Below are 72,089 nucleotides of genomic sequence, written 5' to 3' on the forward strand. Positions count from 1 at the left end.
AAGCATTTCGCTAAAGAGCTGTCTCGTAAGAGAGATGAGAATTGGCAGCGTCGTAGCAATTATTTGTCAACACTGAGAGAGTGCATTTACTTCCGGGTGTAGGCCGGCATTACGTAGCTAAATTCACTTGGAATTCGTTTTTCACATCGAAGACTCATACGATATAATCCACTGTAAGATGAGACACAAAGTATATTTAATTTCTGGACTCCAAGAACGGCATTCTTCACATAAGTAACACCTGTTTGTGTGTTTAATGTTGCGTTTTGAGGCTCAGGCAATATCGCAATGACTATAGTCCACCTGTTGCCGCCAGTGTCTCGTTGGCTCAGCAATTCCCTTATGCGTTGCGATGCTGGTGCTATATGAAATGACAGTTCCAATCTCGGTGACGGACGGGGCACAAAACGTTTTATTTTCCATTTTAACTAATAAAGTTGCAAACTGATAAATCTGAAGAAAGCTTAACAGATAAATCTTCTTGCAATTTCGACTTAGTACATTATGTTAATATCATGAATGTCTGTTTTGCAAATGCCAAGGTGCTTCACTGTAAAATAGTTTCCGAAAAGATTCAAACCTACTATCAACGATTCGAATTTGAGCTTTGTTCGTCATATAGGTCTAACATGTCAGGAGGTTGTCTATGAAGTGAACATGTAGATAAATATACTTCCTCCCTCCTAAATTTTGTAATAGCATTTAACTGTAGACGTTTGCTGACACCGGCGTTAGTAATTCCTTTCCATTCTATGAAGCCTCAAAATCGATAACTCTTTCTGGTTTAAATTTGATGACCTTAACTATCACTTCCGATCAACGTTAAATACTTAATGAATCCATACATGGAACTCCACATGTTCAGTGTTCCTGCACTGCTACAGAGCATGCATTGCAAGGTATTTACACAGTTTATCGCATAGACTTACCATAAGAAATGAAACAAAAACTGTAAGACACTTTACACCACAAACGCTCACTCTGGCTAGACGAAAACATCCGAATATTGGCCAAAAGTTGCACAAATAATGGACTTTGAAAGGAAAAGAAAGAGGTATGAATCATTTATAAATTCATCGAATGTTGTGAGATGGTTTAATTTCGTCTAAGTCTGTCAAATTAATTTCGAACCATACGCAGCTCTTGGCGATTAATGTAATACAGTCATGGACTGTGCGGCTGGTCCCGGTGGAGGTTTGAGTCCCCCTCAGGCATGGGTGTGTGTGTTTGTCCTTAGGATAATTTAGATTACGTAGTGTGTAAGCTTAGGGACTGATGACCTCAGCAGCTAAGTTCCATAAGATTTCGCACATATTTGAACATTTTTGAATGTAATACAGTACCCATCTACTAATCAGGGCGTCAGTTTATGTTGCTTTCGGGCGTGAATGGAAATCGTAGAAATCTTCTATGGAGCATCATTTAATAATAATAAAGTGTTTTAAATTATCAAAAGTGATGAGCAGTAGCAGGCGCTTTTGATAAAGAACGGGGGAGTGCTGTGCCGCTGCTGTCGCCACGACCGCTGCCAGTAGCCAGCAAATGGATGCCGGAGCTTTGCTGCATGCGATGTCCAGAGGAGGACACTCTGCAAGAAATCTGCCGCAAAATGGTTACTGGATAAAAGTTTGTTATCGGTGTGATAGAAAGTGAAATAGATTGAATTTGCATTACCATTACATTCATGTCGTCAACATTCAGTTGGAAGAGGCTATAACATTTTTTTTTGTGGCAGCTAGTTCCGATCCACAGACATTGTAAACAGAAACAACGCACGGTACCGCTATACCACGGGCGAAATCTGTGTATGGTTTCTCTTATATGTGCCAAGACTTCCTCCAGGAAGTGCCGCAGCCTACAGTGTTGCCAGATTGTGCAGATTGCCGGACTTAGAGAATTAGCGAGTTGGCCAGTTTATTTGTCCCATGTCGCGATCGGCGCGGACTTGGCGTCTGCAGCGGCCGGCCCCCGGTCGAGTTTTATGTCAAAGAGTGTACATGTCACCTGTCAGAGTCGTATCTAGACGTATCAGGCGCCCCATATCACTCCAACTGTACACGCCCCACACCTCTACAGAGCCTCCACAAGCTTTAAAAGTCCCCTGCTGACATGCATGGATCATGCATTTATGAGACTGTCTCCATACCCGTAGACGTCCATCCGCTCGATACAATTTGAAATGAGACTCGTCCGACTGGGCAGCATGCTTTAGTCATCAGCACTCGAAAGTCGGTGTTGACGGGCCCAGGCGAGGCGTAAATCTCTGTGATGTGCAGTCATCAAGGGTACACGAGTGGGCCTTCGGCTCCGAAAGCCCATATCGATTGTGTTTCGTTGAATGGTTTGCACGCTGATACTTGTTGAAGGCCCAGCATTGAATTCTGCAGCAATCTGGGGAGCGATGTCGGAGATTTGATGTTTTAACAGATTCATGATATTCACAATACACTCGTGAAATGGTCGTACGGGACAAACTCCACTTCATTGCCACCTCCGAGATGCTGTGTCCCATCGATCTCGCGCTGACTATGACACCACGTTGAAACTCACTTAAATCTTGATAATTTGCCATTGTAGCAGCAGTAACCGATCTAACAACTGTACAAGACACTCGTTGCCTTATATAGACATTGCCGACTGCAGCGCCGTATTTTACCTGTTTACATTTCTCTGTATTTGAATAGGCAAGCCCATACCAGTTTCTTGGGCGCTTCAAATTGTGTTTTAGGTAAAGACCTAATGAATAAAATAAACGTTTTCCAAAGGTTCTCTGACCCTGATACTTTTTAGTCTTCTGATTCGTCTCAAGCAGTCCGCCGCGAATTCCTCTCCTGTGCCATCCTCTTTATCGCACAATAATACTTGGAACCTACGCCTTGAGTATAATCCAATTCTGCCTTTCACTACAGTTTTTACCCTCTACAACTCTCTCAGGTACCACGTAAGCTATTCCGGGATGTCTTAGCGTATGTTCTATCATCCTGTCCCTTCTCTTTATCAATTTTTTTCCATAAATTCGATTCTTCGCCGATTCTGCTAAAACCCTCTTCATTCCTTACCTTACCACTTCACCTAATTTTCAATATTATTCTGTGGCACCATATCTCAAATGCCTAGATTCTCCTCTTTTCCGGTTTTCCCACAATCCATGATTTACTTCCATACAATTCTGTGTTACAGCCGTACATTCTTAGCAATTCCTCCCTCAAATTAACGACGATGTTTGGCCTTGAATGTCCTCTCTGTTTGTCCCAATTTGCTGTTTATGTACTCCCACCTCCATCCCTCTTGTGTTATTTTACTTCTAAAGTCCCAGAATTCTTGCAATTCGTCTGCTTCATGATCCTAACTTTGATATTAACCGTATCGCTAATCTCATTTCCGCTACTCCTCACTTCTTTATTCTGTTTGCTCTCAGACTAAAGTGGGTGTTCATTAAAATGATCATTCAATTCAACAGATCCTGCAGTTATTCCTCATTAACATTGAGGATAGCAATATTATCTGAAAATCTTATGACTGATATCCTTTCACCCCGAATTTTGATCCAGCTGCTAAACCTTTCTTTTATTTCTGTCATTATTTCTTCGATGGATCAGTCGAACAGGAGGAGCGAAATACTACATCCGTGTCTTATACCCTTTCTAATCCGAGCACTTGTTTTTCTCTCTTGGTCCTTTGTATGTACAGGGTTAGAAAGATGCCGTTTGGACAGTAAACGCCGGCTGGAGTGGCCGAGCGGTTCTAGGCGCTACAGTCTGTAACCGCGCGACCGCTACGGTAGCAGATTCGAATCCTACCTCGGGCATGGATGTGTGTGATGCCCTTAGGTTAGTTAGGTTTAAGTAGCTCTAGGTTCTAGGGGACTGATGACCTCAGAAGGCAAGTCTCATAGTGCTCAGAGCCACTTGAACTTTTTTTTTATTATTTTTTTTTTTTACAGTGAATTTCTCGGACATTGGCTCCTTTAATACATCACATTTCATGTTTGTGCTATTTTTTATTACAGATATATGAGGCCATCTGTGTGTGTTTTTTTTTAAATGGAATCCTATGTTAAATTTTAGCGTAACATGAAGACGGTTTTAAATATGTTTGTATCATAACATTTAGGCGAACAGTTTATGAGACACAGATATGTTCCCATATCGTATTCGTCCTTCGAAGCGGCGTTGTCCAGTGCGACCTTTCCTGTTGTCCACTGAGGAATAACAGGGAAGGCGTTGTTTTCCTGCTTCTCGAAAACGCGGCGAAGTTACGCACGAGATAGCTGGAGAGAAGGGTATAAATGTGCTGCTGGGGTAATGAGACATTGCATTTCCATCACAGTTTCTTGGAGCAGACGTGTACACCAACGAAGAAAAGTTAGATACGCTTCTAGTGTATGGTGAAAGCAGAAGAAATGCTGTTAGAGCAATAAAGCGATATGGAGAGCTGTATCCTGATCGTGAGCGTCCTGCACCCCAGCTTCTTGCACGTATTTGCAAGAAACTACTTGAATCGGGATCATGGAACGCCATACAGAGGACAACGCAGAAAACTGCAAGTGGCGCTGTACATGAATAGGGCGTTCTAGCGTTGGCGCATAACGACCCTACTGTTTCGTAGCGACGTATCGCCTCGGAATGTAGTATAAGTCATAGAAGTGGTCTACGCATATTGCACCGGCATAGATTTCACTCGTTTCACCTCTCATTACATCAAGCACTCTTCGGTGTGGATTTCGAACGGCGCCAGGAATTTTGCCGGTTTGCTCCGCAGCGCCTACAAGATGATCCAACGTTTTTTCAACGGGTGCTTTTTACTGATTAAGCGACTTTCACCAACCACGGTAATGTGAATTTGCATAATGTGCATTACTGGTCGATAGAGAACCCTCATTGGCTTCGACAGGTACAGCATCAGCAACCGTGGAGTGTAAACGTGTGGTGCAGCATCGTCGGAAATGTCATTGTGGGGCCGTACGTCATTCCGGGTAAACTAAATGGCGATATCTAGGCACAGTTCCTGCGAAACGATCTGCTCATTTTGCTGGAAGAGGTACCACTAACAACGCGTCAGTGCATGTGGTTCGAGGGGACTGATGACCATAGATGTTAAGTCCCATAGTGCTCAGAGCCATTTGAACCATGTGGTTCGAACATTGACGGCTGTCCTGCTCACTCTTCTTGTGTGGCTACAGAGCTGTTAAACGAAAAGTTCCCGGATTGTTGGATTGGACGACGTGCTAAAGTGAAGTTGCCGGGGCCGGCCGGGGTGGCCGAGCGGTTCTAGGCGCTACAGTCTGGAACCGCGCGACCGCCACGGTCGCAGGTTCGAATCCTGACTCGGGCATGGATGTGTGTGATGTCCTTAGGTTAGTTAGGTTTAAGTAGTTCTAAGTTCTAGGGGACTGATGACCTCAGAAGTTAAGTCCCATAGTGCTCAGAGCCATTTGAACCATTTGAAGCGGCTAGCCCGGTCTCCTGATTTGACCCCTCTTGATTTTTTTTTTTTTTCTGCGGGGAGAAATCAAACATAAAGTGTATGCTCAAATACCAACTACGCCAGACGATATGAAGCAACGTATCATCGAAGCGTGCGCTAATATCTCACGTGACACCCTCGCAGCCGTTCACAAATCATTCAAACGGCGACTTTAAATGTGCATTGCAGCAGAGGGGAAGCATTTTGAGCACATGCTTCAGTAAAGTTTTGTATCATGTACAGTATGTATTTTGCATCTTTGTGTGTATTTGCTTCGTATTCTGATCAATAGTAAATATTTTCAATTATAAAAGAAATACGTACGAAATAATTGTGACCAATAAGGGCCTTTTCATTTACATTTGTATTTATATTACTTAAAATCTATTAACATCTTGTAGTATTTTAATACCGTATGTTGGCTACTATTTTGGTATCACTGTTGTCAAATAACTGAATAATATTTGAGCGACATCATCAGTTAATTTTTGGGGAAAATATCGCAGTATGTATTACTATTGTCGGGTAAATGGGCGTTTTTGTGTAAGGACGGACTCGCGACGTTTACCATGTACTCTACACAACAGGACAGGTCGCATTGGACAACGCCGCTTCGTAGGACGAACACGATACGAGACATATCAGTGTCTCAAAAACTATTCGCCGAAATATTATGATATACGCATATTTGAAACCGTCTTTTTAAGCCCATCAAGTTACACTAAAATTTAACATAGGGTTTCATTTTAAAAAACCAAAGATGGCCTCATATCTCTGTAATAAAAAATAGCACAAACATGAAATGTGATGTATTCAAGTAGCCCCTGTCACTGAAATTCACTGTCCAAACGGCATCTTTGTATCTATTACGGTTGGGGAGATACAAAGGGTGTTATGAGTTAGCTGCCTCACCCTGTGTTGTAAATTACTCGTGTTTCCCTATAGCTTACACATATATTCCTGAAAATTTCCAACATGTTACACGATCGTACATTCTCGAGCGCCAGGTCGACAAATCCTTTGAACAAATTTGATACCAAACTACCCTGAGTTGCCAAACGCCTTATAATGTCATTACGCAAAAAAAGCTTGGAATGGTCAGTACTAGCAAAGAGGCAGGAGTATGATACAGCATCAACGAACGAAAACAAAAGCCTTTATGTGGCGTATGAAATTAAAAAATTCCATAATAAAATTAAAGTTAGTGAGGAATACAATAGAAACAAAAAAATCGGCTGAGTAACGTAACGACTGAGTTGTCAAATAAGTCAGCCATATAAGCAGTAGTGGGGATATAGGCCTAACATCCTTAGCAATCATTTCTTATAAGTTCAAAATACTGATGTGGAGAGTTCAGGGGATAAGGAAACAGACTATATTTTGGAAGCAATCCCACGGTCATATAGCCAAATCAAAGTCAGTCCCGCCGGCCGAAGTGGCCGTGCGGTTAAAGGCGCTGCAGTCTGGAACCGCAAGACCGCTACGGTCGCAGGTTCGAATCCTGCCTCGGGCATGGATGTTTGTGATGTCCTTAGGTTAGTTAGGTTTACCTAGTTCTAAGTTCTAGGGGACTAATGACCTCAGCAGTTGAGTCTCATAGTGCTTAGAGCCATTTGAACCATTTTTTAAAGTCAGTCCCTGATCTGACTACGAAATTATCAATGCACGTAATCCTCTCAAAACCAAAAGCCCCTACAGTGTTGATAGCACCTAAATCATCATCATCAACTATCTTCCAAGTATTAGGCCTCCTGACCCAATTATGGTCTCGTCGAGACGTTCTCCTGCCGTATTTTCATTGGTCGACCTAGCGATGTTACACAGTTGGGTGGCAGTGTAGCATCGATTTTGGAATCCTCATTGAGTTTTTTCGCTGTAGACGTTTCCTCGAGTTATTTTGGTAACTCTGTATATAATATGTGATGGATTTCATTTTAAGTTCCTTCGGCACATGTGCATTCACTTTCTGATTCCCTTTGATGTAAGCAGCTGCTCATGTCAAGAATTTCATTTCACAAGCTGTTAGTATTTTAGACTTCTGCCTTTATTATCCAGATTTGCTGCCATAGCTCAGCACAGGCCTTGCAAAGTTCTTGTAGAGGCATTTCCTGGTGTGCTTCTAGACTAGGGAAGGTCTCATTACATTACTAAAGACTCCCATTGCTTTTATATATCTGGTGGCTTTTTCAGCTGGGTTTGTTTCCCGCAGAAAGGATGTCTATAAACACATCAAATTGAAAGGATTTTAGTAAATATCTAGGAAAGCTTTGAGGTGGAACGAGCATGTGAGAGTTGTGGTAAAGAAGGAGAATGGTCGACTTCGGTTTATTGGGAGAACTGTAGGAAAGAGTGGTTCACCTGTAAAGGAGACCGCATATAGGACGCTGGTGCGACCTATTCTTCAGTACTGCTCGAGTATTTGGGATTTGTAGCTGGTCGGATTGATTTCAATATAGAGGAATATCACTTCTACCAGTAGCATACAAGATCCTTGCCATTGCTCTCAAACATAGAACAGAACAGCACATAGATCAACAACTAGGTGATTATCAAGCCGGCCTTAGGACAGGAAGACCGTCTGCAGAGCAGATCTTTACCACCAAAACCATAATCAAAACAAAGACACTAGCAGCTGACATGAAAGTGATCACGACATTCGTGGACTTTAAAAAGGCGTACGACTCGATAGATTGAGACACATTAATAGAAGTGGTGAAAGAATTTGGAATATATTATAAGACAACGAGGCTTATTCAGCAAACACTAACAAACAACCGATCACAAATGAAATTTTTAGGAGAACTGTCAGAGCCGTTTGAAATCAAAACAGGTTTGAGACAAGAAGACAATCTCTCTCCGATCTTGTTCAACTGTGTTTTAGAAAAAGTTATCAGGGAATGGCGAAAAGAAAAGTCAGTTCAGCTTTCCAAATGGCACTAGGCTAAGCCGCAAACAGTCTGGGCTTACATTTCAATGCGTCGCGTTGGCAGAGAATCTTCAAATTGCAACTAAACAGATTGCAGTCTTCAAGGAAACAGCAGTGAAAGCAAGATTGCAAAAATCTTTTGAGAAGACAAAATATATTAACATAAATACCACTGATCCTTTCTGGACAGTGAGGACCAAGTATGGCGACATCAAAAGAGTAAGATTTTGACTCCAAACAACAACAAAAATGCAGCAACTGAAGAACGGGCAAGAAAAATGGAAACAACAATCAGATTGTGTCAGAACACAAACAAATCTAAATCACTCCATACCAGGCCAAATTCCAACACTACGGCACAGTCGTCAAACCTGAATGTTTATGTGCATCAGAGACAATAGCCAGGAAGGGACTTTCAGACTAGGAAAAGAAAGAAAGGAAATTCCTTAGAAAGATTCTTGGGCCCAGAAAAATATATAATGAATTTACGGTTCACCTAAGATCAAATCAAGAACTTTATCAACGATTTGAAAATATCATCACCACAATGAAGAAAAGAAGACTGTATTTCTGTGGATATATTAAAAGAATGGAATCAGAGAGGCTTACCAACAAGATTCTTCTCTTCTAGGAGATCAGGAAGACACAAGTTCCATGGGTTAAAGATGTGCACTGGCATATAGAAGAATGTGGGATCACGGCAGAAGAAATTGTGAATAGGCAGATCTTTAGGAAAAAGGTTGCGGAGGTGAAGGATTTCTTCAAGGAGAAAACGAGGAAGAACAGAGTATTCTCGGCAGAAGAACCTGCACCAGTGAACCAACGGATGAAGGAGTATTGGCGAAAGAGGAAGGAACAAAAAATGGTTCAAATGGCTCTGAGCACTATGGGACTTAACTTCTAAGGTCATCAGTCCCCTAGAACATAGAACTACTTAAACCGAACTAACCTAAGGACATCACACACATCCATGCCCGAGGCAGGATTCGAACCTGCGACCGTAGCGGCCGCGCGGTTCCAGACTGTAGCGCCTTTAACCGCTTGGCCACCACAGCCGGCGAGGAAGGAACAGAACTTTAGAAAGTGAGGGAAGTTGTGTAAACGTATCCCATAGATGGCTGTAACGAAAATTAAAAAAAAAATATTTCCTGCATTCAAGACATACAGGCAGAAAGTGTCAGTCTACCACAAAGTCATCTTGATAGAATAATTACTTTTTGAAAGTCACAGTTAAAATTACATCAAAAATTAAAGCAGCTTGGAAGTAGGTACCAGCCCCTCATAGCTGACACAAAAATTGTGCTGTGTGAGCTGTTCATAGGACGATACCGAATGTAAAAGTACTTCATCCTGGCACGCGAAGCGGTGGGCGCTCAAAATTTCTTAGGCACTCGCGAAATGGCGGACAGGTTTGACTATAGTACTGTATATCACTGATGAGATGTTGTGTACCAACAACGTTGCTCCATTGGCGTTGGTTTTGCCTATTCAGGATCAGTTCGTTTTAGTGCTAATAATGCTTCTGCAAAGTTAATCAAGATGTATTGTAACCAGGTGTGACAACTTAAGAGAGAAAACAGCCTTATCCTAACTTAGTTTCACTAACTGTGGGTTGGAAACCCGCTGGCGACCTTGGCGTTACTTCCTTCTGATGTCGTTTCATATTCTATATGCAGAGCGTTGGTTGTATGCTTTGAGCGGCAGGTCACAGAAGTAAAGGTATAGGTGAGTGTCCATTTTAAGTAGTACGAAGTCGACCTCAGGCTGGAGGTTTGTGACGTTACGTAATTCGTACGCACAAGCATAATACAACAGCATTTAAGCCCCTAATGCACGCGCCTTATTCCATCGCAAGTTTCCCCACAATTTTCTAATTTATTACAGTCTTTGCGTCGCCTATTCCAACGTTTGCTTTCTTCACTGTTCCCTTTATGAACCCCTCCGCCCCCGCCCCCCTCTCTTCTACTCACATTTTTATAAAATAGGTGGTCATCAACAGATTGCTCGAAAGCATTTTAAACATTCCAAAGTCACCAGGATACCCCAGCCCTTTCCGCTCTCTCCCTCTCTCTATTTAGAATGGCCCCGGCGTGTGGGGCGTCGCCACACCCGGAAAGTTTTCTCCTGTTAGTCGACGATGTCCCAATTATGACGCCAATACTTTGCAACGCTTTGCCAGTTTCCTGGTCTTATAAATGGATATTCTGATCCGATGTCTCGCGATGACAGCTGGAAATTAGAGCACTGACTGCGATGTTAAGGGGTGACAGTTGTTATCTGGAGTTGTGGGAAAACATTTCAGCGATATCATGCAACACGCTTAGTTATCAGATCGATAATATCACTTGTTGCAGACTGGTGCCGCGTAGTGTAAACGACACCTCCGCACATGCGACGAGCACCTGAGTAAACTCGTTAGAAAATAAAGTTGCGAAAGCAAGAGTTCATGACTGAAGGGAAACTTTTAATACACATTTCATGTTGAGTAATATACCGTACATAAAGCTACAAGCGTTGAGACATTCCAGAGCGGGCATTTCATGCCTGTCAAAACAGTGGAACTGGAGTTTTGCACCTAGTCCTTTGCCATCTGTCGTTTATTTTGTAGTTTTCTTAAATAATTAGAGGAAAATACGGATTTACTTTTTGACACGCAGAGACTGACGTATCAGTTCATCAGTTTCAAGAAAGACTGAATAACGAATGGACGCTGACTATCGGCAGTTGCAACCAAAGCTCTTTCTCGTGAAATCGGAAACCATTTCGCCGTTCGGCGCCTTTCTTATTGCTATTGAAAACCTAAGTTCTGTATATGACGGTAGTATCTGTTCCCGAAAGAACAGTTACCGTAGACGACCATGACTCGAACCCGATCGGGGCACACATTTTGAACATGTCCCCAATGTAGTATATCAACGCCTGTTTGCAGCTAGGGTGTCCATTTAATTATCATTTCCTTTCTAGCAAAGCTGCATGGCCATCTACGGTAACTGTTCTTTCGGGAACAGGTACTACCGTCATATATAGTTAAAATATGGTTTCCCGGCCATTTCCTTCTTGTGCGAACGCACATGCTATATCCGAACTCGTACGGGACTTCATAGATCAATCTGCCACGAGCAACGAGTATGATGGGCAAACATCTATTAGGCGCACTACGAATGTAGTGGTGTGGACATGTTGGGAATGTGGGTCTCACGGGGAGCGTGCAAGGGATAAGTCCCTGCAGGCGCACCATCCTTTGTGCATTCGGTGGCTCAGAAGAATAGAGCGTCTGCCCTGTAAGCAGGAGATCCCGGGCTCGAGTCCCGGTGGCGGCACACATTTTCAACATGTCCCCAATGAAGTACATCAACGCCTGTTTGCAGCTAAGGTGTCCATTTAATTTTTCTGAGTTTAAAAACTACCAATATGGTTATAGCTTCAATTAGAGATGTTTCTTCATTGTGTTACCATTAAAGGTCAAAAAGCAAGAAAAATGCGTACATACAAAGTCTCCACATGTACGTGAGCGTTACCTGCTTGACATCAATGAATAAGTACAAATCCAAGCCAAGCTATACCTTGCAGTTAAGTAAATTATAGATAGTAACTATCCAATATAAAGGGGTAGTGTTAATATGTTTAGTGATTGATAAACAGATTTTCAATAGTTTTGAGTCTTATTTTGTAAGAAATTGTGCTTTACTTCCCCAGTCCCTCCCCTTACCACAAAACTAATATCAGTGGCTTCTTTTTCGAGCTCATATCTACTCTTGCCTCACGAAGGAAACGACGTCTCCAAGCAACAATGTCTCCGATTTCCATTAATACATTTGTTCCTTAAACGTTTCCTAATTGAAAATAGTGGAGAAGCTAATCGTACTACCTGCATACAAATTGGTATTCATAAGCCAATACCATGTACGTGCTGATTAGCTGCATTTTCATCAGTGCTGTCAATACCTGTCATATCGTGATCTCTTCCTTGTTTTTCTGGGCGTCGGAACAACTGAACTTTCAACTGAGTTAGCGCTCTTTATCCCATTTGACACTCTTTTCACTGGCGGTGTAGAAATGTTCAACGTATGGACAATTCTGTCAATTACTTTACTGACGGTTTCGAAGGACGGGCATTGTTTATTTCTCTTTCAAAGGAAACACATAATCTATGTATAAAGTGGAATGCTTGACGTTTCAGCGTAGCTGCTATAGAGGAACATACTTATTTCCCGAGCTCCGAGGTGTGAAGAAATTCATCTACAAAATCCGTGGTGTATGTAGATACAGGGCTATTACAAATGATTGAAGCGATTTCACAGCTCTACAATAAACTTTATTATTTGAGATATTTTCACAATGCTTTGCACACACATACAAAAACTCAAAAAGTTTTTTTAGGCATTCACAAATGTTCGATATGTGCCCCTTTAGTGATTCGGCAGACATCAAGCCGATAATCAAGTTCCTCCCACACTCGGCGCAGCATGTCCCCATCAATGAGTTCGAAAGCATTGTTGATGCGAGCTCGCAGTTCTGGCACGTTTCTTGGTAGAGGAGGTTTAAACACTGAATCTTTCACATCACTATGCGTGAAACTTGCCCGCACGCGTTCAACCGTTTCTTCGCTCACTGCAGGCCGACCCGTTGATTTCCCCTTACAGAGGCATCCAGAAGCTTTAAACTGCGCATACCATCGCCGAATGGAGTTAGCAGTTGGTGGATCTTTGTTGAACTTCGTCCTGAAGTGTCGTTGCACTGTTATGACTGACTGATGTGAGTGCATTTCAAGCACAACATACGCTTTCTCGGCTCCTGTCGCCATTTTGTCTCACTGCGCTCTCGAGCGCTCTGGCGGCAGAAACCTGAAGTGCGGCTTCAGCCGAACAAAACTTTATGAGTTTTTCTACGTATCTGTAGTGTGTCGTGACCATATGTCAATGAATGGAGCTACAGTGAATTTATGAAATCGCTTCAATCATTTGTAATAGCCCTGTACAAATCTTTCCAGACAAGAAAAAAAAAAAACGCGCCTCAACACAGACTGAAAGCCGTAGTCGCCAAAAAATGGGGCAACACTGAGTCGTTGCGATACGTGGTTTGTCATGGTGGATGCACCAAGCAGCCACGCCGAGGGCCATCTCACGCCAAACGCGCTACAGGGGACACTGTGAGTGCAACTCTGCCAGCAGTTTATGCTATAGTCGTCGTAGTTTATCAACGGCTGCTCATTTGATACTGCGGTCAAGGCGGAAATCCGTAAGCCTAGGTTATGAAGATGGCGAGAATGTACGCCCTATTGCACACAGTAAGACTAACGTATTGAACATACGAGTATGTCCATAAGAATCAACCAGCTTTCGCAGGTCACCAATACGACCTCGTTAAAACTGAGGTAATAGCACTAACAATGTTCGTAGCCTTCTTCCCGAGATGTCTACAATTTATTTTACGAGTTCGATCCCAGAAGCAGCAGAACACTCTTTTAGCAAGGGAAATACACTTGTTATGGGCACAGTGTTCCTATATTAAGAAAGTTGATCTTACACCGCACACGGCACCTACCACGCCACCCGCTGGCGATTCCCCTTGCAAATATGTTTCCCCGACTCGCCTTTAGTAGCGTTCATTTTCATTCTCTCACATATGATGCAGGTATCTGCGGTTAGTCTGCTATCAAAGAAAAGTTACAGGAATACGCAGTCAGTCTTACAGGAATACGCAGTCAGTCCTTGACAAAGTTGTTGTTGATGCCAACATTGGAAACCAACTCTTGGTGTTGTACAAGTGCAGTTTTAGTTTAGTAATCTTTTCAAATACTCACAATAATTTTTAGCATACTATCAAAACAAAACTGAAATCAGACATGCCGTACGTACGCCTGTGAGTAAGATCAGTAAAATATTGTAAAATGACGAGGATAGCCAGAGTTCAGTTTATTCATCGGTATTGGGGAACAACAGAAAACTTCGTCCGTTAGTACAGATGAAACTCCCTTCGACTTGTCATTTTGTTCGATATATTCAGGTGTCTTACAACTATTTCTGTTGTGTGCTGTTTATTTTCTTGAATTGGTTGCAACAGCTGACAGACCATTACAGTATGTGCGCAGCTAGGCTTCATAATCGTGTTCATTCTCTACCGACACAAGCGACCTTCGCGTTCCGCCGTTAACCGAAGTGAAACTGGTTTTTGGAGTAGAGCTGCACGCATTTAGTAACGCCTTTCTGCACGTAATTTGATAATTAATCTAGTGTCAAGAACCTCACAAGTAGCATCGTACTGCATTTTAATTGGTAATTAATCTGATGTCACGAACATTGCCACTTGGCAGATAAAGTTATAGCTCTAGCTGTGCTTATGAAAAGGATACTTCCCGCATATAAGAATGTAATTAAACCACAGCACTAAAGAAAGGGAATCGATTATATATAAAAAAGAAAGCAGTGAGCTTTGTTTGGTAACTCCACAATATTTATCGGGCTTTCGTCTGTTACAAACTACTGTTTCCTTCTACCTCCAGGAATGAATCCTAGTGAGGATTTAATTTACGTTTCTCTACAAAGAATGAAAAGAGACCAATTGATATTTTCTTAATAGATGAAATTCGAAGACTATGTTTTATTTCCATTTTCTTTCGTGGGACGGAACCGCGCTGCTGCTACGGTCGCAGGTTCGAATCCTGCCTCGGGCATGGATGTGTGTGATGTCCTTAGGTTACTTAGGTTTAAGTAGTTCTAAGTTCTAGGGGACTGATGACTTCAGATGTTAAGTCCCATAGTGCTCAGAGCCATTTGAACCATTTGAACTCTCGTGGGGCCTACAAAACCACTGAAGTGTTATGTGTACTAAGGTCGTGTGGATAGTTGCGATAAGATTTGTTATGGATGAATAGCAAAGACGTTATCAATGCGAAGACTGATTTGAACATCACAGTCCTTTATTGGCCTCAGAACTAACGTATGCAGTCAGCTATAGGGAGAACTACAGTTTCAAACGTCAGTGAGTTCTACCACCAAAGCAGGTGCAATCAATAGAGGCAAATGGAAATGAGCGTATGGCATCGTTGGCCGAGAGGGCCCATTCCGGGAAGTTCGGCCGCCAAGTGCCAAGTCTTATTTCATTCGACGCCACGTCGGACGACTTGCGCGCCGGTGATTGGGATGAAATGATGAAGAGGACAACACAACATCCAGTCCACGAGAGGAGAAAATCTCCAACCCAGCCGGGAATCGAACCCGGCCCGCTTGCTTGGGAGGCAAGCATGGTAGCTTCCAGCTAAGCAGGCAGACAGCAGGGGCAGTCTCATGCGTTCCGGATTTCTGTACGTTACTACTGTCGAACAAGAAAAGGAAGGAAGGAAAATTAGAGTTTAGCTTTTCGTTGGCAGCTCGTCATTAGAGACGGGGCACAAGCTCGATTACGAAGAAATGGGGAAGAAACTCGGCCAAGTCCGTTCCAAAGGAACCATCCTACCATCTGCTTTATGTCGAATCAGAGAGACAGACAAGATCTGAGGGCGTACCAAATATGTAACGGAATTTAAATCTGGTGGCTGTGATTGTGGACGGAAATGGAGCGCGACCTTGACAGAGTGTTGGCGGGGATGTCTGGAATAGCATCGTGGTGAGAGCAAGAGGTACACAAGAGTGTTGCGCAGCGCATGATCATCAAGTTTCTCGCGAAAGAAGCACCAAACCAGCGGACATTTTCAGGAGGCTCCGTGCACACTCTGGGGAAGAAATCCTTTCGCTGACCCAAGTGTATGAATGACAAAACGATAGTGGCAGCTGTGGAAACGTACTGGACCAAATCCGACCATCGGCAGACATCACACAAGACAACATTCGTGCCGTATATGACGTTGTTGCAGAAGATTGGACCATAAATCTTTCCAAAATCGCTTCGGCGGTAGAAATAAACTATGGTAATACTCAAGCCATCGTCACTGCTGATGATTCTTCTCTTCGATGATGCAGGACCGCACTCTGGTGCTTGAACGAGGGGAAAAACCTGAGGAAAGCCAATGGGCAGCTCTGGAATATCCTCTTTACAGTCCAGATTCGTCACCCTGCGACTACAACTTGGAGGACACTAGTCTGATGACAATTCTGAAGTAGACGGGTTCGTGCATAAGTGGCTGCGCATACGTCTCTCATATTTCTTCGAGGATGGCATCAAAAAGTCGCCATTTCGATAGCAAAAGTGTGTGGCAAACTAAGGAGCGTGTGTAGAAAAATGAGGTGAGTCTATTTTTGTATTGGTTGATTGAGAAAAGTTCACAACAAAAAATTCAGATTCATACTGATCTCCCCTCGTGTAACTTCGTCTAATATACTGACGGAAAAAAGTCTCAGCACAAAGAAAGAGTTGTTCGACATAAACGAAAGTTGGTAGGCTCTGAAACATGATGTAAACTCCTGAAAATTGAAATAAGAACACCGTGAATTCATTGTCCCAGGAAGGGGAAACTTTATTGACACATTCCTGGGGTCAGATACATCACATGATCACACTGACGGAACCACAGGCACATAGACACAGGCAACAGAGCATGCACAATGTCGGCACTAGTACAGTGTATATCCACCTTTCGCAGCAATGCAGGCTGCTATTCTCCCATGGAGACGATCGTAGAGATGCTGGATGTAGTCCTGTGGAACGGCTTGCCATGCCATTTCCACCTGGCGCCTCAGTTGGACCAGCGTTCGTGCTGGACGTGCAGACCGCGTGAGACGACGCTTCATCCAGTCCCAAACGTGCTCAATGGGGGACAGATCCGGAGATCTTGCTGGCCAGGGTAGTTGACTTACACCTTCTAGAGCACGTTGGGTGGCACGGGATACATGCGGACGTGCATTGTCCTGTCGGAACAGCACGTTCCCTTGCCGGTCTAGGAATGGTAGAACGATGGGTTCGATGACGGTTTGGATGTACCGTGCACTATTCAGTGTCCCCTCGACGATCACCAGTGGTGTACGGCCAGTGTAGGAGATCGCTCCCCACACCATGATGCCGGGTGTTGGCCCTGTGTGCCTCGGTCGTATGCAGTCCTGATTGTGGCGCTCACCTGCACGGCGCCAAACACGCATACGATCATCATTGGCACCAAGGCAGAAGCGACTCTCACCGCTGAAGACGACACGTCTCCATTCGTCCCTCCATTCACGCCTGTCGCGACACCACTGGAGGCGGGCTGCACGATGTTGGGGCGTGAGCGGAAGACGGCCTAACGGTGTGCGGGACCGTAGCCCAGCTTCATGGAGACGGTTGCGAATGGTCCTCGCCGATACCCCAGGAGCAACAGTGTCCCTAATTTGCTGGGAAGTGGCGGTGCGGTCCCCTACGGCACTGCGTAGGATCCTACGGTCTTGGCGTGCATCCGTGCGTCGCTGCGGTCCGGTCCCAGGTCGACGGGCACGTGCACCTTCCGCCGACCACTGGCGACAACATCGATGTACTGTGGAGACCTCACGCCCCACGTGTTGAGCAATTCGGCGGTACGTCCACCCGGCCTCCCGCATGCCCACTATACGCCCTCGCTCAAAGTCCGTCAACTGCACATACGGTTCACGTCCACGCTGTCGCGGCATGCTACCAGTGTTAAAGACTGCGATGGAGCTCCGTATGCCACGGCAAACTGGCTGACACTGACGGCGGCGGTGCACAAATGCTGCGCAGCTAGCGCCATTCGACGGCCAACACCGCGGTTCCTGGTGTGTCCGCTGTGCCGTGCGCGTGATCATTGCTTGTACAGCCCTCTCGCAGTGTCCGGAGCAAGTATGGTGGGTCTGACACACCGGTGTCAATGTGTTCTTTTTTCCATTTCCAGGAGTGTATTTTCAAATTTCACACCAGCCGCATGAAAGTGGCGCTAATAGCCCCACAACGGCGGTCGTGAATATTAGTTACTTTTGAGACTGGACGTGGTGAGTTGATGTCATTCAAGAATGCGTTTAAGGCGACAAAGACGTCATCATCAGCAACTCGCTGAGTTTGAACGAGGTGCAATACGGTTACGAGAAGGTGGTTGTTCCTTCTTCAATACTGCAGAAACACGTGGTAAGAATGTAGCCACTATACATGATTGCTGGCAGTGGCGGTCACGACAATATACGGTCGCAAGAAGACCGGGCTTCAGACGACCACGTGGCGCTACCGAGACGGAGGACCATTGTGCTCAGCGTGTAGCTGTGGCTCATCGTACCGCGTCTTCAGCAGCAGTTTGAGTCTCATTTGATACCAGAGTGACACACTGAACTGCTACAAACCGATTACTTCAAGGACAGCTCCAAGTAAGACACCCAGTGGCGTGCAATCCACTGACCCCAAAACCACCGCCATTTGTGACTTCAGAGGTGACACGCGAGAGCTCACTGAAGGGCAGAGTGGAGGTCTGTCGTGTTTTCTGATGAAATATGGTTCTTCCTCGGTGTCAATGATGGCTTTGTGTTGGCTAGAAGAAGGCCAGTTTAGGGTCCGCAACCAACATGTCAGCGTCCTAGACGCCAATGGCCCCAGAGTCATGGTCTGGGGCGCGATTTCGTAAAACAGCTGGAGCACTGTTGTGGTTGCCCCACCCACCCTGATTGCAAATTTGTACCTCAGTCTGGTGATTCGACCTGTCGTGCAGCTATTTATGAGCACCATTCCAGGGGGTATTTCTCAACAGAATAACGCTAGCACACATACAGCTGTTGTAACCCAACATGCGCTACAGAGGGTCGACATTTTGCCTTCACCTGCTCCACCTACAGATCTGTCTCCAATCGAGCACATGTGGGACATCATCGGATGACAACTCCAGCGTCATCCAAAACAGCAGTAGCTGTCCCTATATGGACCGACCACGTGCAGCAGGCATGGAACACTGTCTCACAAACTAACATTTGGCACCAACACAACACAATGCATACAAATTTGCATGCTTGCATTCAATAGTCTGGCGGCTATACCGGTTATTAATGTACCAGAATTGCACATTTCAAATGGCTTATCTCGCGTTTTCATGAACCTATAATCTTGCAGTCGCTTAAATACACTCATGATCAGAAAGAACAGAACGCCTTTAACTACTAGAGACAGAACTTCATACTCTCGGGACACGTAAATCAGTATGTTCTGCAGAAATGATTAGCATTTCAGTCACCTCGGTTCAGCATGCTACCTGTTGCCTTGTAGGCACACGGTCCACCATGGACCGCGATAACTTGTTCCCTGCGTGATGGCACCGACGCATATAAGGTGCGAATGGCGCTCTGTGGTATAGCCATCCATGCTGCATTCACCTGCTTCCAAAGTTCATCTGTGGTGGTCGGCACTGGGTCACAGCGCTGCACCCGTCATTTCGCCACATCCTACACATTTTCGGCTGACGACAAGTCTTGTGATTTGGCGCGACAGGCCAAAAGGCTGACATACTGTGACACAAAGAAAACACATGTTCATGCAGCAACATGTGGTCTTGCCGAAAACTGTTGTCCGGGATGGTGTGGAGCGCTATTGGTACAACCACAAATCACAGTTGGTACGCCGGCCGGAGTGGCCAAGCGGTTCTAGGCACTACAGTCTGGAGCCGCGTGACCACTATGGTCGCAGGTTCGAATCCTGCCTCGGGCATGGATGTGTGTGATGTCCTTGCGTTAGTTAGGTTTATGTAGTTCTAAGTTCTAGGGGACTGATGACCTCAGAAGTTAAGTCCCGTAGTGCTCAGAGCCCCGCAGTTGGTGCGTGGCCTACGTGAATGATATCCAGTGACCCGTAGACATACCCTTCAGATGGCGCTGTATGGCTTCTGCGAATACAATCACTGTGATGGCGCTGTCCCTGTCTGCTGCGAACCAAAATCCGACCATCACTTTATAACAAACAGAACCTGGATTCTCCCGAAAACACTATCTGATGGCATTCCTGTTCTTAGTGGCGTCTTTCCACACACCACTGCCGTCTAGCATGTTATTGCACTTTCGTTAAAGGTAGGCGGAGAAGTGGACGACACGCACGCAACCCATGCCGTAATTAACGGCGACGGATCTCACTCCTGATAGTGTACTAAGTGTTACACTGTTCCACTTTTGCTCCAGATACGAGCATGTCCTGCAGTGCGATCTGACCCATCTCGTCGTGTTCTATGCCCTTCCGTGAATCATTCTTCACACACCCGTTCCACTCCCGATACACTTCGTCCCACAAGAGCAGCAATTTTCCGCATGGATGCATCACGTTCTCTCCTGACACTAATGCGCCCTCTTTCAAGCTCACCGATTTGATGGTACGGTTCATAAATACGTCTGCAAGGCATCCTGCGCGACTGCTCAAGTCACACTATTCCGTGACCGGTTTACGGCGACAAAGAGAGCCGCGTCGCGATATCGATGTTGCCCTTGAACCAGCTGGCCGATATGCTTCAAATGCTAACCAATTCTGCAGACCATACTAATGTATATGTCCTGTGAACATGAAGATCTTATCTCTAGTCGTTCAAGGTGTTCTGTTCTTTCTGGACATGATTGTATGTTACAAAGACAAATGTGTACCCATAATTTAATTTTTTGGTGTTAAGATTTTTTCCGTCCGTTTATAAAACTTTGGGAATAACTGGAATGTCCCAGAATATTTCAACTGTGTGATGTTTAGTTTGACACTTGGGATCGTAGAAACTTACCTAGATGCTTGACAGAATTTCATGCTCCAGTTCCTTTTACACATGCCACGCACTAATACCCACGCAGTATGGGGTCATTCAAGCAGTTTTTCGTCAACTGGGACTTTATTTTGCAACTGCTACGTCTAAATTAATGGAAAAAAGCTTATACATATGAAACTCCAGACTCGAGGCAGTTCATTTCCTATTAATATTTAGTAAATTTGTATTTTGAAAATTCCATTTATTTCTTATCTTTTTTGACATCGATAGATTTATTTTTATATACTTGTTGTGATTCTTATGTTAAAAGGCGTTCACTTATTCTCTTTTTTGGACTGTTAAGAGTAGGTAAAGCCCTGCTATAACCTGACTGCGCTGAGTGAAATGTCGTGTGAAATTGTTAAAAGAATGTGGCCCATTAAATTACAACAAGTATGCAACGGAAATTTATTCATGAATTCAACACACGGTACAGAGAATGGATTATAACACGGAGTTCATATGGGAGGAACACAAAAATCAAATTATGTTCCATGAAATAACGATTTATAACCTCGTTAGTAGCCCTTTCTTAACTTGTTCATCGTGTACCAAAAAATAGAACGAACTTATTAATACGCTCCCTTAAAGTTGGGTGGTTTTTTCAGTCAGTATCATCAGCAGCAAGGAATGTTTACCCAGAGGGGATAAATCGTGGATGTGCTTTGGAATGAAATATGCGCTAACATACCTAGTATCCAAGCATTTGAACCAACCAACAAGAAGCTACAGCAGGAAGATACATGGGATTCGTTGACTAAAAGGAACATCATTACAGGAAGATACATGGGATTCGTTGACTAAAAGGAACATCATTACAGGTGGATGAAATGGGGAGGGGGGGGGGGGCAGAATCTAAGTTTATCATGCTGCATAAAATTCGGTTAATTATGAAAAATCCAAAACTACTAACATCTCCCCTGGCTTACGAGTATTCGTAATGATAAAAATGGGGCGGGTAACAGTCTGAGTGACTGACTGACACGGGCCTATAGACAGTTATCATATCATGCTATGGTGGCACTGCGGACACCTGAAAGCAAGGGGAAACACCGTTTTATTTCCCTAGGACATACAGATCTGCTGCATACTTTAATGAAAATTGCATCCTGTTGCGTAAATTTTTTCGTGGGTAAGATATTTCGGAGGTAAACTAGTCTCCGCTTTGTTTCTATGAGCGGGAAGTACTTGTTACGAAGTTCCCGTCATGAAACACAATACAGCATTCTAAGGGTCTGAGCGTGGAATGTATGATCTCTTAATTTCGTTCGTAGGTTATAGAAGTAAAAAAAAAAAAAAAAAAAAAAAAAAAAAAAAAAAAAAAAAAAAAAAAAAAAAAAAAGAGAAATGGATAGATTGAAATCAGACATAGTGGAAATTAGTTATGTTCGGTGGCAGGAAGGGAAGAATATGATTAAGAAGTCAATATTGCTGAATACTGATTCGAATTATTTACAAAATAATGGAAGGCTGATAGAAGCAGACCTAGGAGAAGATTAGTTTGAATACCAGAGGCATATAGGAGTACGCGAGCTAGTACTGGCTCTATGACTTATCTTGGAAGACAGTCTGAAGAAAGGCCAATCAATGATTGTAGCATTTGTAGGCTTGGAGGAGGTTAACTGGAGTGCACTTTTTGAAATTCTGAACGTAGCAGAGGTAAAATACAGTAATACAAAGGTTAAGTACAACACATTACCGTTATAAGAATCTAAGAACATTAAAAGAAGGCATTATTTAAGAAAGAGAAAGGACAGGAGTGTATCCAACACCCTTCGCCCCGCCCCCTCCCCCCCACCGCCAAGTTATCGAAGCCATTAACCCATTCGATGAACAAGCAGTACGGGAAACAGGAGTAATTTGCAAAGTGTATTAAAGTTCATGGAGGAGAATTAAGGTCTTTAGGGTTTGCTGGTGACACTGTAATTCTCTCAAAGACGACGCAAAATTTGTAAGCTCAGTTGAACGAAATTGATAGTAAGAAGATTAACAGAAGTAAAACAAGGGGTAAAAGTGTAGTAGAATTAAATCAGGTTATGAGGACGGAATTAGACTACGACATGCGACACTGAAAGTAGTATACGAATATTGCTGTTTTGACAGTGAAGTAACTGGCGAAGGCTGAAATATGGAGGACGTAAAATGCAAACTGGCATCGCAATATCATGTTTTCGGTGTATTTAACGTGTTTGCGCTCTTGCAAAATGATAATTGCCGAGATGGTAAGTCTAGAAGGGACGTCTGACCCTAAAATTGTGAGAAGACTGTTGAACAACTTTTTTTATTGGTTTAGCTACTGAGAAGCGCATGAAATAAGTTATGTTTTTGTTATTTTCCCCTTCCTCTGTTTTTCATTCTTTCCCTATATTGTTCTCTTCTTTCTTCTGTCCATATTGGCCCTGTGTGTTTCTTTGTTTTTTTTCTATTTCTTCCTCCGTTATTTCCATTTACATCATCTCTCCTTTTGTCTCTTTCGATATTTATACCGACGGCTCCAAAGCCATGGATAATGACAGAGTGGGTTGCGCGTTCCTATTTCCAAGCACAGATTACAAAGGAATTGATTTCGCTTCGCAGTGAAACTTTCAGTTTTTCTACAGAAACTGCACTATACTCGCAGCTTTACATCACTTACAGAATCTAACAGTAAGAAATATTTTTATTTCAACGGATTGTATAAGACTGCTCCAAGATATGAAGACACCAGCCTTTCTCGAGGAAACTAATCCACTGGTAATGGACATCATGAAAGCTACCGACGAAAACGAAAATCTCCGAAATAAAGAAAAAAATTGCTTGCCTGAAAGGGCACGCAAACGTTACATGTAATGAAATGGTCGAGAAATTATCGGTAACGGCCGCTCAGAAAGCCACTTTTAAAAATATTGTTATTACCGAGGTCATACTTGAAAACTGTATTATATAACAGAACAAGACGCAACTAGGAATAGGAATAACAATCATCGATTCACAATAAAGCGAAATGTTATGGACAAATACAGCCAGGTATTGCCTCGAATCTCTGCTTCCATGCAGCTAAGGTGAATGAAAATTTATAAGTTCCACAATTCGAAGGAGATTTAGTCATTCCATAGCCATCTTCAGCGAATACGCGTTCAGGATTATCAGTATTCTCAATGCGATGGAATAACAGCAGGAGACAACATTCATTTTTTTCGAATGTAAACGGTATGCAAACCAGCAAATTGATTTCATACAGCAGTTAATCATACCTCATCAACCATTGGCAACTAATATAGCAACTCTCCTTCATCAAAATACATTGTAATATGTAATTTTAAAATTAATTACGAATTTCCAGATAAATGTAACATTACTCTGTAAAATTCCAAAACACTGAAGGATGGCCGTACGACCTTCAAACCAAAAGTCACAAAAAAACTCAAGGAAAGGGCCGCGTATCACCGCCTTCCACTGTCACTACTAAGCCCTAGGTGAACACTGTTAGTCAGACATATGACAATATGATAGATCCATACACACACACAAACAAACACACACACATCTAAGAGGCACATCATGTAGCGTGATATCTCACTAGCCTAAAGATAAATGATGACGTTGTCTTCACCACCCTAACCAATACTTCTAATTCTTTCTCTCAATCAATGGTGTCTGAGCAGCAGTATGCTCTTGAAAACCAAGTTTTGACACCCCTCAGTGGACCGTCCTAGCACCGAGCTTTGCTTCTGATATGTAACGGAAGTCCAGCGACATATCTGACAAGGATATCCGAGAATTTCTTGGTAGAGTACGGCTTAGAATTCGATGCGTCCATCATGGACTTCTCTGACGATTCCATGTCGTAGTAACGGCAAACGCGTGCCTTGATATACAGCAAAACTGAGGTACTTCTCAGAAGAAATCCGCTATGTGGTAAGCCAAGCAATCACTCATTTCTGTCTGCTGACTCTTTTCGACTAGAAGACTAGACCGAGGATATTGGGAGTGGTAGGTATATTGGGTTTAAGGAAGCAGCACAGTGTAGGAGGATGACGTAAAACTAGCCGAAAAGTCAGCAGATACCAAAAATGCTTTACGGCACTAAAATGGCTTCAGTCTTGCGAGGATTCACATACTTTGAAATCGAAACCCTGAATATTATAGCCGTCATTAACGGAATCACTCTTACGTAATTCAGGTGTTATCACTTGCGCTGTTATAACGAGAATTGCTTTAAAACTGAAGAAAAAAAAATCACTGTTTTTTGTTTTGCTCTTCTGCTGCGTATTTTTGCTCAGTGGGCAGTAATGTGTATAAGAACTGAACATATTCCGTACAATCAAAGTTACTTATCATCATGATTTCCCACCCCCACCCTCCCACCAAACAGAAATCGTGCTTGTTTGAACCTTTGTATGGTTAAGACACGTCAGCTGTGGACAATACAATAAAGGAAACAATTACAACCTCTTACCATGAGACATTACACAAGACTACTGCTGATGGGGTAAAGAATGAAGACATCCTGCAGTGAGCCATTGAAAAATTTTTATTCAAGAACGTAATGAAACGAAGAGACAGTATGGTTTGGCATATATTACGACATGAGTTGTGCTGAAAACAATATTTGAAGGAACTGAAGTAGAGGTAAAGAATTACAGAGGCATGACTAAATACGAAGATATAAGGCAAATCGTGGATGATGTGGACTGCAACAGTTACGCTAAAGTCAAGAGCTTAGGTGGCAAGCGACAGGGTTGGAGAGCGCGTCAAACCACCTTTTGGGTTGATGACCAAAACCAACAACAACAGAGGAGTTTCCTGGTGTTTTGTAACTGTTTTTAAAAAAGCATCTCTTGGTTCAGATTGTTTCTAAGTCAGCGTTTTGTACAACACTATTCGCGAAATATCTTGTGATTTACGTCTGCCTTGTTCTGTGGCCCTTCTGACATCTGTTCGCAAAATATGCTCCCATTTGCTGATTCTCCTCAAATTTTGGACATTAGTGTATTAAGCGACAACTTCAGATTGAGATTTATTTATTATTATTTTAATGATGGTCAGTTATTTGTCCCAGAACTTCTTTATCAACACCACAGTCAGCCTGAATAACACAGGGACACCGCTCAGCAGTGAAGTAGATGCATACCGCCGCTGTTTCCTACATTCTGAATTGCAAAAAGGAGGCCATTCATATGAGCTTGCATTTACATTGCTTTTTCACGTTCTTTCATTGAAATAGTATCCACTCGTCTTCCGTTGCAAGCTCCTTTCACTTCAGAAAGTTCACAAATACACGACGTTCTTGATGTAAGACATTTGTCTATGCAGCCATGTGTGCACTTAGACTATAATGTCACTCGTACCCACGGTACATTCGCTTTAACTTCCGTCTGAAACTTGAGTCATAAAATATTCATGACCGCCATTGACGTTACTGTGGATACCCGACAACTACAGATAAGAAAAATTCCGCTACACGCAAAGTCGCTGTGTACCTGGGCGTCGGTTTCCCACAATCATACCAGGACACATTGGTGAATGAACCTCGTACACAAAAAGTGAACGACCAATTGTGGTTCGTAAGTGTGATCTTTCGCTGTGTTCTGGAACGAGTCACTTTTACTATTGCAGTGCACTTTCTTGTTAAATATGGTTACGTGCTGACCGTTTACGTGATTGTCTTTAGGGGGTACGTTCATGAAAAATACATACTATTTAAAAGATGCAGCAAATCCAAATTTGAAGATACCGCAATACAATTTTGTACCATGCTTTACGTGGAATTAACACATTTACTGTTAAGTTCCTTAGATTATAAATATTCGACTTTTTTATGGGATTTAAAAATTTTATTTTCCAAAAATTATATCTGTACCTTCTTCTCAGAAACTGTTCAAGAGGCTTTTACAAACTTATCTCTATTTAATCTCTTCGCATATAGTAAGCATCTGTCATAAGACAGTTTCAGCACATCGAATGGGAGAATTTTAATATCTTTTTAATTCCAGTACGCTAAGTGTAATAAAATTTCCTCTTGATACAGAATTTTTTCAGTTTATAGAAACAAGTGTACAAAATTTCATAGGTTATTAACGTAAGTGTACAAGTTTTCATAATTCTAGCCTTCACAGAGTCTGAGAAAAAGGTACAAAAACTTAAAATAATATGATTTTCAGAAAATGGAATTTAAAGTTCAAGCTATCACATTTTCTTAAGTCACCTCTTCACAAAGCCACAGACTTGTACTCAAAATCCTCTTTCCCTTCAAGGCTCCTCTTCTGATTACTTGTTTTCTGCCTTCCTTTCTTTACCAGGTTTTCAGCTGACCTTTCCTGCTGCAGACAGATATCTCGAGTGAAATTTCCTATCTTAAACCACATTCTCTGTAACAGCTTTATCCACCTTACGTTTCAATCATTAAATAGAAGAATTGCTTCATAAGTTGTAATTCTGTTAACAGTAGAAGATGAAAATGTGGCAAAACAAGAAGTGCATTTTCATAAACAAAGCAGCTGGTCTTTTATTGTTTCTATAATATGGAGCAAAGGCACGCATGACCTATAAAAACAAAGAGTATATATCACAACCTTCGAGATGCATCCCGTGCCAGTTCGTTTGAAAGTAATCCACGGTATCGTTGTTCACTGAGCTAGTATTGAAGCGTTGCTTCGAAGCGTAAGCGTAGCAGAAAGGTCGTGTCACACATTTAATTATTTTTCAGGCACTTCGGATGCGATTTCATCATTGAAACTTTGGGAACTTATTGTCCGTGAGTTCTACAAATAAATAAAAAATAAATTGAAGATTGACTGCTTCGGTCAATTTCACGAAATTCCCACTTAGGCCGCTGTTTTTATTTTGAACGGTGATTTCTACATCACTATATTCAGTCTCTCCTGAATTTCACCCACTCATTATAAAGTGAATGGCCACCAAAACTGACGTGAAGGGCTATCTCATTTGAGAAATGTGTACTGTGGATGCAGTCTAGCGGTTCTAGGCGCGCAGTCCGGAACCGCGCGACTGCTACGGTCGCAGGTTCGAATCCTGCCTCGGGCATGGATGTGTGTGATGTCCTTAGGTAAGTTAGGTTTAAGTAGTTCTAAGTTCTAGGGGACTGATGACCACAGATGTTAAGTCCCATAGTGCTCAGAGCCATTTGAACCATTTTGACTGGATGCAGAGAATGGCATGAATGTAGACGATACATGAGCATTCTATTAAGGTACGTTTACATGAGCCATAAAAACTCCATATTGCTCACAATGTAGGATATAATTGGTGGCCACACACGACGACAAGAAAAATTTGAGGACCAGACGTCACATAGCGTCCGCAGTCATACGGGGCGATCGACAGTCTACTGTGAATCAGAGCGCCGCCGATTTAAAGTTTCTAATACCACTAGCTTGCTCACAAAATTTCCAGCTGCCTTCGGTACTAGACCTTACAGATCCAATTTACTAGTAGCATTTGCAACTTTGCTGTCTGGCATAGATTATAAGTTTTATTCTTTCTGCTACCTTCCTCATTGAATTATTAAAGGCGATGCTCTCCTACGTGTTACCAAAGCACTTTCTTGCACCGCAAGCCCATAAGTAATCAATTAATTTGTCGAAATAGTTCATGAGTGAACTGGTGGATGTCGGGGGCCAACGGGCACAATATTTCGGCAAACTACCACGTTGCCGTCATCAGGGGCGCTGATGAATTGACTGATGGAGGGAGGGGGGGGGGGGGACTCTGCGCTTTTATCTCCTCCCCCTCCCCCTCTCCCTCTCATCGGCCTCTCCATCGGTAGTCCATGCGCAGCAATCCCTAGCCCCACGGCTCCCACCGACCCAGTGTTCTGTCCTACGTTCGAGGCTATGCGCGAGAGCTAACGGGGCCTTTGCTGTTTCTCTGCTTACCACCGAAGTCAGTTCGTTGTCTAGTATCTCATTCCTCCTATTGATTATTCTAATGGCGGGGTCCCGTGCCTTCCTAAGTATGTACCAGATATCACGATTTATCAACGGTTCCCTTACTCGAATTTCAATAGATTCCTTCACGACACAGTACCAGAATTTTTATGTCTGTGTCAGAACCTTGGTGTGGTTATCATCCTTTCCAAACAATTCCGTCAGTTAATATATTGCGACTGCCGGATTGTTAGGCTGCTTCAGTCTGATATGGCGTTCGTGTTCTCGGCAACGATCTTCGACAGCATGCACCGTCTGACCTATCTAAGTCTTTCCACATTGGCAGTGTATCTGATAGACCCGGAATTTTCGTAGTCCAAGGTCATCATCCACACCATCAAGTAGTGCTTGTGTTTTGGGTGGTGGTCGGAAGAACGTCAAGAGGGTGTAGAACGCAGGGCTCTCCTAATTTGCCACTCCTTGTAGCCATTCTTCCGCGAAAAAGCCCTTAGATGTTCATGTTCTTCGTTAATACTTTCGTTGTCAAAGATTGCGCGAGCCCTGTGTACCAATGCTTTGAGCTCGCCATTCCTCTGAGCCGGGTGGTGGCAGTTGTCAGCATGTAAGTATAGGTCGGTGTGCGTCTTCTTCCGGTGCACACTGTGGCCCAAAGTGCCGTCTGCTCTTCTTATGACCAGAACATCCAGAAAGGGGAGCACTCCATCTACCTCGACTTCCATGGTGAATTTAATATTCTGGTTTATGGAACTGGGATGTGTAAGGGAATCAATAAGCTTGTCTCTTCGATGTGGCCATGTGACGAATGTATCATGTACATACCGCAAGAACAGATAGGTTTCCTTTCTGCTGACTCCAGAGCTTCCTCTTCGAAATGTTCCATGTACATATTGGCGACAAAAATGGCTCTGAGCACTACGGGACTTAACTTCGGAGGTCATCAGTCCCGTAGAACTTAGAACTACTTAAACCTAACTAACGTAAGGACATGCAACACACACCCATGCCCGAGGCAGGATTCAAACCTGCGACCGTAGCGGTCACGCAGTTCCAGACTGTAGCGCCTAGAACCGCTCGGCTACCCCGGCCGGCTACTGGCGACAACTGATGAAAGTAGACTCCCCGTGGCCATTCCTTGAGTTTGCTCGTAGTAGGTGCCGTTCAAAAGAAAGTACGTCGACGTCAAGACGTGCCTAAAAAGGTTGTTCGTCTCTGCTTAAAAATTCTGGCCAATAACTTCTAATGATTCTTGTAAAGACACTCTGGTAAAAAGAAAAACCAAGGACGTCGATATCTTTAAACTTAAAGTTGTAGAGGCGTCCAATAAAATCCACAGATTTGCGTATGTCTTGCGAGAACTTCCCCACGTAATGGTTAAGCAAATCCTTTAGGTATTTAGCAAGCGAGTATGTCGGAGCACCAATTTTGCTGACAGTGGAACGTAAAGGGGCTCCAGCCTTGTGAATCTTTGGCAGTCCATAAAGTGTTGGTGGAATTGATGCTCTGTGTCTTAGCTTCTTAATAAACTCGTCTGGCAATCCGCATTCTTGGAGAAGCTCCGTCGTCTTTCTCTCCACCCTCTTGGTAGGATCAGTGTCGATCTTGAGGTATGCTCTGTCTTCTAGCAGGCCCTGCATTTTCTCCATGTAATCCTGATGAGGTAAGACCACAGTTGCGCTGCCCTTGTCAGCTGGTAAGACCACAAAGTCAGGATCTTCTCTTAGTTTCCTTATGATTGCCCTCTCCCTGCTACATATGTTCAGTTTCATAGGTTTTGTTTGCGTGAGAACACGACAGGTTTCGCGACGTACTTCTTCAGCTGCTTCAGGGGGAAATCGTGCTGCTACCAGTTCAGCTGAATGATGATATTCGTGATAGGTGTGGATTTAGAGTGGGTGAAAAATTCCATTTCTTGTCCGTGAGATTCATGATAGGCTTTCAGGGAACATCATGAGGCTTCCTCTCAAATACACCCTCGAATTTCGATGTTTTCCATCCGGTGTCCTTTCTTTGTCAGGAGTCTGCTGCGTTCCACGTGACACCATCAATCCAGTCCCACGTTCAAGAGTTGAACTGGTTGGCCAGCTGTAGCTGTAATTTGAAAAGTTTTTTATTGCTCGAGTCCAGGAACCAGAGAGTAAAGCCGACTCTCAAATGTACTATGGCTAGGCTGGCATATTTCTTGATTCATCTGGGTGCCGCAGAGTTGATATGATGCATTACTTTTGCGAAATTCGGTACTACATCCATTCACGGCACATTATAGGAAATCAAATTCACTCAGCAAACGGCTTCTCTGGTGGAGCAGCTTTTCAAGTCTTTTCGTGCTGCGATACATCTCCTCCCATAGAAGTATATGATGTGTTTCTTCAGCTTCTCGCGGCGTACATCATGTCGAAATAGTTCGCGGATGAACTTGGGTGTCGGGGCCCAACGGGCACAATATTTCGACAAACAACCAGGTTCCCATCATCAGGCGCTCTAATGAACTGACTGATTGAGGGCGGGGGGGGGGGGGGGGGGGCGCCGCGCTTTTGTTTCCTCCCCCTGTCCCTCTGATCGGCCCCACCACTACAAGGTTCTGACACAGACGTCCAAATTCTGGTATTGTGTCATTAACGAGTCTATTGAGATTCGAGTAAGGGAACCACTGATAAATCGTGATAGCTGGCGCATATACTATGTGATCAAAAGTATCCGGACACCTGGCTGAAAAATGACTTACATGTTCGTAGCACCCTCCATCGGTAGTGCTGGAATTCAAAATGGTGTTGGCCCACCCTTAGCCTTGATGACAGCTTCCACTCTCGCAGGCTTACGTTCAATCAGGTGCTGAAAGGTTTCTTGCGGAATGGCAGCCCATTCTTCACGGAGTGCTGCACTGAGGAGAGGTATCGATGTCGGTCGGTGAGGTCTGGCTCGAAGTCGGCGTTCCAAAACATCCCAAATGTGTTCAGTAGGATTCAGGTCAGGACTCTGTACAGGGGTGTTATTGTTGTGCAACCACTCCGCCACAGGCCGTGCATTATGAGCAGGTGCTCGATCTTGTTGCAAGATGCAATCGCCATTCCCAAATTGCCCTTCAACAGTGGGGACCAAAAAAGTGCTTAAAAGATCAGCCTGTGCTGTGATAGTGCCATGCAAAACAACAAGGGGTGCAATCCCCAGCCAAGAAAAACACGACTTCACCATTAAACCACCGTCTCCGAATTTTACTGTTGGCACTACACATGCTGGCAGATGACGTTCACCGGGCGTTCGCCATTCACTCACTCTGCCATCGGATCACCACATTGTGTACCGTGATTCGTCACTTCACGCACCGTTTTTCCACTGTTCAATCGTCCAATGTTTACGCTCCTTACACCAAGCGAGGCGTCATTTGTTATTTACCGGCGTGATGTGTGGCTTATGAGCAGCCGCTCGACCATGAAATCCAAGTTTTCTCACCTCCCCTCCAACTGTCATAGTACTTTCAGTGGATCCTGATGTAGTTTGGAATTCCTGTGCGGTTATCTAGATAGATGTCTGCCTATGACACATTACGACCCACTTCAACTGTCGGCGGTATCTGTCAGAAAAGAGACGAGGTCGGCCTGTACGCTTTTGTGCTGTACGTGTCCACGTTTCTACTTCACTATCACATCGGAAACAATGGACCTAGAGATGTTTAGGAGTGTGGAAATCTCGCGTACAGACATATGAAACGAGTGACACCAAATCACCTGACCACGTCCGAAGTCCGTGAGTTCAGCGGAGCGCCCCATTCTGCTCTCTCACGATGTCACGATGTCTAGTGACTATTGAGAGCGCTGATTTGGAGTACCTGGCAGTAGATAGCAGCACAATGCACCTAATATGAAAAACGTGTGTTTTTGGGTTTGTCCGAATACTTTTAATCACATAGTGTACTTAGCAAGGCATGGGACCCCACTATTAGAATGGACAATAAGAGGAATGAGATACTAGACAACGAAATGACTTCGGGGGGCAGGCGGAGTAGCAGCACAGGTGCCGCCAGCGAGCGCAGGACAGACCACTGGGTCGCCAGTGCCGCCAGGATCTGCTTTTCCTGCTTCTTTTTGGGGATGTTGTTTCTTCTTTTCGTCGTATGTTTTCTCGTTGCATTCTTTCTTGACTTTTTTTCTTCCTAGCATGGGCTGTTCGCAGCTCCTCACGTAGTATGTCCGGCCATCTCGTGGACGTTCCCCTGTGCATCTGGTTTCCAAGGGCACTGACAAGACAGTTTTCGGAATTACGCCCAGACGCGTAAAATTTTCTAGCAAATTACTTAAATCGATCTCTTAGCATCGGAATTCCGGCAATCCTACGCAGCGCTGAAGTCGGGCGGCAGGTCTCAGCACTTTATTTTGAATCGTCTGCAGTGTGTTGATCTACACGACTACGACCTTTCCCCACACTACGGTGGCGTGCTCCAGCACTGCTGCCCTGTTAGTACGGTGTGATGGCACAGTGTGAAAGCAGCTTCCTCGTGGGATTCAACAGGGGTAAAGTCCGCGCATTCTTCCTAGCGCTTTATCCTCGTCTCGCTGACGTGTGGCTTCCACTTAAGGCGTCGGTCTAGTCTGACACCGAGATACATGCTGATATCGGACCAAGCTATGGGGCCTCCCATGATCGGCAGCGGCTGCAGCTCTAGCGGAATCTTCTACCTGCTGAAAATCGCCGCCTGACTTTAGCCCTCACTGAATTTGAGCCGCCATTTGGTAGTTCATGCTAAAACTAAAACTCCTCCCGAACAGGCTATGAAAGCCCAACGGTACCGACCGGCCGCCGTTTCATCCTCAGCCCACAGGCGTCACTGGATGCGGATATGGAGGGTCATGTGGTCAGCACACCGCTCTCCCGGCCGTAGGTCAGTTTCTGAGACTGGAGCCTCTACTTCTCAGTCAAGTAGCTCCTCAGTTTGCCTCACAAGGGCTGAGTGCACCCCGCTTGCCAACAGCGCTCGGCAGACCGGATGGTCACCCATCCAAGTGCCAGCCCAGCCCAACAGCGCTTAACTTCAGTGATCTGACGGGAACCGCTGTTACCACTGCGGCAAGGCCGTTGTCTGGTAGTTCATGCTGCCAGCTCACTGTTGCAGGCCAGCTGCCGGCGCGTCTCATCAGTTGCGCGTTCGTGCTTCGCGCGCAAAGGGCTGTGTCACCCGCGTAGAGCGCAAGTTCGACCCTCGGTACCTTAGGGACGTTTGCCGTGGAAATGGAGCACAGAAGGGGCCGAGACTGTCCGCTGTGGCACTTCCGCTCTGATGGGACGTGCTGTGAACTGCCCACGAACGTGGACGGAGCGTACAGTGAAGTACGATCTGAGCAGGTGGGCGTCCGACACTGGTAACCCATGTACCACAAGTTGTACGTGAGTCCGTCGTGCCACACGCTGTCCAAGGCTCTGGAGACGTCAAGGAGTACCGCCCCAAGGTACTTGCGTCGGTCCAGTGCCATCATCGCATGCTCCACCAGGCGAAGGAGTTGGTGCTGTGTTGAGTGGCCTCTGCGGAAGCCGAACTGCTCTTCAGGGAGCAGGCCTTCATCCCTAACGTGGCGCCACAGTCACTCGGCGTACAGCTTCCCGAACACCTTGGAGACTGCAAGCAGCAGGCTGATGGGCCGGTAGTTTTGCGATAACCTTTTGTCTTCAGCAGCCCTAGGAATGGCTACCACATCCGCATGTTTCCGTGCAGAGGGACAGTTGCAGGTCCTCGTGATGGTGTTGAAGATCATGGTTAACTTGGTAACAGCTTGTGGCGGCAGCTGCCGTAGTATGTCGTTACCAACGTTGTCACACACCCCTGCTTTCCTGGGCTCGAGGTGCGTTGACACTGTACTTCTTCTTCAGATATGTCTTCTATGAAGTCTCCTTCTTCTCTGGTACCCATGAAGACCAGTAGTCGGTCGTCTACCAGACGGACGTGTTCGTCGTCGATGACGTCTTCTACCGGCGGAAAGTTGGGTGGGAACACGTCGGCCAACACGCTGATCTTGGCGTCAGGTTCCGTTATGACGTCACGACCAACTTCCTCTGGCGGGATTCGCTGGCGTCGACACAAGAACTGCTGTACCGTCATCGAGTCTGAGCGTGCCAGTTTTCCCATCCCAGTCTTGATTTCGGTGACGCCAGCGAATCCCGCCACTGCAAGTTGGTCGTAACGTCATAACGGAACCTGACGCCAAGGCCAGCGTGGGCACCTCTGGTGTTGCGGTGCTGTCGGTTTAGCAGGTTCTTGGTTGCCTATTGTCTCGTGACCCGCCATTCACGGTACACCCGGTGTTTCTCGCGTATGGCCTATATTATGTCTGTGGGAAACTGGTGGGAGTAATCCGTTAAGTATTACATTCTATGTAAAAGTGTGTGATGTGGTACCAGCTGGTCATCACAATGGATGGTTCAAATGGCTCTAAGCACTATGGGACTGAATATCTGAGGTCATCAGTCCCCTAGACTTAGAACTACTTAAAACTAACTAACCTAAGGACATCACACACATCCACGCCCAAGGCAGGATTCGAACCTGCTACCGTAGCAACAGCGTGGTTCTGGACTAAAGCGCCTAGAACCGCTCGGCCACAGCGACCGGCCATCACAATGGAAGCAGACGGATACTAACAAAAAAGCCGCCCATATTGTAGCAGTAAGTGCAAAAGTAAGTTCTGGATCCAAATCTACAGATAAACAATTCTCAAGCTCCATCTTCTTGTCACTGAGCCATCACCCAGCATTATGCTTGAAATTGATATCTAACATCCGGAAAACCATCTGGAGATGAGCCTGAAAAGGCTCAAAAACCGGTTCATGGAATAATAAATAACTGTTTCAAAAAAGTGACCGGTTGTAATTTTATATATTTACAGGTTCATTCAAATTTGGATGATATAAGACCATTTTCTGACGGACTCTCCTTTAATCTGATGAATGCTACAACAAATTCTTGGATTCACGAAAATGGGCTGCCCTTTTTCACAAGTTAAATTCTTGATGATTTTCACATTAGCAATAGATAGGACACATGCTTAAAAAGACTTTCAATTATTTTCATGTCTTGGGTACAGGATAATTTCTTATGGCTTCCCCTTTTGTTGGATCTTTTCTAACACATTCTTTCGTAAGAATACAGTGCAAGAAATTGATTTCCCTCTTTAGGAAGTCACACACGTTAAGTTTTCAGATCAATCCTTCTCTTATCAGTGCCTTAAAGACCGAAATTATCGGAATTCTTTGAGCACTCATATGTTGAAAATTACATCTTTTATTGTTTAGGGACACTTGCCACTTTTTGAACCATGCACGTATCTTGTCCAAATAATTTTGCAGCTCGTTTTGATCTTATGATGTGAATGACAGCATGGCCAGGGTTGCTCATATTGTCTCCTAAATCCCTTACACAGATTAAGAAAACCAGAGGGTCTATAGCGCTTAGGTGGATAACTCAAGATACAACTTCAGTTTCACCAAATAACTTTCCGTCAACTCCTACGAACTGTGAACATTCTGACAGGACATCACGAATCCAGTCGTACGGCTGAGACGATACTCCATATGTATGCATTAGGATTACAAGTCGCTTGTGAGAAACAGTGTCAAAAGCCTTGGGGAAATCCACAAATATGAAATCAACTGTCGATAGCACTCATGACCTGGCGTGGAGAAAGACACAGTTGTGTTTCACAAGAACGATATTTTTTGAATCCGTGTTGGTCATGTGTAAAAGATCGTTCCCATCGAGTTATTGCATAATGATGGAACATAGCATATGTTTCAAATTGCTTCTACAAATCAATGTCTCGTGTGAGTATACAATTCAGCTGGTCAATTCTGTTTCTTATCTTATGGATTGGTATGACATGCGCAACTTTCCAGTCTCTAGGAACGGATCTTTCATCTGGCGAGATAACTAAAACTGGGGCTATTCCGTTAACATACTAATTAACGATTTACATACAAACTGATAGCTCTATGAAATATCACCGAGTAAAATTTCGAATCGATGGGAAGCGAACTGAATACATAAACAGCTGTATGGGAGTTGAATAAAAGGTAAACTTCACATATTAAATCTACACTAGTACGGTTCGTATAAGGGAGACTACGTACAAGGCGCATGAGGCATATTCTTTTGTATCGCCTAAGTATTTGGACTAAAGGAAGTACCAAAGGAAACTTGACGATGTAAATTGGCTGTCATACTTAGTATTACAGTTGTACAGAGGTACACTAGTCAACTAAAATGGAGACGTTGGAAGAGAGACAACGTTCTCTTGCCGGAAGGTGGTTAAATAAACATACAAAACTTATGCATGACTTACTTTCACGGGAAAGGAAGGGTAGCGCACAGACCGCGAAAGGCAGGGATCCGAGTTCGTGCCTCGATCTAGCAGAAAGTTTTGGATTGTCGCCAGCCATTGTGGCCGAGCGGTTCTAGGCGCCTCAGTCCGGAACCGCGCTGCTGCTACGGTCACAGGTTCGAATCCTGCCTCGGGCATGGATGTGTCTGTTGTCCTTAGGTTAGTTAGGTTTAAGTAGTTCTAAGTCTATGGGACTGACGACCTCAAATGTTAAGTCCCATAGTGCTCAGAGCCATTTTAGCTTGTCACGGAAGATCATTGAGAATTAGGAATGGGCAAGATTTATAAAAACAAATCTAATATTTTTACCATATAATTCATTTAGGGATCCTGAGAGCAAGGCAATGGCATCACAGAGGTGCAGAGGCTATTGATAATTCCTGATGCTACGATGTACTCGAATACAGATTCTGTATAACGGGTTGCTTGTTTGATGATCATACGTGAAGCCATACAATCGGACTTTCTGAACACAACTCCGAATATAAGGAAAGCAAATAAACGTGATAACAATCACACAGTCAGTTTGACAGGTCATGAATCCAAATTTCTGCCTGTAATAATATTCAGAAGAATGGGAAAGGATATTGAGATGATCTGTTACATGGCTATCAGTTTGGCTTTAGGAAGGGTGAAGCTACCATAGAACCAGTCCTGATGTTGCACGAGATAACAGAGGTCTTCAGAACAGTCGTCTGATTTGTCGACCAAAATAAAGCATTCGACAACGTAAAGTGGTACAAGATATTCGAACCTCTCAGGAAAATTGGTATTCCTTATTGTGAAACACGAGCGATATGGTCGTACGATATCTACAGGAACCAAGAGGGAAAACAAGAATAGTAAACAAAGCATGAAGCACTCGGATTAAAAATTACCGAAGACTAGATGCAGCCAATCTCCTGTACAGTTCATTCAGTATATAGAAGAAGAAACGACGGAAATGAAATAAAGATTATGGAACAGAATTAAAAGCGGCACGTGAAAGGATATAAATCATAAGATTAGCTGCTGACATTGCTTTTCCCTGTGAATGTGAAGGAGAACTACAGAAACTGATGAGCAGAATGAACAATCTAATGGGCACAGAGTATACACTGACAGTAAACATAGGAAAGGCGAAAGGAATGAGGAGTAGCAGGAACGAGATTATCGAGAAACTTAACATAAAAGTAGATGAAGTGTAAGAATTCAGTTTGCGTTGGAAGCCCAGTTGAAACGTCCCCTTAGAAAAATTATAAATGACTGTGCTTAAACTGGCACACAATATTTTTAGCGCAACGCAATCTGACTTTCAATGATGCCTACAAAAGAATGGCCCTGACTAAAAATAACCTATACCTTTCATGAATCACTTACCTCACAAAAATCTTCGTTACTCAAGCAACTGCAATACAGCGAGCGCCAATACTGCCACCTAAATAAAAGAAGGCACTAACTACTGATAGGCATAGTCAGCAAATGAAAGATTTTGATAGAGAACAAACAATGTATTTACCTTAATACTGTTCAAAAATCATTATATATATATATATATATATATCAGTTCATGACATCCTGTCTTACAAATTTACTCTCTCTGATGGACACACGTCCAGATCATCCGCTCTCAAAACTCCGCCACCTCACTCCCCATATCCATCACTGCTGGCGGCTCACCTCCAACTGCGCAACGCTACGCGCTGTTAACAGCCAACTGCCCAACACTACAATAGTAAATTCCAACAATGCAAACCAGCCACAGACTGCACACAGCACAGTCAGTGATTTTCATATAGAGCGCTACATGGCATTACCAACATAAAAACCTAAACAGCCTACTTACACAGTGATACATAACTAACGAAGGCAAGGAGGGTATCGGAAGCTAACTAGTACAGGCAAAGAGAGTATTACTCGCTAAAGGAAGTGTACTGATGTCATAGAGAGGCCTTAATTTAAGAAAAAAATGTTCTGATAATGTACGTTTGAACACAAGAATATATGGAAGTTAATCGTTGTGTCTGGGTAAACAGGAAAACAAGAGAATCCGAGTGCTTGATCTACATTGTTAAAGAAGAATGCAGAAAACACGATAAACCACACACATTTAAAGGTTGTCTATTCAGCTCAATGGCTTACGAGCAACTTAAGTGGTGGCCATTATACAGAAAATGTGGGGAAGGAGAACCAAAGATTGCCTTTTACTGGATGCAACAAATCTACTAGGGAGGCTGCGTACACAGAAGAACGGTGCCCTATACTAGATTTTTCCGTCCTCTTCTCCAATATTGTTGCGCGGTATGGACTTCCAGTTGTACCGCGTCTATTATAAACTGTTGGTCCCTCTATAACATGGTGGGTAAGTCATTTCAAAGAACGGAGGAAGACAATGACGCATCACTTTCAGTAGGACCATGTTTAATCAAGCACTGTGTATTTAATCCAACCATCAGGTTGATGACAACCTTGCTTACTAGTGGAGTTCAAATAGTTCAAATGGCTCTAAGCACTATGAGACTTAACTTCTGAGGTCATCAGGCCCCTAGAACTTAGAACTACTTAAACCTAACTAACCTAAGGACATCTCACACATCCATGTCCGAGGCAGGATTCGAACCTGCGGTCCCGCGGTTCCAAACTGAAGCGCCTAGAACCGCTCGGCTACCCCGGCCGGCACTAGTGGTGTCCTTACCAGATAGGAGTGACAGAGGGTATCCCAAAAAATTCAGAGGACAACTCATTTTAACCATCGCAAAATAGACATGAGAATATCACAGATATGATAAGCGACTTAAGAGTAGAAATCATTCAAAAAAAGGTATTCGTTGCCGTGAGAAGTTTTCAAGAAACTGCGATCACCAACTTTCTTCTACGAATGCCAGAATACTTTTTTGATCGCAGATACTTAGGTAGAAATAACCATCGTAATAAAATAACAGAAATCATAGCCCTAACGGGAAGAGTTAGACGTTCATTTTTCCTACATTCTATTCAAGAGTGGAACGGTCGATAAATAATCTGAGAGTGAATGATAATTAATTGAAACCCTCAGCTGCCGACAGGTGTTGTTGATATACCGTGATGGAGACAGCTGAAAATGTGTCCGAACCGGGACTCGAACGCGGGACCTCTTGCTTACATAGCATACGCTCTATCCATCTGAGCCACCGAGGTCACTGATAAATAGTGCGACTGCAGGGATTTATCCCTTGCACGCCTCCCGTTAGACCCACATTCCCAACTGTCCTCAATCTACATACGTAATATCCACCTGTGTCCTCGGTGGTTGTCCTTATCAAGGTATGTCAACAACACCTGTCGGCAGCGGAGGGTTTCAATCAATTATCATTTGTTCTAGTGAAGCTGCACGGTCATCAATGGTATCTGTTCTTTCGAGAACAGTTACTATCTTCATATATAATCTGAGAGTGGTTCTATGAACCCTCTGCAAGAAACTATATTGTGAGTTGCAAAATAATCAAGTAGGTGTAAGTCTGACGTGCTGTAACTGAACACCCTTGCTCAATATTCTTGTCTAAGTGGATAACCTTACAGAAATTCATTACTCCAAGATTCTTTATGTAGCTCTGAATTTGATTATCATTATCATCGACGATATGCAGCGAGCAGAAACGACAGTTTATTGGAGGAAATATACAGAATGTTTCAAAGTAATCTTTGCAACTTTGATCACATATGTTTCGGAAACGGTGATAGGTAGAAATGCGTGGTTTGATGCAAAATGTTCAAACACACGTGAAGTTTTAATGGCCTTTTAACACAGTTCATCGTCAGCACCATCGTGTGCAACTGCTGCTCTGATGGGAACTCGCAGGTCCTGCAGGTCGCACACCGGCGTCTGGTGGACAGCATCCTTCACAAAGACAGAAGGGGAAAAAAATGTAATGGGGTTATCTTCGGACACCTTGGGGACCACGAAATGGGTTCTCCTATGCCAATCCAGATTCCTGGAAACATTTCGTCCAAAGACTTCCCAACGATCCGGGTCCAGTGGGGAGGGGCTCCGTTCTGCTGCAGCATGATGTCGCCTTCCAGTTCTTTAACGTGCGGAAATATTCCATCACGTCCAGATAAACAGTCGAGGCTGTTGACACTCTGCAAAGAAAAAGTGTTCCACCACACGTCCATGAACCAGAATGCAACACACGTGTACCTTTGGACTGTCGTGCACAATTTCCATTCTGACGTGTGGATTCTCAGAGCTCCAGATCCTCACATTGCGTCGGCTCATCTTCCTGGACACATGAAAGTAAATTTAGTCCATGAACATACCCTTTTTGTCCCGATACTTTTGATCCAAGCCGGCCGTTGTGGCCGAGCGGTTCTAGGCTCTTCAGTATGGAACCGCGCGACCGCTACGGTCGCAGGTTCGAATCCTGCCTCGGGTATGGATGTGTATGATGTCCTTAAGTTAGTTAGGTTTAAGTAGTTCTAAGTTCTAGGGGACTGATGACCTCAGATGTTAAGTCCCATAGTGCTCAGAGCCATTTGAACCATCACCTTTTTCAGATAATCTGTGTCATTGTTGATAAGACTCAGAATCTCAGGTGCATATGCTCTGCACTCTGCCCTGTCATCAGGTTGAAGTGTATGCAGCAGCTCCACCTTATAGGAATGAAGCTTCAGTGTCTCGTGTAGCACACTGTGCACCGTGATTGATGGTAGCTGCAATTGTCGAGACGCTGGATTGATTCGGTTGGGCTCCAGAGAAATGCCTGTCGCAGCGTTCCACAGCAGCATCATTTGCCTTCGGACGCCCAGAACCCGTTCTCTTCGTGACACTTGCAGATTCCACGTAATGGCGGTGTGCCTTCGTAACGTGTCTGGAAGCTCTGCTGAACGTGAATGTATCTATAAACCATTCCTCACAAAGTATCGTCTGCTGGGAGGTGGCCATTTCGTCAATAACTAATCTGCAAAAACAAAACGAAAAACTTTAGGTTCGTAAGTGTGTCTTTGTGTGTGTATGTGTGTGTGTGTGTGTGTGTGTGTGTGTGTGTGTGTGAATATTGCGAAGGAAGCCTCACCTTTCTATCCTCATTTCTAAAATATGTGTGATCAAAGTTGTAAATATCATTTTGGGACAACCCGTGCATGTATAGGTCAACGTTATTCGCGGTGTACCATTGTGGTTAACTGTCGTATTGAGACGCAGAGCTAGTGGCCTCTCAGGAATCGGTTTGTAAGTTAGCAGCAGTTACCTGACACACACGCATGTCCACAACGGCAAACACGCCGTGCGTTGAAATCCTACACTATACACGTGTATTATGAAAGCTAACACTTGCGCAATGCAGGAGCAAGTATACCGAACGAGCTGGCACAGTGCTTACAGCAACTCCGCTTGAACGGGTGAAGAGCGGACTTCAAATTCCCGTCCTGACTAAAATCCGAACCTCCAGGTGTCAGACACTCAGATCTGTACCAAACGTTATATGTTGTTACGGTACCAACCAAAACTCCGATTTAGTTCGTACTATTTGCTGTTGTCTAGCAGAACGGGCGTAAACGTCAATTAAAAGAAACACAAGAACCACCAGAGCGCAGGAAAAGTGTCTCTATGAGCACTTAAAAAGTGGGGCAGTCGTGGGTGAGTTGGATGAGCGTGAGAAAGTTGTAGCGAGGGTCCCGGGTTCGAATCCCATTGATCAGAGGGATTCTCTTTTCTTTGTTTGTGTGTGAGGAATGTTTCCTTAAAGTTTGGTCGTACCTTTTTGTAACACCCTGTATATGGTTCCTCTGAAAATGACACGACTGATTTTCTTCCCCATCCTACATCTCTGATGCTACATCTCTGATGACCCTGTCATCGACTGTACGTTACACCCTTATTGTTCTTTCTCTCTTTCCATTTAATAGTTCTATGTATTCGTATTGTCATTCTTATCATCACTGCGATTTGTTAGTTGCAACGTTGGTATCTGTTTCTCAGATGCTTACCTTCAGTTCTCTTTTAGTTTTCTTTCGATACAGTTTAAACAGAAAATAGCCTCCAGAGGGAAACATTTCCTTTGTAAAGGTTTTTAGCTCGATGGTACCAGAAATGGATACAGAAGATTAAGAACTACTCATACGATACATGCATCACTAAATATGTAGCGACTTTTATTTGTTGAAGACCAGGCGATAATCGCCACGAGTGTCAGTGAAGATACTTACGAACAGTTGCTCATAAATGCCACATTGCAGCTATGGTGCAAAATCCTGAAATCTGAACTAACATCACCAGAATACTGGTATTTAGAAGACCAGAATCTACTAAATGGCACATAGTACAAGTAGGAAAAAACAAATACAAAGAAGATTTGTAGAACACCCCTTTTCATTACAGGAAAAAAATCGCCGGAAAAATGTACGAAGTTTTAGTTTCTGTAACTGCTCACTTCGGAGAAATTAAACAATGCGTAAGAACAGAGAGACAATGATTAAACTATACTAAACATGGCTACTCGTGCTCTGAAGTACCAAAGTTAAGTCTGAGTTTTAAAGAAAAGGGAAGTTCTAGACAACAGAAACGAGGTTTGTGAGAAGAATAGCAAGGTTGAGAGAAGAGACAAATAAGTAAATTTAGAAATACTACGTATAAGAGTTGTCATAAGACAGAATGGATAAATAAATGAGATAATATCATATTCTCAAAATACACGGTCCAGTCACATTAGTGTGACCACCACCTATGTTCGACGTCAACGTGCAATAACCACTCACAGACGGCAGGGGGCATCACTAACAGTGGAGGATTTATAAAACGTGTCGAGGGGACGTGGACAACAGTGCAGTCGTTGTCGTAATGCGGAAACGTAGCGATTTATCTGATTCTCAAAAGTGCATGATCACTGGCTTTCGGGCCAAGAGTGGTAGCATTTCCGAAATGGCTAAGTTCTGTAAACCGTTAACGTTCACTGTGGTTTAAGTATAGAGTGCATGACAACTATGATGCAACTATGGTGCACCACAAGCCATAGATGACAGGGATCAACGACGGCTGCAGAGGTGAGTACGGAGAATGGACGTGCAGCTGCTGAGCAAGCAACTGCCCAGAAGAACCGAGAAGCTAACAAAACACTGTCTCCTCGACGACAGTTCTGCGAACGTTGCTGCGTGTGGCCCCTGCAGCAGGCACCTAGTTCATTGGTGACGGAGGCCAGTACCACAACTGGACGTGCACTAACTGGCGACATGTGTCCTTTCCAGATGAATCACGTTTTATGCTCCATCAGACAGAAGGCCATTGGCTTGTACGGCGTGAAACATCTGAAAGCAAATCGTCAAAAGGACCAGGTCGATGGTCATTTCCTGGATGATCTCGTCATTGCGGGAGGCACAATGGATCAACAAAAGTATGCACTGTAAGTAGGCTGTTTAAGTTTTTATGTTGGTAACGCCACGTAGCGCTCTGAATGAAAATCACTGACTGCGCTGTGTGCAGTCTGTGCCTAGTGGGCATTGTTGGAATATTCGCTATTGTAGTGTTGGGCAGTTGGATGTGAACAGCGCGTAGCGTTGTGCAGTTGGAGGTGAGCCACCTGCAGTGGTGGATGTGGAGAGAGAGATCCCAGAGTTTTGAGAGGTTACTATAAGCGGACGATCTGGACGTGTGTCCACCAGAAAAAGGACATTTGTAAAGATGGTTGACATGAATTGATAGATTAATATAATGACTTCTGAAAATTATGGAGGTAAATACATTGTTTGTTCTCTATGAAAATCTTTCATTTGCTAACTATGACTATCAGTAGTTAGTGCCTTCAGTAGTTAGAGTCTTTTATTTAGCTGGCAGTATTGGCGCTCGCTGGATTGCAGTAGTTGGAGTAACGAAGATTTTTGTGAGGTAAGTGATTCATGAAACGTATAGGTTATTGTTAGTCAGGGCCATTCTTTTATAGAGATTAGTGAAAGTCAGATTTGAGTTGCGCTAAATATATTGTGCGTCAGTTTAGTGATGATCAGAATAAGTAAAGAGAAAACTGTTTGAGTACGTTGAGTTTTGCTCAGCTGTTTGAAAATCAAATAACGTAGAAGTTTACCAGACACTAATACATTGTCATTGTAATTCATGCAACGAATGGAACAAAATCAGGAACGAACACAACAACAGCTACAAAAGTTAGACGCAATGGAACAAAATCAGGAACGAACACAGCAAGAACTACAAAAGTTAGACACAATAGAACAAAACCTTCAAGAGTTAAACACAATTGAGCAAACGCTTGAACAAAAACGTAAAGGTTTAACTACTGAGCTACTTAAAATCGAATCGAAATGTCAAAAAGTCTGTAATGACGTAAAAACATAACTTTGTGAGCATTTTAAACCTATTTTTTCGCGTCATGAAAATGCATAACACAATCACGAAGCAGCCATGAAAGAACTGCAAACTATTGTTCATGAAAATCATGACACCTTGTAAGCTACAATTGACTCAGTTGCATCTACCGATTCGGTTACGCAACTTGCAAAAACTCAAGGAAACTTAAAGGACACAGCAGATACGCTTTCAACAGAAATGGATACTCTGAAATTTGGTTCAGAAAAACACACTGAGGAAATCAGTTCATTATCGGAGAAAGTAGCCAAACTTTCGGATCAGTTCACCAACTTATCTACGAAGGTAGATGATGATCTGAATAACATAAGACCAGTAGCCTTTACTGACACAGAAGAGTATGAACAAATTAGAAAATTCAAGAAATGGTTCAAAAGGCTCTGAGCACTATGGGACTTAATATCTGAGGTCATCAGTCCCCAAGAACATAGAACTACTTAAATCTAACTAACCTAAGGACATCACACACATCCATGCCCGAGGCAGGATTAGAACCTGCGACCGTAGCGGTCGCGCGGTTCCAGACTGAAGCGCTCGGCCACGACGGCCGGCTAGAAGATTCAAACAAAATCAGAATCAAACTAATATGCAACACAAAAGGTAAATTTGGGAAGTACAAGATCAGTTGGAAAAAGTAATACAAGAATTACATATTTCAGAGGATACTCGCGCTCCAATACGGGAAGAGGGACATACAGATATGGAAAAGCCACAAAATAATAACACAGGGCATTTCGGAAATTATGAAAGAAATTGGTAAGGTGCACCGAATTCTGAGATGGACACGACGTAACAATGACCGTTATGCGACTCGCCGACATGTTGATTTTGACTATAAGTTGTTTATTACTAAACGTAAATTCAAAACATTTAAGATTTCTGGCAATGACATTCATCCACAATCGTGGCTTCATCAATTCTCTCATTGTTTTCCTGCCAACTGGTCATTAGAGCATGGATTGGAATTTATGTGTGGCTACTTGGAAAATGAACCTGCTGTAAGAATGCGTTCGATCATTCGCGATTGTCACAGTGAAGGAGAATTTTACCATGCCTTCCTCTCAGCATATTGGTCTCAAGCTACTCAAGATCGCGTAAAACATAGCATCATAATGATGAAACATTTCGAACAATCTAAATTTTCCAGTCTTGCCAAATATTTTGAAGACATGTTGCATAAGAATCAGCATCTGTCAAACCCATACAACCCCTCATAACTTATTCGGATTTGCTTAATCAAATTTCCTGAACATTTACGACATATTATTTTGGCAGGACGTTGCAAAGACGACATCGAAGCTTTTCAGGGACTGTTACAAGAATTGAAAATTGACACTGACAATCGTGGGACGCGAAAACAGGAACACAACAATTACAGGTCACGTCCTTCACAATTCCGCGATGACAGAAATAATAACCGGACACGGCAAGGTTAGTCTTACAGTGCAAATCGTGATCAAAACAGACACCACCCGTATGACAACTGTTGGCAGAATAGTAATAATTACAGGGAAAAATCACTTCTCCACGGTAATGACAATGACAGACACAATCATAGAAACAGACAGTATGGGAACCAGAACTATTATTATCAAGGGAGACAGAACAATTTCATATGGAACAGCCCACCACACAGTTACGACTCAGGAAGAAATTCTCCACCATGTGACCGACAAGAAAGAAATTTCAGAAACCACCGACATGACGACAGACGATATAATCTTAACAACAGACCAGAATTTAATCAGAACTGGCGGGATTCAAACAGGACAGGGCCCTCTCGACATGCTGAAATTGTAGAGGTTAGATCTCCAAATCGCGATAACGATGTGTGACAACAAAGAGACAGTAGACAATGACCCACACCGCTGGCAGCCACAAAACGTACTTATGAAGCTGACGACGTAGCTGCCGTGTCTATTAATTACGTAAAAATGGAAGACATTACGGACATCTTACTCCAGGAACACGGCGTAAAACAGAACAATATTGCATATCCTGTAATTCACATTACAGTAAATGACGTAAAATTTACGGCAGTACTTGATTCTGGCAGTTCCATTTCAGCAATTAGTGAAACAGCCTTTAGCAAATGCAACAAATCGAACAATTGCCCCACAATTCCGTTACGTAAGATTAAATTACAAGGTGTAATCATTGGAAAAAGTGTAGATGTACGCCAACAAACCAACTTAGAATCCTTTTGTCAAAGCCACAGTTTCACTATGAACTTACTTATCGTTCCATTATTGTCAACAGAAATTATATTTGGAGTAGACTTTTTGAATGAATACGAAGCAATCTTAAACTTTCACGATGCTGAAATAAGTTTCGAGAAAGATGGTAAGTCAATAGCTTTGAAACCCTGACGAGGAAATTAATTGGCTTTACCTCTTCTTTGACAACAGTTCGGAATTTTCGATGGAACTTGACACTAACAATCACTCTGCAAGTATTGACAAGGATGATATCGACGACGTATTTGACACTAATGACTTAATTCAGAATAAAATTCAAACAACTGAGAACTGTAATGACACTGATAGGCAGGTCCTTTTTGACATTTTACAAGCACATTCTACAGATTTTACTCACAAAACAGGAACAATCAACGGATTTCAATACCAGTTTCGTGTTCGTGAGCGTACTAAATTTTGTGTTAGACCATACGTAATTCCGGTACTTTATAGGGACCGTGTTAGAACAGAAATACAATCTATGCTCGACGAGGGCGTTATGGAGCCCGCAGTAAGCTCACACAACAATCCATTACATGTTGAGAATAAAAATGGATCGATCAGGCTTATCTTAGATTCGAGACAAATCAATACTATCATCATTCCTGAAACAGACAGGCCGTAAACGCTGGAATAACTTCTTCAAAATTTTAATGGTGTCAAAGTGTTGTCGTCTATTGATCTCAGATCCAGCTTTTATCAGATCGAACTTCATCCAGAATGTAGAAAATACACAGCTTTTCTTTGTTTCGGCGTTTGTTATCAATTTCGGAAACTTCCTTTTGGTTTAAACATTTCTTCAGCAGCATTCATTCCTGGGCTAAATTCCATATTACCTGAGTTCTTAAAACGTCATAACACCTTATATGTGTACGATATTCTAATAGCAGAAGCCTCATGGGAACAACATAATCGCATCCTCAACAGTGTGTTACGTATTTTTGCAGAATCTGGAATTACAGTTAACTTTGAAAAGCCTGAATTCGGTAGGTCAAAGGTGAAGTTTTTGGGACACATTATTTCTTCTGAAGGCATTCAGCCAGATCATGAAAAGTTAGAAGCAATCAGAGCCACTCTAATTCCATCCACAAAAAAACAAGTCCGCAGTTTTCTAGGTCTCGTAAATTTTTACCGTCGTTTTCTGAATATGCAAATTCTAGTTACACCAAAACTTTGTTCTCTCACTGGAAAAAAATACTATTTGGAATTGGGACGAACAGGCACAGTTGTAATTCAATTCTTTGAAAGAAGCATTACTTAACGCGCCAAAACTAGCTCATCCAGATCTGTCACAAGATTTCTGCCTTAGCACAGATTCTTCTAAAGTTGGTGTTGGTGCCCATTTATTTCAAGAAGCCATAGAAAATGACACTACTGTTCAGGCAACCATTGCTTCTGCTAGCCGCGTGCTAACAAAATCTGAAAATAATTATTCCATCACTTAATTAGAAGCTTTATCTATCGTTTGGGCATTTAACAAATTCCGTTTCTTTCTTTCCGGTAAACACGTAAAAGTATATAGTGATTATCGTGCATTACAATTTCCTATGTCTTCAAAATTAAATCGTGACAGGTTAAAACGTTGGGCATTGTTTTTGCAAGTATTCCCCTTCACAATAGTCTACATTCCTGGCAAGGAGAACATTGTTACGGACGCACTGTCACGTGCACCGGCTGGGCTTGAGAACAGTAACACAGAAGGCAACCTCGAGAAAAATTTCAGTATTCTTTACATTCAGAAATTCGCCTTTGAAAACTTAATCACCACATCTTTAAAGGACATTGCTCATGAACAAGATAAAGATTCGATTTGGAAAGACATTAAAAGTAAATGGCATGAAAAGACACACACACAGATTCAGCATTATTATCTGGTTAGAAACAACATAATCTTCAAACATGGCACTGTTGATGACAAGCTATGGGTACTTTGCATTCCTGACGATTTTGTTAATAAGCTCATTTGGTACATTCATTTGAGCTACACACATTTTGGTCCACGAAAATGTTATCATATTCTTCGGACGACTTGTTATTTTAACAATATGGAAAAGAGAATTTGGAGAGTTTTGTCTATATGTAAACTTTGCCAAAAGGCCAAACCATCTACCATCTCACATCGCGCTCCATTGTTTCCTATCATTCCTTCCAAATTAAAAGAATTTGCTGCTGTTGATCTCTTGGGACCCCCTGTCAGAACATGGAATGGATTTTCGTAAGTTCTAGTCGCTGTCGAACTTCCTTCAAAATTTGTTTCTTTCACACCGTTGCGTAAAGTCACTGCACCGTCTGTATCCAACGCCTTTGTTAAAAATTTCTTACGTGAAGTTGGACATGTTGCTAAAGTCATTTCAGATAATGGACTGCAATTCAGATCTGCTGTTTGGTCACGCATGCTTCGGAATAATAAAATCAAACCTGTTTTTATTCATTGTACTCACCACATTGTAACCTGTCTGAACAGACTTTATCATCACAGAAAGCATCAATATTGGGACATAGATTTACACTTATTTCAAAACGTGCTCAATGAAACGCCTCATGACACCACTGCTTTACCACCTATTCTTGTACTGAAGAATGAAGAACCACCAAACGGAATCAGAGAGCTTGTACCTTTTCCGAATACGCGTAAACTTCGACACAAAGACATAATTGATTTGACTATCAAAAATATAAATTCTGCTGCAGACAAAAGGGGAAAACTACATGCTAAAGCAAGTGCAAAGAAACTATATATTGGTCAGAACGTTCTCATTAAAGCTCACATAAGACGAAACACTTGAGTCACAAATTCTTTCTGATTACAATAGACCTTACAGAATCCAACATATACCACATGATAATTGCGTTGACGCTGAAACTCTGTGTACTAGGAAGAGTAAAGGTTTACACCACATTTCACATGTAAACCTGTTTATTGACAGATAATCTGCTTTTTAACTTTGTCTTTGCCATAAAATTTTTCACTTCACGTTACTAGTACGCTTTGTCACACTTAGAAACTGTTAACATGCAACAATGTTTTGAAGTCAACTATCCAGGCAAGAACCTAGGGAACTTATTCAGACAGTAATTACGATTGCATTTTTGTAGTGAACAGACGACACAGTGTTATTGTGTGTACATTCTTGCTTGTTAGTTGCACGACTACATAACGACTATAAGGATTATATATTTGGAACATGTACTGCTAATGACATTTTAATGCAACATTTTGGTTTACTTAAAATACATTCTGGATTTGAAGTACTTTCTGTGAGATTACAGATGACTTAGTATTTGCTTTGTTTGATAGCTACACGATTATATCATGATGCTACTAATGAGTGACACAATTTACATTGTTGCTTTTGTTCTGTATCTGTTTTGTATCTGCACAGTTTTTCTGTATTGTTCTGGAAAGTAAAACTTGTTTTAGTAAAAACTTTTGTGGTTAGCTACAGTGAGATAGGTATTTTACGTTACACAACAATACATTACAGTACAGTACTTTCTTGGTCACGGTAATGTACGTAATAACTACGATATCTATATGCATAGAATTTCACTTTTGTTTATGACAAGGTAAGTACATTGACTTTTGCAGAACTTTGCTTACGGAGGACGATAATTACGACACTTTGCACATTTTTACCGTTAAGTAATGACAGAAAGCATCTTACCAGAAGATGCACAGTTTAGCGCTACAGGACACGCATTTGAGTGATTAAGTTTTGTACTTAAAACAGTTTTAAAGATTTTTGAATTACAAAGATACAAAGAAGGTTTTCGGTGATACATTTCATTCCATTGCTGTGATCTGTAACGCCTGAGGGTATAATTACATTAATCCTCAGGGGGTACACGTTTACTTTGTGTACTAAGCATGTGGCAAACTCTAGGAGCCCTCGCTAATATCGTATTTGCTTATACAACTTTACACATCGGTACCATATTACTCGAACACAGAATTACACAACTATCTGATTATTTAACAGAGAACAAACACTTTTTTACTACATCAATGACACGTGTTTACGCAATTACACAGTTGGATAACTTAACATTTACAAAATTGTATTTTGTCTGTTCTTTGTAAACTGTTCAAATTTTTTCGGAACCATTGTGATACTATGAGAGCTTTGAATGATGTATTTGGTATTGAATCATTATTTTTTAAGTACATTTGAGGTAGATGACTTTATTGAAACGAGCAGAGTGCATTTTTAGTGATTTTGAGATTATTGAAGAAAGCTACGACGTTTTTGAGATTTGACTGAGGTGTTATGACATTATTGCGACGACGATGTGTATTGTGACATCGAGGTGAGGTTGTAATCATTATGAAGGGTGAGTGCGTGCGTGAATGTGAGTACCACTAAAGTAACAGAAATTTTGGACACTATTATATATGAGATTTTGTTTCTACACACTTCTACTGTAATTTTTCGACCTGTGAAATTTTATTGGTATCAAACTGTCACTGTAGTGGAAACTGCTGTCGGTAAGGAAGGTAGTTGACCTTGACATAGTGCGCTGTGGGCGACCAGTTGCGTGAAAGTTCCCTAAAAAAAAGCCATAAATGTGGGCCTTCCAGAGGCACAGGTGGATAAAAAAGAGGCCATTAACCTCGCTGTTGACATTTCTTTGTAGAAAGCACCGCAAATACGACACGGTCATACTTGAAGACATATGATTACACTTTGGAGCTCGTAATTTCTGATATTTACTGAAAGCCTAATTAAATGATGATAAATATTTTACATCTACTGTCTTTCTAGTTGAGAGATATTTTACTGCCATAGGGCTAGTGAATGACATTTCATGCCTTGCTTTATATATATATATATATATATATATATATATATATATATATATATATATATATATATATATATGTCTATTTTGTTTCATATCTAGTCTCTAGCTGCACTGCAGCACTGGTTAAAATAAAATTTAACAGATGTACTAATATATATTGTCTGTCTACAGATTCATTAAATAGTAATATTATGACCTATTTTCTTAAAAAAGGGAGCACAAATAGACATTTCCCTTCACAGGAATTGCATACATAATTTTTTTCAATGATTTGGTAACTTGTTTGGTAGAGTAACTTATTGTGATGCATCACTCTAGTGTTAAGATGTGACCTAGGTTTTAGACATTTCCTATCTTTAGTGTAATATTTTTTCTGCTTAAGCTTTGTCATGTTTAGGTATAAATTATTACATTTGCTGCTGCTTTTTGCCAGGTGTAGTCCTTCTGTATTTCACTTTGTATCATTCTGCTAAGCCAGTTTTAATACTGATATTTTTCTTGTTGCTGCACATTGGCTCGTATTAGTGGTAATGTTGCATTTGCTTTGTTACTTTAGATATACTGATGCTTGCTTCGCCAGTTTGCATTTTTGTCATTGCTGTTTGTGTTAATTGTTTTGTGCTGCTGCACTGCCTCGTTAGATTTAAATTAGCTTAAGAGGGGGTAGGCTATATAAGAGAATGAGTTGTGATGGATTGGAAGAAATGCATTGAGAAGCTATAAGAAAAAGGTTTGGCCAAAAAGTAGTGTACAATGAAGAATAATTATTTTGAAAGAGGATATGAACAAAACAGTAAGGTTTAGGGACAACAGGTTTAGGTAGGATATCCTTGGAAACAAATGATGAGGTAATATAATGGAAAATAAATAATGAGGTAAGAAATATGTGAACATGTAAATACAGAAAGCATGCCTAGATAGGATTTCTTTTGCGGGAACAAATGTTGAAATAAGAGGAAAGATCTATAGAATGAAGTTTTGGGTTGGACTGCAGTACCAAATGTTACACTGAAAACAAACCCTGTCCTTTCCTTTTGTGTTATTCCGCTCTGTTTTAGTGTACCCTTGTGTATTTGTGTTCTTCCTGTCTTTGTATGTTTATTTGATAAGAGTTATGTTGTAGAATTTTTCTAACACTAATCTACATTCACTATGATGAGGAATACTGTTATTCTCAAATAATTTGGAAAAATGTTTCGATATTATTTACTCTGTTATGTTTTCCTTTAATGATCATATGTTAAATTAATGTTTGAATATTCTATATATTTAGTTATGTCATAATTACTGTAACACTGATGAATATGCTTATTTCTATTATTTTGTAAAGCCTGTATTACTACAAATGTTATCTTTATTATTATATTCATTAATGATGTTTTCTGTACCTTTATAAATGTATTCTCATGTCATAAAATTGTATAGACACCAGTTCTTCGATTTAAGTTTCATTTCACTGCACACGTTTCTGTTGGTCATAGAATATGCACAATATGTGAGAAGTTAAAAAAGATGACCGTTAGTGCTCGCACGTATGTTGATAATTCAGCAAGGGACTGGTTAACAGCACTGCTGGTTTTAAGGACATTTCAAAAAATAATTTTGTGAGTGCACAAGCAGTGGTTCATGGACTTGCTATATTATTCACAAGACTCTTCAATGGCGATTGTGCACCCTCACAGTTGCAACAGATGGCTGCTAGCCATCTCTACAAAGACTACAGTGGGTCTGCACCTTTGGTGACCCACCAATACCATTATCTCCACGAGGACTACAGTGGGTCTACACCTTTCTGGCCCACCTATGCTATCATCTCTAAAAGAACTGCAGTGGATCTGCACCTCTGGTGGCCCACTAATAGCATCATCTCTACAAGAAATACTGTGGGTCTGCTCTGTCATGACCTACCTAACAATATTCTTCAAAACTTCGACTGATTCTGCTGTGGGTTTGCTCCGTTGTGGCCCCTTACCTGTCTGCATGTCAAGAGTCAGCATTGTCTTTCCGTTGGAAGGACAAAATTACTTCTTCAAGACTGCATGGAAATCCACTACTTCTGTGTGCATTTTCTTTTACTGCTCAGACTTTGTGCAAAAAAAAAAAAAAAAAAACTGCAATTACTACTGTGATGAATGATCGGGAGTGTCTTTATGGACTGTGAGGACAATTTTTGCTTTTGACCAACAGTGTATCAATAAGTGCGTGCATTTGATATCTTTGTTATTGTAGTTACGAAAAAAATTTTCAAATCAGTATTGGGCACTACCAAAACAATTTTTTAAAATTTTTTGTGGGGAGCATGGGGGCAATGTAAGTAGATTGTTTAGGTTTTTATGTTGGTAACTCCACGTAGCGCTCTGTATGAAAATCACTGACTGTGCTGTGTGCAGTCTGTGCCTGGTGGGCATTGTTGGAATATTCGCTATTGTAGTGTTGGGCAGTTGGATGTGAACAGCGCTCAGGGTTGTGATATGTACGAGAATTCTCGTACGCATACGAGAATTTCGTCATTTGTACGATGTACGAGGCAAAAGTGAATATCGTACACGAACATACGAGAATTCTGCCTAAAACTTTTTTTTTTTTAGCGTTTAATCCGATCGATAACTGGAGTCGTTAAAGACGACTTACTCTACCCTATCCTATCCTAACTTAGTCTACAGACATCACAGAAACATACATGCCCACGGGGGAACTCGAACCTTAGTAGTTGCGGGCTCTTGGCTCGTGACACCACACCAAGTCGTGTGGCTATGGAGGCGGGTCCAAATTTTTTACCAAATATACATTATACACATTTGTTTGGAAAATAATCAATTCATCTGTTATATTTAAAAAATGATTGGAAACTGTTACGAATCCATGCAGTCACTGTCAATCAACAAATTTCAGGCAGGAGAGAGAGCGCCAAACTACCGACATGACAAAACGATTAAAGTCGAGAATGAGGCTTAGTTCAAAGCCTGGCCCTGGAAAATAAATTAAATAAGCTAACAATAAAGAATCACTTTGCTTTGCATGACATATTTCACTCAGTTCGAATTGTTAAGTTTCAGAAATAGAGCGGCCAAAGAATCTCAAAGCACTAAATGGAACTTTAATCGAATATTATTGGAATGCAATTAACAGTAGACCTAATTACCCTACAATACTGTGGAATTGTTAAGTACAAACGAAAGACATATCATCAGACGGTATTGTTTCGTCTTCAACCAACGATACTCTTAACAATGCGTATTTCGCGCATAGTCATTACGAGTACGTTTAGCTGAATTCATTTACTGTGTAGTTTCTTTTTGTAAGTGTTTCGGGTTACTGTGTGTTACTGTGAGTGGAAAAATGGGAAGTGACAGCGAATATGAAAACAGAAGCACGAAACTTTCGTGCACGCCGGAGAAAAAACGTCTAAAAAGAGGTGAAATCTCGATGACAGAACGACCTGTCCATCGACAGCAAAAATTTCGTGATGAGTGGCTACATATACCAGGTTTATGTAATTGGCTGGTGCGCGATAGTGATCCGCTCAGGGCGCGATGCAGATATTGCAATACCAGCATGGTTTCCGAAATCCAGAATATTAAAAACCATTCCAGAAGTAAGAAGCACCTAAACATGGTGCAGTCTGCTACCGTGAGACAGCCTTCAGTTGCTCTATTTGTCACAAACGCACAACCAGTTAAGAGGAAGGTTGCTGAAGCTGAAATCAAATTATCAACATTCTTAGCAGAACATAATGTGGCATTTTTAGCTGCTGACCATTTATCCGATTTGTTAAAAGATATTTTTCCAGACTCGGATATTGCAAGGGCAATGACTCTTAAACGGCACAAAGCACGTGCCGTTGTTTATAATGTTATTGGGACGTCACACAAAGAAGTGTTGGCGAAAAAATTACAACACGCCAAATTTAGCATAATGACGGACGAGTCCACCGATATCGGAACTGTGAAAAATTCCTGCGTGCCGATCCGCTTTTATGACAAAGATTCAGGTGAGTAATAATAAGAGCTAGTTTTGAAAGAATAACCAAATTTATTCTAAAATAAATTTTCCTGTTGAGTTACCACTTTGTATCACTTCTCCTTTTACAGCTTGTATTGAAAGTAAGTTTTGGGAGCTATATAAAGTTTATGAAGATGGATACTTAAATGTTGAGAAAGCTTCTACTGCAGAAAATCTCTACAATGGTGTAGTAAAAACGTTTCAACAGCATAACATTCCATTTGCCAATATTATTGGCTTTGGAGCAGATGGTTGCAATACTATGATGGGAGTTCGTAATTCTGTAGCAAGCAGATTCCGAGATAGCTGCCCGGGAATTTTTGTAATGAAGTGTGTTTGTCATTCGGTGCTTTTATGCTCAAGCGAGGCGTGCAAGAACCTTCCAAGAGCTTGTGAGGACCTCGCGAGGAATATTTATGGTTTTTTCAAACTCAGTGCGAAGAGGCAGGCAGAGTTCAAGAAATTTCAGGTATTGTAGCATTTTATATCTCATAGACTTTATTTTACGTCCGATCGTGTGGAACTAGGCTAAACATTATATTTTATTCCAGGTATTTTTAAACTTGGAACCACACAAATTACTACATCCTTCACAGACACGTTGGCTGTCAATGATCGCGGTTGTTAGGACAGTGCTGGAAAACTGGGATGCTCTAATGCTGTTTTTTAACCAAAAATGGCTTCCTGAGCGAGTTCTAAGTGCTGAGCAAATTTTTAACTGTTTACATGACTCCCTTGCAAAAATGTATTATACACTCCTGGAAATTGAAATAAGAACACAGTGAATTCATTGTCCCAGGAAGGGGAAACTTTATTGACACATTCCTGGGGTCAGATACATCACATGATCACACTGACAGAACCACAGGCACATAGACACAGGCAACAGAGCATGCACAATGTCGGCACTAGTACAGTGTATATCCACCTTTCGCAGCAATGCAGGCTGCTATTCTCCCATGGAGACGATCGTAGAGATGCTGGATGTAGTCCTGTGGAACGGCTTGCCATGCCATTTCCACCTGGCACCTCAGTTGGACCAGCGTTCGTGCTGGACGTGCAGACCGCGTGAGACGACGCTTCATCCAGTCCCAAACATGCTCAATAGGGGACAGATCCGGAGATCTTGCTGGCCAGGGTAGTTGACTTACACCTTCTAGAGCACGTTGGGTGGCACGGGATACATGCGGACGTGCATTGTCCTGTTGGAACAGCAAGTTCCCTTGCCGGTCTAGGAATGGTAGAACGATGGGTTCGATGACGGTTTGGATGTACCGTGCACTATTCAGTGTCCCCTCGACGATCACCAGTGGTGTACGGCCAGTGTAGGAGATCGCTCCCCACACCATGATGCTGGGTGTTGGCCCTGTGTGCCTCGGTCGTATGCAGTCCTGATTGTGGCGCTCACCTGCACGGCGCCAAACACGCATACGACCATCATTGGCACCAAGGCAGAAGCGACTCTCATCGCTGAAGACGACACGTCTCCATTCGTCCCTCCATTCACGCCTGTCGCGACATCACTGGAGGCGGGCTGCACGATGTTGGGGCGTGAGCGGAAGACGGCCTAACGGTGTGCGGGACCGTAGCCCAGCTTCATGGAGACGGTTGCGAATGGTCCTCGCCGATACCCCAAGAGCAACAGTGTCCCTAATTTGCTGGGAAGTGGCGGTGCGGTCCCCTACGGCACTGCGTAGGATCCTACGGTCTTGGCGTGCATCCGTGCGTCGCTGCGGTCCGGTCCCAGGTCGACGGGCACGTGCACCTTCCGCCGACCACTGGCGACAACATCGATGTACTGTGGAGACCTCACGCCCCACGTGTTGAGCAATTTGGCGGTACGTCCACCCGGCCTCCCGCATGCCCACTATACGCCCTCGCTCAAAGTCCGTCAACTGCACATACGGTTCACGTCCACGCTGTCGCGGCATGCTACCAGTGTTAAAGACTGCGATGGAGCTCCATATGCCACGGCAAACTGGCTGACACTGACGGCGGCGGTGCACAAATGCTGCGCAGCTAGCGCCATTCGACGGCCAACACCGCGGTTCCTGGTGTGTCCGCTGTGCCGTGCGTGTGATCATTGCTTGTACAGCCCTCTCGCAGTGTCCGGAGCAAGTATGGTGGGTCTGACACACCGGTGTCAATGTGTTCTTTTTTCCATTTCCAGGAGTGTATGTTCTTAGAGTGGATTCTACCAAAATTTACTACTTTCATCGAGTATTTCCAGTCTAGATCAGTAGTAATTGTTGACCTTCATGACAAGATTAGAGCTCTCTATACAGAAATACTTTTGTATTTCATGAAATGCACTTATGTCATGGGAAAAAATCTCAGTGATGTTGACCCAAAAAATGCAGTTCATAATCTGGAAGGTTCACAACTGTATTTGGGTGTGAAAATTCTGAAGAACGTTGGCAAACCAGAGATAAAGAATCACCCAGATCTTATCAAGGATTTTTATAATCGATGCAGGAACTTTCTTGTGGTGAGTACACCTCGTTTGCCTGAAATCATATATAATTTGTGTTTTATTGTTTTCTATACATTTGTGTGTTTATGTGTGGCATACCTAATGAGAACTATTAATTCTCAAATATTAGACAGCTTCGTGCCAGATCAAATTACGGTATGATATGGAAGATAAAGTGCTGTCCAAACTAGCGGCACTCAAACCTACAAATGCCCTGTCACAAAGTTTCCGAGATACAACACCTTCACTCATGCCTTTAATGGAACTGTTGCCACGTATAATTCCTCCCTCAGATCTCGATTTAGCACAAACTACAGATGACCAGTGGAGGCGCCTCCCTCTGGTTTTGGCTTGTCTCCCAGACTCACTACAAAAGGAACAATCACCGGATGAAATGTGGAATATATTAAATAACGAATCTGAAGAATTTAAGGAATTGAGCGTTTTCGCTCTCTCAATTTTGAGTTTACCTCATCCAAATGCAGACTGCGAAAGAGTTTTTTCTAAGGTATGTAAATCAATGAAGCTAATAACTAGTTAATAATATGATTTCTTACTTGTCAGGTTATTAAAGTTTCATGTTCAGCTTCAGGTAAACCTCATGAAAATCAAAATTAGGAACAGACTCCAAACCAGTACACTGAATGGAGCACTTCTTGCCTCTGAATGCATTAAAGAACGACCAGGAAACAACGGAACATGTGTAACTTTTGAGCCAACACACGAAATGTACGAGAAAATGACGTCGGACACTCTTTATAAAACGAAACAGGAAGAAGATGTAGACATCGAATTTGTTTCATAATTACAAATTCTTGTTCATAGTTTTATTCATTTGTAAATAAGGTTTTGTACTACGAATAAAAAATTTTCAAAACGTTCGAGAATTTTTACTAAAATACGAGAATTTCATGAGGTTGGTACGAGAATTGCGCTGTCTGGATATCACAACCCTGACAGCGCGTAGCGTTGTGCAGTTGGAGGTGAGCCACCAGCAGTGGTGGATATGGAGAGAGAGATGCCAGAGTTTTGAGAGGTTACTGTAAGCGGACGATCTGGACGTGTGTCCACCAGAAAAAGGTCATTTGTAAAGATGGTTGACATGAATTGATAGATTAATATGATGACTTCTGAATATTATTAAGGTAAATACATTGTTTGTTCTCTATGAAAACCTTTCATTTGCTAGCTATGCCTATCAGTAGTTAGTGCCTTCAGCAGTTAGAGTCTTTTATTTAGCTGGCAGTATTGGCGCTCGCTGTATTGCAGTAGTTGGAGTAACGAAGATTTTTGTGAGGTAAGTTATTAATGAAAGGTATAGGTTATTGTTAGTCAGGGCCATTATTTTATAGGGACTATTGAAAGTCAGATTGCGTTGCGCTAAAAATATTGTGTGTAAGTTTAGTGACGATCAGAATAAGTAAAGAGAAAACTGTTTGTGTACGTTGAGTTTTGCTCAGCTGTTTGAAAATCAAATAACGTAGAAGTTTACCAGCACAGTCATTCATAATTTTTCATGGGGAAGTTTCAGAATCCATCCTTGGGGACCATATCCACCGTTATATGCAGTTTGTTTTTCCTCGGCACTATGGCATCTAACACCAGGTCAGTGCAACTCGCCGTGTCCGTGCTTCGTTTGACGATCACCATGAGGCATTCATCATACTCCCCTGGCCACCAAATTCCACCGATTTAAACCCAGTCGAGAATCTGTGGGACCAACGCGATCGGTCTGTTCGCGCCATGGATGCTCAGTCGAGGAACCTAGCCCAGCTGGCAATGGCACTGAAGTCGTCATGGCTCCGCATTCCTGTAGGTAACTTCCATAATCACACTGACTCTCGTCCTTCACGCCTCGCAGTGGTCCGGTGTGCAAAATGTGGTTATTCAGGCATTTGTCAGGTGGTCACATTAATGTGACTGGACAGTGTATAGCCAAGGCGACGAAAGCCAATGAAATGGTCGAAACCGCGTGACCGCTAAGGTAACAGGTTCGAATCCTGCCTCGGGCATGGGTGTGTGTGATGTCCTTAGGATAGTTAGGTTTAAGTAGTTCTAACTTCTAGGGGACTGATGACCTCAGAAGTTAAGTCCCATAGTGCTCAGAGCCATATGAACCATTTTTGAAATGGTCGAAACATGAACACAACAAACAAGAAGTCTTAACACATTGCACAGAATAATAATTTCTTTACTTTTTGTTTGTCGACACTAGAAGTCACTCTACCGTCTCTGTACTTTATCTTTTATTCCAATTAATTCAAATTAAATTATTACATTTGCGCGAAGCAGTATTTTCTACAGGTCCACGAATTTCGTAAGGCTACTCTTTTGATCACTTCAGCTTTTATTTCTATTTGTGTCAACAGCTCAGAAGGGTGGGCAGTGAAGACGAACGTCTCGTGTTTTCTTCGCGACTGTGAGAAATGTGTGATTTACAAAGTTTCCTACAAAAAGATAAGACGGCACACAAAAGTCGCAACTGCACGACGGGACAACCACATGCTTCATAGAGTGAGACTTAGGCAGGATCGAACGCCTGCTTGGGTTGAATAATTGGTTGAACCAACTTGAAGGCGACACTGAGTGTCTCTGCTCACCATTCTGTGTGAAATTTGCGAATGAAAGTTTAGTAACGTCTGACACATCCTGTATCGTTACCTAAAACAAAATCTGCAAGCAAATTATGGACTACATTCCCATGTGTAAAGTAGAAGCTCTATTCCAAAATGATCGAGCGAGGTGTCTAAGCAGTAAGACGCTGAACTCGTATTGAGGAATGTGACGGTTCAAATTGCCGTCCAGCCATTCAGATACGGGTTTGCTTCTCTTTGTCATTCAGAATTACAATTCACAGGCGATGCCTGAGACATAAAATATCTTTGCCCCTGTTAAAAGAGAGCTGCAATAGAGTCGCAGGTCAGAGCAGTCTCTGCCGCAGTTGCAGTCGCTCGCTGCAGTGTTGCCAATTTAGCGACTTTGTCACTAGAAATGGCGACTTTTGCCTTCGTCTTAGCGAAAAAAAAAAAACTTTTTAGCGACAAAAATTATTTAGTGACTTATCTGGCGACTTTTGGAGTACTGACGACTTTTGAAGTACAAATCAGAACTATTTTTGGCCAGTATTTTCATTAACAAAACTAAGATTTTAACTATAGAATGGGTGCTACACTGACTTTGTTCCAGATTTACTAAGTTAAATTAAGTTCTTAACAGATCATGTAGCATTGTTCAGCATTTAGTAAACCTGAATGTGGGAATTGGCTACAGAGTAAGAATACCTTGACTATAGAACAATTCATTTTCATTACCCACCACCCTGTTATCGTCGGTAGCGTATCGATCTATAATTCTTCAACTTTTTAACTCCCTTTATTTTTCGAATTGAAAAAAAACATACGTAATATTAAGTATAATAAAATACATCTCTGTCCAGCAACCTCTAATATTTCGAAATGTTAACTCGCGGTCAAATTATTACCACATGCACAGTGTTAACGCAAGAACAATTCGGTGGGGGTATCTCAGACATTATTACGTTTTAAACAATGAACAATAGGACAGATATCGAGTTACCGAGTGAGTAGATTGTTTCATGATCTCTAGTTCGGCTGAGTTTTAATGTATTTTCAGTGATTATAAATTGGTGAAACTTATGTTGTGGTGGCTTACATAATGGACTTACCGCAGAAGAAGAAGCAGTACGCTCAAAAATATCGGGATGCGTGGGAAGCAGAACCTGAATTCAATGGGTGGCTGAAACTAGTCGTTGGAGACTTATCCAAGGCAAGATGTCAAGTATGTGCAACAGAGTTTTATGCTAAATTGTGTGATATTAGAAAGCATTCGAAAATTATTAAGCATAAACAAAAAATTGATTTAAAAAAACACAATCCACCTTATCTGTGAAAATTATTCCGAAAACTACAGTTAGAATAGCAAGCAGAGCGGAAGGCGCCCTTTCTTTATTTATTGCTGAACATTGTTCTATTTTAGCTGTAGATCATTTAGGAATACTGTGCAAGAAGGTGTTTTCCGGTGATGAGGGCGCTAAAAACATGCAATTACATCGTACAAAGTGCACTAACATTAGAACTGAAGTTTTGACTCCATATTTTACACAATCATTGGTTGAAGATATAGGCAACCAAAAATACAGTGTACGAGTAGATGAATCCACAGATGTATCAATATCTAAAATGCTAGGTGTCGTTATACGGTACTATGGTGTAAACAACCAAACTATTAGATCAGCATTTCTCAAACTCGCTGTAGTAGAAACTGCAGATGCAAGTAATCTGGCTGCTGTCCTTGTGAATTCTTTGAAAGATCTCAAACTTCCAGTCGCTAATATGGTAGGAACTGGCACAGATAATACTTCTGCAATGGTTGGAATAAACAATGGGCTTTTCGAACAACTCGAGAGAGAATGTGGTTTGAAGCATTTGGTATTGATCCGTTACATTTGTCACTCTCTTCAGCTTGCAGTTTCGCACGCCTCACTGAATACCATACCTAGAAACACAGAGTCTCTTGTACGCAAAACCTACAATTGGTTCTCCATTTCAGCCAAAAGACAAGAGGAATATAAAAAGTTTTATGAGGCTATAAATTGTGGACAACAGCCACTAAAAATTTTGAAGATCTGTGCAACACGTTGGCTTTCAATTGAACCAGCAATACGAAGAATTCTGGAGCAGTGGGAAGAACTAAAGCTACATTTTTCACTTGCCATGGTTCAAGACAATTGTTACACTGGCAATCTTTTGTACAAGATGTATTGTGACGACTCAAATCATTTTTACATGTTTTACCTTAAACATGCTTTAGAAGACGTACAAATAGCAATAAAAGCTTTTGAAGGAGAAGACAATGACCACAATTGATTTGTTGACGACACCAGTTCCAAGCGAATGTATGTACGCAAATCCGAACCTTGGCATTATGTTTGAACAGAAATTGTCTGAGTCAAGTTTGTCTGAAGAAAATAAAGTTTATTTGAAGAAGAGATGCTTTCAGTTTAGTCTGAAACTCATAAAAGAAATTCAACAAAGACTGCCAAGTAACGTAACGATCCTAAAAAAAGTCAATGCTGAATGTTGAAGAAACACTAAAAGTGAATAAAAAAATGCTGTAGTGGATGTAGCCAAAGAATTGGGTTTTAGTGGCGATTTCATGGACGGTATGCTGCAAGAATGGCATAATATCAACTTCATTAGGTGGAATAACACTACTAACACTGTTCGATTTTGGAGTGAGGTTTTGCAGTATAAAAATGCCGCAGGGGAGAATCCTTTTTCTTTGATTTCACAGCTAGCAATGACTGTTCTATGCCTACCGCATTCAAATGCAGAAGTGGAAAGAATATTCAGTGCAATGAACATTATAAAAACTAAACAACGTAACAGGTTATCGTTAAAGACAATTAATGCCTTGATCATATTTAGAGACCAGGTGAAGAAACAAAATAAAGATTGTGCATCTTTTGACATACCGTCAGACGTATTGGAGTTAATTGGAACGAAGAAAAGTTATTCTTTTGCGACAAAACCAGTCGAATGGCAACATCATCCTTTGAGCGTCGTTCAACCCTCTACATCAACTACAGTTCTGTCAGAGCATGAAACAGAAGAGTTATTCGATCTTCTGCGTGACGACGATGAATAGCTCACATACTGGTATGTATATATTTTGTAACCTAATTTGAGTTCTTGCTTTCTTTTGTTACAAATGTAGTTGTATATTTCTAGTATATTTGACTACTGTGATTGAAACAACAATTTATGTGTTGCGCCAATTATGATAACATGTTTAATTAAACGTTAGCGTATTTTATATGTATGTTGTTGCAAGCGATGCATCATTTAATTAAGACAATATAGCAATGACGTATGAGACAATTTATATTAATATTTTATTACCCCTCCCCCCCCCCCCCCCCCACCGGCTTATTGCACCATTCACAGCACGAAATTTTCAGTACACCCTAGTAAAATCAGTTTTAGCGACTCTCTAGCGACTTTTGATATTGAATCTAGCGACTCGGGTTTTTTAGAGTTGGCAACACTGGCTCGCTACTACAGTGTAGTTGTAGTCTGTCGCTGGGACAGCGCAGTTTATAGTTAATAGTTGTTAAAGTCACAGTGCAGAACAAACTGTAAAATTTTATTATATGGAACTGAATAACAATTGTGATCAGTCGCAGAGCTAAATGATACCATAGAACGAGATGATAATGAACAAATGAATAATTGTTAATATAATGAAAAATCAACAGTGTAATTAAGTCAACCACCTATTGCAAAGTAAATTTTATTATTTTGATTGGCATGCGCGTAGTTAAGTTACTTGTCTGAGCTGTTAATATGAATTTGTTTCAATCTTTTCTTTTGTGATTAGCCAGCACCAGTTGACCCAGATTTGTAATATACTCAATTTTCCCGTATAATGGATTGTAGATCTTTATCAGTAACGTAAAAAATTTCCTGAATATAATTGCTTTTACCAGCCAACTGCCGGCCGAAGTGGCCGTGCGGTTAAAGGCGCTGTAGTCTGGAACCGCAAGACCGCTACGGTCGCAGGTTCGAATCCTGCCTCGGGCATGGATATTTGTGATGTCCTTAGGTTAGTTAGGTTTAACTAGTTCTAAGTTCTAGGGGACTAATGACCTCAGCAGTTGAGTCCCATAGTGCTCAGAGCCATTTGAACCATTTTGAACCAGTCAACCATAAATGTATAATTTCCCCTTAAGTTATTGCCAGTCCTTATCCAGTCATTTATCTAAATTAAAATATTCCAGAATTTTTGTTACATCACAGTCATGTGTTCTTTAGTAATCAGACGACCGGCTGTGCGGCTGTCACTAAGTAAAGTCAGTTTTTCTAGTAATTCAGATCTCAGACAGATGTTATCCAGTATTAGTAGATAGGCCAGCACTGCACTAAGCTGTGCCATTTACGAGCAGATATATAGACAGCGTTATGCGGCGACACCATCACGACGTAAGAATTTTTCAATATATTTTTCACGGACAGGTTCAGATTGATTTCACAGGGCAATGGCATAGCGCTGTTTACGTCAAAATTTATCAGGTTTTCATGAGTTAAGATGGTTCAAATGGCTCTGAGCACTATGGGCCTAAACATCTGAGGTCATCAGTCCCCGTAGCGGTCGCACGGTTCCAGACTGTAGCGCCTAGAACCGCTCGGCCACCCCGGCCGGCACTTAAACCTTGCTCTTAATTTGTCTACATCCATCTTACTGGAACTACTAAGTGATGTCAATACACTACTTAAGTGAGATACTAGTGGCTGCTTATCGGCTATACTAGCGAAAACACTCTCCTAGTCTTCGTAATCATTGTTGTGATAATGATATTGATCGCTAATCCCCATTTCAGTACCGACAATGTCGATATAGTCCGGCCTCTTTGTAGCTACAAGGTCTAAGATATTTCCATTGCGTGTGGGCTCTTCCTCACCTGCCGGCCGGAGTGGCCGAGCGGTTCTAGGCGCTACAGTCTGGAGCCGAGCGACCGCTACGGTCGCAAGTTCGAATCCTTCCTCGGGCATGGATATGTGTGATGTGCTTAGGTAAGTTAGGTTTAAGTAGTTGGAAGTTCTAGGCGACTGATGACCTCAGAAGTTAAGTCGCGTAGTGCTCAGAGCCATTTGAACCATCTGAACCATCTTCCTCACCTACCGTGATAACAACAAACGGATACTTGCTACAGTTCCGCGTACTGTGGCTACTGTGCGGTCGTAAGTGGCCTTGGTGCTGCTCGGCGGCATCCCCTCTGTGTGTATCAGGCCGGGCACGCAGCGAGCGGCTCGCTGGCAACGGCGACCCGGCGAGCTTCGCACAATATTACGCAACGCCGCCACAGACGCGTCTGGCCCGTGTCACCCGCCAGTGCTCCTGTAAACACGCTAAGAAAGCTCTACGGCACTGGCGGGCCGGGTGTGTATCAGCGGCGCTGGAGCAAATAAGCCCGCGGCCACGCGGTAGCGTCTCCCCTGCCGGAGTGCACAAGTAAGGCGTCCAATTACTTTGTTCCCTTCAGTCAGTTAGCAGCTATGCAGACGTAGCAAAACAATCTGGAGGAAAAGCAAAAATGCATCCCCTCAGGACTGGTCGTCAGAATCCTTTAGAGCCGTAGTTCCCAACCTGCGGATAATTACCCCCGAGGGTCAAAATGTTATTTTCTGAGGGGTAAAAACAAAACGGTTCAATTGTGTTTCGGTCACGAAAAATTTTTAATATCACAGTTTTTTATTTTTATTATCACTACTTCGTAAGACTGGGATACTGACAACGTAAGTTGTCTATAAAAACACTATTTTATTTCAAACACTACAAGGTGAGCACCAAGTCTTGCCCTGATTATAAAAATTTATAACAGAATAACCGCCGGCCGGTGTGGCCGAGAGGTTCTAGGCGCTACAGTCTGGAACCGCGCGACCGCTACGGTCGCAGGTTCGAATTCTGCCTCGGGCATGGATGTGTGTGATGTCTTTAGGTTAGTTAGGTTTAAGTAGTTCTAAGTTCTAGGGGACTAATGACCTCAGATGTTGAGTCTCATAGTGCTCAGAACCATTTGAACCATTTTGAACAGAATAACCGTTTGACATAATACGTTACATTTGATGCCGTTACATAAGTCAGTGTTACTAGCTGTTGTGACCAATAGATGGCGCTAGTGCTCCACAACACCTAGAGAGCCTGTATAGGGAGAGAGTGGCCAACCGGACGATACGGCGGCCATTTTTCTGCCAAACTGCGGGAGGGACTTTTGAATGGCCAGTAGTGGAGTAGTCGAGTACACACCGAATCAAAAGCACAAGACAATATGGCGAAATCATTCGAGAAATGCCTTTCTTTACAGCTATAATATACTCATAGTAGCCTACTACGTACAGCACAGGAAAATTTGATACAGTGGCTATAAAAATTATTCGTTACTTCCATTTATCGCCTTTAAAGTTCGTTTACTAGACATATTGCAATGAAAGTAACGTAAATAAAAAAAATATCGTGTATAGCATTTGTTTTATATCAGAAGTGCATAACGCTACAGATTTAACGTACCTGTATTACGTCAGATGAATGAAAGTCGTAAGCAGTTGTTTACTTGTGACATGCAAAAAGTGTGAGACGTATTAGTACTTCTTGTCACGCCCTCAAACTTTTTGCATGTCACAAGTAAACAACTGCTTACGACTTTCTTTCATGTACTGCCCACTGCTTTCGTCTTTCTTCATTGCGTGGAAATGCTAACATGCGAAATCCATCTTCGCCTCTATTGGAACAACCGAATACAGCACAACCTGGCATCGTTTACGAACGTTTGCAGAACGATTACAGATTTCAAAAAGAATACTGTACAATTACTAACGTGTTTACTTCAAACATGTAGGCCTACTGACTTCAGCACAAAAAAAATGGTTCAAATGGCTCTGAGCACTATGGGACTCAACATCTTAGGTCATAAGTCCCCTAGAACTTAGAACTACTTAAACCTAACCTAACCTAAGGACATCACACACACCCATGCCCGAGGCAGGATTCGAACCTGCGACCGTAGCACTCCCGCGGTTCCGGACTGCAGCGCCAGAACCGCTAGACCACCGCGGCCGGCGACTTCAGCACAAAACGCTTCATTATTTCAACTCGTATTTAAGATCGCAAACGCTAATTACGTACTAAAAACGATATACAACTAAATCGAACATGCATGCACAACGCATAACAAGTCTCTCAATAATTCAAATACCATTTAATCGTTTCCAAAAGTCCTCTGAACTTCAATTCAACTCACAAGCACGGCGGACACAGGAAGCGCGAGAGGCGTTTGGCAGAAAAATGGCGCCAAAGCTAATCAACCAATCACGGGCAACTTCACCTATGGCGACTCTCTCTGTATACAGGCTCTCTAACAACAGCGACGCGGTCTGTTAGGTCACGTTAGTTGTCACGTTAGTTGCTAGTGAAATAGCGTCGAAGCGGGAGAAAGCGTAATGTATGCTATGGTTTCACGAAACTAAATCGCCCGTCAGTGTTTAGTGTAAATTTCAGGCCTCTTATGGACGCATCTCTCCTAACGTGAAATCAATAAAGCGATGGTATGCAACGTTTAGCGGAACAGGCAGCGTTGAAGATCGTCCTCGAAGTGGCAGGCCTCGTGTGAGTGATGCAACTGTTGATCGTGTTCGGAAATCGTGTCAAAAAAAAAACAAAAAAAAAAAGGCTCTGAGCGCTATTGGACTTAACATCTGAAGTCATCAGTCCCCTAGAAATGGCTCTGAGCATTATGGGACTTAACATCTGTGGTCATCAGTCCCGTAGAACTTAGAACTACTTAAACCTAACTAACCTAAGGACATCACACACATCCATGCCCAAGACAGGATTCGAACCTGCGACCGTAGCGGCCGAGCAGTTCCAGACTGACGCGCCTAGAACCGCTCGGCCACACCGGCCGCCAATCGTTTCAACAGAGTCCGTCTAAATCAACTCGTCAAGCATCACGTGAACTTCAAATACCGCAAGCAAGTGTGGTAAAGATTCTTCATGAAAGGCTTAGGTTGCATACTTACAAAGTGCAAATCGTGCAGGCTTTGCAACCGAGTGATTTGCTGACACGTGCTGAATTTGCAACTGAGATTCTCAACAGGATTGATGGCGCTAACGATTACTTAAATCGCATATGCTTTACCGATGAATCCATCTTTCATGTCAGTGGAATGGTAAATAGGCATAATGTCCGTCTATGGGGTTCAGAGTCTCCACATGCTACTGTACTGTTATAGCGAGACAGCGAAAAAGTGAATGTTTGTTGCGGCGTCACGCGTAACAAGGTTTTTGGACCGTTTTTCTTCGCGGAAAAATCCATTACCGCTAACATTTACTTAGACGTTTTGCAACAGTTCATTGCCCCACAGTTAGAAGAATATCAGGACAGAGTCTTCGTCACACCAGTTGCTGACGTCAACGAACTGAAGGCTAGGATACAACACGCTGTGGGTACTGTGACAGAACAAATGTTACGAAACACCTGGCGGGAGCTGGAATACCGCCTCGACATTCTCCGAGTTACACATTGAGGTTTACTAACGTAAGTGGTCTTAAAAAAAACTAGTAACACTAACCTATGTAACGGCATCAAATGTAACTTATTATGTCAAACGGTTATTCTGTAATAAATTGTTATAATCAGGGCAAGACTTTGTGCTCGCCCTGTATTATTAACTTGTGAAAGAGTGCCGTGGAGCTTATAGCTTGTGAAATGAATGCATGGATAACAGCTTCCGCACGTGATCCACCTACTTTTTACTATGCATCTATGACAGTAAAACTGAGACATATGCATCACATGTGCTTAAATTTTCCAAACTGTAGGTAGTTCCCTCAATAGACCAGAAATCGCTTCATTATGCACTCCGCAACTATAAACGAACTAATTAACAGCACAACGAAACAGTAAGTATGCAATACCTACCAAACTGTTGTAGGCTCTACACTGTATTTCTATTGCTATTACAATTATTATTATTATTGTTATTGTTGTTAATGGCTCTCGTCAACCCCGCCGAATAGGCACGCGCGTTAGCACGCCACTTTTGGAGAGGCGCGCCGGCTCCGGAACGAATCCACCCGACGGGTCGACGATGAACGCCCGTGTGCCGACCAGCTTGGATGTGGTTTTTAGATGGTTTCCCACATCCGACTGGGTGAACAAATGCCAAGTACCCACGCCCCGCGTCAATTACGCGACTCGCAAATACTTTGAAATCATTCTCACACTTTCAAAGAATAATACTATAAGTAAACAGATGGGGTGCACAATTCTGTGCCGCGCGGAGTGGCCGCGCGGTTTGAGGCGCTATGTGACGGATTGAGCGGCCCCTCCCGCCAGAGGTTCGAGCCCTGCCTCAGACATCGATGTGTGTGTTCCTCTTGGCATAAGTTAATTTAAATTAGTTTAAGCAGTGTGTAAGTCTAGTGACCGATGACCTCAGCAGTTTGGTCCCTTAGGAATTCACACACACACACACACATATAATATCTCTCCGAGGCGTGGGGGGAGAAGGGGGAGGACGAAGGTTGGCGACAGAAAGGATATCTGGCCATCCTATACGACTCACATTGCCAAATCTCGGTTAATATGCTCAATTCGTGTAAATACGGGACAAAGGCCAGGAAGAAGGAGTGGCAGTGGTCAAACACAAAGCATGGGCAGCCTAGGGTCTTCAAGTTTCTGCCACTTCAGTAGTAAGAAGTGCAGCAATCACGTGATTACAAACAGTAGGCCTAAGTAGAGTGCACACATTTTAATCTGTGTGTGGGTGTGGGTGAAGCAACTGTCGCTAAAGAGAACATCGACGCAGAGGAAACAGTTTTGTAACAGGTGTCTCCTCTCAATGTGTATAGTCAGCTTTCTTCTCTGAGAAAGAGTTACAGGCGGCACTCGCTATGCGCTGAGAATTGCTTCAGCATTTTATGTAAACAAAAAGGTTGTTGGAAATAAACAGTAACAATTGGTTCATTTATTCATTAGTTTGTGGTTTAACATAACACTCAGAGAAACTATATATCACGTATCTCTCGACATTTTGAAAAGGGAAGTGTACAAAGAAATTTCTTTTTCATTGCGAAGTTCAGGTAGGCCCTGATGATGATAATGATGATGACGATGATGATGATTGTGATGGTGGCAGTGATGAGAGGATGGAGGGGGCGGTACTAGCCAATATCTGATTGCACTCATGGGTAATAGTTTCAAAAGTTTGGGATACACAGCTTTATAGTTACACTACTGGCCATTGAAATTGCTACACCACGAAGATGACGTGCTACAGACGCGGCATTTAACCTACAGGAAGGAGATGCTGTGATATGCAAAAGATTAGCTTTTCAGAGCATTCACACAAGGTTGGCGCTG

At 42.6% G+C, this 72,089-nt stretch overlaps 1 pseudogene; it reads right to left on the reverse strand.

Annotated features, from left to right (window-relative positions):
• Positions 1–33,899: 33,899 nt before the first annotated feature.
• LOC124556128 lies at positions 33,900–34,017 on the reverse strand (annotated as a pseudogene).
• Positions 34,018–72,089: the final 38,072 nt, after the last annotated feature.

This window comes from Schistocerca americana, chromosome 1, assembly GCF_021461395.2.
Source record: "Schistocerca americana isolate TAMUIC-IGC-003095 chromosome 1, iqSchAmer2.1, whole genome shotgun sequence".
NCBI lineage: Eukaryota > Metazoa > Arthropoda > Insecta > Orthoptera > Acrididae > Schistocerca > Schistocerca americana.